The sequence below is a fragment of the Poecile atricapillus genome, chromosome 24 (assembly GCF_030490865.1).
Source record: "Poecile atricapillus isolate bPoeAtr1 chromosome 24, bPoeAtr1.hap1, whole genome shotgun sequence".
In the NCBI taxonomy this organism is placed as follows: Eukaryota; Metazoa; Chordata; class Aves; order Passeriformes; family Paridae; genus Poecile; species Poecile atricapillus.
The window spans coordinates 1,536,895-1,597,842 of NC_081272.1; the positions used below are offsets into that span (position 1 = coordinate 1,536,895).

Below are 60,948 nucleotides of genomic sequence, written 5' to 3' on the forward strand. Positions count from 1 at the left end.
AAATCAGCGAGGAAAAGCTCATCCCCTTAAAAACACATCCCAGGAGCGTGTGGGGCAGGGGAATCTCCATCCTCATCCTGCAGCACGCGGGGATGAGGTTCACATCCACTTGAAACCTCCGGATCTCTGCAGGACACAGAGCAGGGATGGGGTTCACATCCACCTGAAACCTCCGGATCTCTGCAGGACACAGAGCAGGGATGGGGTTCACATCCACCCTGACACCTCTGGATCTCTGCAGGACACAGAGCAGGGATGGGGTTCACATCCACCCTGACACCTCTGGATCTCTGCAGGACACAGAGCAGGGATAGGGTTCACATCCACCTGAAACCTCCGGATCTCTGCAGGACACAGAGCAGGGCTGGGGTTCACATCCACCCTGACACCTCTGGATCTCTGCAGGACACGGGGTGCAGAACAGGACTGGGGTTCACATCCACCCTGACACCTCTGGATCTCTGCAGGACACAGAGCAGGGATGGGGTTCACATCCACCCTGACACCTCTGGATCTCTGCAGGACACAGAGCAGGGATGGGGTTCACATCCACCCCAGCACCTCTGGATCTCTGCAGGACACGGGGTGCAGAACAGGACTGGGGGCACCAGCGCTGAGTGAGCCGAGCTGGTCGGGACCTCTGAGGGACTGCAGGGCTGGGCAGGCGTCCCAGAGCTGCCCAGCACCCCCTGAGCTGCAGCACCAGGCACCAGAGCCTGCACAGATCACGAGATGCTCCTGGAGAAAAGCCCCAGAGAGGGTGAGGGCCAGCTGGGCAGGATGGGGACACTGGGGGACACTCCCTCAGCTCCCACTCTGACAGGAGCAGCCCTTGCTCCCTGCTGGGAATTCCACTGAACTCTCACCTTCCTTGGACCAAGAGATGTTTGTCATCCTCTCTGAGCACAGGGCAGGGCAGGCAGCACCGGGAGAGCCAAGGAACTTCAAGAGGAGCTTCAGCAAGAGGAGCTGGTGCCCAGCAGGGACAGGGGCTCTGGATTCCCAGCAGGAACACTGGCTGGGATGTCACCTAGGAGCCAGGGGGGTGACAGGAGCCAAGGTGTCTGCTAGCAGAGACCTCTGCCCGGTTCTGGCCCCACAGGTCCCACCCAGGAATGATCCTGGGGATCCAGCTTGGTGCTGATGGGTTTGGGGTGGAGGACTCAGAGAGTCCCAGCCTGGCACAGCTTCCTGCAGCATCCCGGAATCCTCAGGGTGTTTGGGAAAGCTTGGGAATCCTGCAGACTCACGGGCTGTTAATCTGCAGCCACAGTACCCAGCCCCAGCTCTGGGATTAAATCCTGATTCCAGAGGAGCTGCTGCTGCTGCTCTCCAAAGCCAGGAGTGCTGCTGGGGCTGTGGGAGGAGGGAATGATAAAGCTGCAGCCTGTCCTTGGAGGAGGATGAAGGGGAAAATGGAGCAGGGAAAGAGGCAGTTGGAAGTGACTTTTGACAAGGACCTGGAGTGACAGCACGTAACACTGACACAGGGCAGGGTTAGTTGGCATATTCAGGTTGTCCAGAGCTGCTGTGGCTGCCCCTGGATCCCTGGAAATGTCCAAGACCAGGTTGGACGGGGCTTGGAGCAGCCTGGGACAGCGGGAGGTGCCCTGCCCATGGCAGGGAGTGGAAAAAGATCATCTTTGCGGTCCCTCCCAACCCAGCCCATTCCCTGATTCCATGATTAGGGCTGTCCTGAGCAGGGCCAAGTGCAGGGACACCTTTGCCCAGCTGCCCCCCGTGCCAGGGCTCTGCCCTTGGGGGGAGCAGCCCTTGTGCCCTGCACCCCCGGGGGACACCTGGGACTGTGCCCATCAAGCCCCGTTCTCTGGGGACATCCTGCCAACCCCCCTGAGCGGGAAATGACATCTCCCCGTGCACACACACACACTAGAGAGACCCTCTGCCCAATTCTTTCGGGGGACAAGCTGGGTGGGAGCTCAGCAGAGGTGGGCACAGCCCCAGAGCCCCGCTGTGCCCAGCAGTGCAGCTGTGGCACACTCAGCCACCAGCACCTGGTGCCAGAGGCTCCAGCTGGAGCTGCACTCCCTGTGAGCTCCTCCTGAGCTGGCGGCTCACCAAGGCCCTCGGGGGATGTGAGAATGATGTGAGTGCACACTCACCCACACCCGGGCAGAACCCACTCGCAGCCACCTCCCCGGGGACCCCGGGCCGTGCACACCCCTCACACCCCCCGTCACTCACAGCCTGCGCATGGAGGATCTTTTACACTTCCCCAAGTGATCTTCCCCAGCAGATCCTTCCCTCTCTGTCTCTTTTTGCTGCAGGAAACTGAAGGTTTCCTGGGGACAGCTCCTCCTCCTCTTCCTCCTCCTCCTCCGGGTGTCCCCAGCCTGCACAGGGAGTGCCACCCACTGCCGAGGGGGTGCCGAGGAGGATGAGGAGCACACAGCTTGTCCCCCGAAAGAATTGGGCAGAGGGTCTCTCTGGTGTGTGTGTGTGTGCACGGGGAGATGTCATTTCCTGCTCAGGGGGGTTGGCAGGATGTCCCCAGAGAACGGGGCTTGATGGGCACAGTCCCAGGTGTCCCCCGGGGGTGCAGGGCACAAGGGCTGCTCCCCCCAAGGGCAGAGCCCTGGCACGGGGGGCAGCTGGGCAAAGGTGTCCCTGCACTTGGCCCTGCTCAGGACAGCCCTAATCATGGAATCAGGGATGGGCTGGGTTGGGAGGGACCGCAAAGATGATCTTTTTCCACTCCCTGCCATGGGCAGGGCACCTCCCGCTGTCCCAGGCTGCTCCAAGCCCCGTCCAACCTGGCTGCGTTGCTTCCCTGGGCTTCGTTCAGCACAAGCAGCTTGTGCTGTTTCTCCTCCTCCCTGGGGTGGGCTGCTCATTTTTGCCCCATAAGACAATGCCCTTTTTCAAAAACAAAGAAATTATAAAGTACATATGAACATATGGTAACATATATTCTGGGCTGCCTATGTGGCCAATTTTCTGTATGTTACCATATGGTGCCGCGTATTTAGCAAAAATATAACTTGACTGTTTCTCTTTCCATATGGGGATTCTTTTGCCTTAATTAATAACATTGAGCAAAAACTCTTTCTAAGGTTTCCAAGATTTCTGCAAGGGAGTATCTCATGACAGACACATGCTCCTGAAGGCTTTCCTCCTCATTTGCCTGCACCCTTCTGTCCCTGTCTCCCTCCGCGTGCTCCAGGGGCAGCTGTGGGCACATCTGGCGCTGTTGGCAGGGGGATGCTGCACCCTTGGCTCCCGGCCCAGGGGGCTCCTGTCCCCCCCAGAGCCCGGCTGCAGCTCCGGGCATGACACGGTGCCCGTGGGCTGGATCCCTGCGGCTCATCCCGGAGAGGAATTCCTGGAACACAGGGGAAGAGGAGAGGGAGCTGGTGCAGCACAGAGAGCCTTGGTGGCCGCGCAGGGACAGAGCTGCACACTCTGCAGCTCTGCAGCGGAGCCTCTCGGGGTTATCTCCGATGGAAGATGTTGGGGGATCCTCTCGGGGTTATCTCCGATGGAAGATGTTGGGGGATCCTCTCGGGGTTATCTCCGATGGAAGATGCTGGGGGATCCTCTCGGGGTTATCTCCGATGGAAGATGCTGGGGGATCCTCTCGGGGTTATCTCCGATGGAAGGTGTCGGGGGATCCTCTCGGGGTTATCTCCGATGGAAGATGCTGGGGGATCCTCTCGGGATGAGCCCACAGGCAGTGCCCGTGAGCTGTGTCCCCGTGTCCCAGGTCACTGAGAAGGGTCAGTGGCACAGCCCCAGCCGCTCCTGCTCGCCCAGCCAGAGCCCGGCACTGAGGACAAACCTCCCCAGAAGCGTCCCTCGGGATGTTCCTGCAGAGTGGAGCTGGCACAGGGCAGGACAGCAGGACCAGCAGGGAGATGTTTGATCTCCGCCTCTCCCGGTTCCCTGGATCCTGCTGAGCTCCCCGGGCTCCTCCTGGGGTGGGGCAGGGGGCACAGGCAGTGCCTGGGGGCTCAGCTTTGCTGTGGGGTGAGACTGTTCCTCCTGCTCAGCAGCAGCAGCAGGGACTGCTCCCCGAGGCACCATCATCATATATAATATATAATATATAATATATAATATATAATATATAATATATAATATATAATATATAATATATAATATATAATATATAATATATAATATATAATTTATAATATATAATATATAATATATAATATCATATATAGCATATAATATATAATAGATTATAGATCATAATATATCAAATAGTATATATTATATATTATATATTATAGTATATAGTATATAGTACATATATACTATACAGTATATGATATATAATATTAATATATTATATATTATATAAATATATAATATATAATATAAATAATAATATAAATAATATAAATGATAATAACTCTCATATATATTATATAATATATATAATATATAACATAAAATATATCATATATAATATACAATGTATAAGATATAAGACATAAGATATAGCATATATATATTATATATTATTATATTATATTATTATTATATTATGTTATATATTATTATATTATATTATATTATATTATATTATATTATATTATATTATATTATATTATATTATATTATATTATATTATATTATATTATATTATATTATATTATATTATATTATATTATCTCAAATATTTCAAAATATATTTCAAAATATCTCAAATATTTCAAAATATATATTCAAAACATTTCAAAATATATCGAATATGTATTCAAAATATCTCAGATATTTCAAAATATATTTCAAGATATTTCAAATATACATTCAAAATATTTCAAAATATTCCAATATATATTTCAAAATATTTCAAAATATTCCAACATATATTTCAAAATATTTCAAATATATATCCAAAAATATATTTCAGATTTCCAAAATATATTTCAAATATTTCAAAAGAGGGTGATGGGGATCATTTCAAGTGTGTTGATCCTGGAGAACATAGTGGAATGGCTGATCCTGAACACAAGGAATAAAGAACCCAAAAGGGTGATATAATTACTGCCAATCAACAGGGATTTATGGAAAATAGATCCTGCTAAACCAACTTGGCAGCTTTCCTTTTTTTGTGTGTTTTTTTGTTTGTTTTGGGGTTTTTTTTGGTGGGGTTTTTTTTGGTTGGTTTGTTGGTTTTGGGGTGTTTTTTTGGTTGTTTGTGGGTTTTTTGGTTGTTTTTGGGTTTTTTTTTGTTTAAAAGCGGGATTACAAGAGCCCCTCTGGAGCTGGGGGTGCTCAGCTGGAGAGGAGAAGCTCCAGGGAGAGCTCAGAGCCCCCTCCAGGGCCTGCAGGGGCTCCAGGAGAGCTGGAGAGGGACTGGAAGAGAGGGAACAGCCTCAGGTTGGCCCAGAGGAGGCCTAAAATCAAAATCAGGGTGGATTTTAGGGAAAATTTCCTGATGGAAAGGACTGTAAGTCCCAGGCTGTCCAGGACAGCGGTGGAATCACTGGAGGTGTTTCAAAGGTGGATGTGGCACGTGGGGACACGGGCTGGTGCTGAGTTTGGAAGTGCTGGGTTTGGACTCCCTGGTCTTAGAGGATTTTTCTTAATGATTCCATGGGTTTGTGACCTCCAACCATGCAAGCTCAGCTTCAGCAAACATCACATCTCCCCCCTGGTAACCATCCCCACCTCTCAGCCCAACCACACACGCACTGACAGCAGCAGCAGCCCCACCTGGTAATATTTAAAACAATTTTATTCATGAAAATATGCTGTACAATGCACTATACACAGTTCTTTACATTGCCACATACACAAACTCTAATAGCACAACCAAGAAAGTTACCATTGCCTACGATAGATGCGTGTGAGAGATGACGCCTCCGACCCTCCCCCCCAGTCTGTACAGCTATAAATACGAGGGAAAGGACCCAAAACCGCCGGGGGAAGCAGCCCGGGGGGGCCCTCGGGTGTCCCCCACACCAGGGCAGGGAGGGAGCAGAGGCAGCTCCTGGTCCCAGAGGGAAGGGGGTGATGGAGAAGGGAGGATGAAGCTGAGTGTGGTGGGACATGAGGTGGCCTCGCTGATTCCAGAGAGGGAACCTGGAGCCTCAGCCGGTGACACAAAGCCCTGGTGTCCCCCACAGCCACAGTGGCGGGGGGGCACAGCCCCAGGACCTGCCTGCCCCACACCCCCAGTCCGTCAGCACCTGGCCACCGCAGCCCCACGTGCCCGGGTCCTTCGGTCACCTGTCCCCATGGCCCTGGGTCCTTCGGTCACCTTGTCCCCATGGCCCTGGGCCCTTTGGTCACCTGTCCCTACAACACCACGTGCCTGGGTCCTTTGGTCACCTTGTCCCCATGGCCCTGGGTCCTTCGGTCACCTTGTCCCCATGGCCCTGGGTCCTTTGGTCACCTGTCCCTACAACACCACGTGCCTGGGTCCTTCGGTCACCTTGTCCCCATGGCCCCACATGCCCGGGTCCTTTGGTCACCTTGTCCCCATAGCCCCGGGTCCTTCGGTCACCTGTCCCCATGGCCCCACATGCCTGGGTCCTTTGGTCACCTTGTCCCCATGGCCCCATGTACCCAGGTCCTTCGGTCACCTTGTCCCCATGGCCCCTCATGCCCAGGTCCTTTGGTCACCTGTCCCCACGTGCCCGGGTCCTTTGGTCACCTGTCCCCACGTGCCCAGGTCCTTTGATCACCTGTCCCCGCAGCCCCCGGGGTGCCAGCGCTCGGGGGTGCCCGTGCCTGCCCCCGCCGCCCCTCGCCCCGCACGACCACTGAACACACGACGTTACCGACACGACTGCACCGCACACACGACAACCCCACGGTCACGAACCACACGACAGCTTGGCGAGGGGCCGTGCCCACACAGGGGCAGGGGCGCGGGGGCGGCCGCGGGACGAGGGGACGTTTTCCTCCCGCCACGGTGATGGCCGGCCCGTGGCCGTGACACCGAAGGGGGCTCGGGGAGCTCCCTGCGTGGGAGAATCCCATCTCCAAACGCCTGCCCAGCATTGGTGTGCTGCTGGATCTGTGCCTGGAAAAGCCAGGACCCCTTCCCTTTCTCCCACTCCTGGGGGGCAGAGCCCCCTGTCTCCTCCAGGGCAGCCAGAGCTGCCCTCCTGCCTCTGGGTCCCTCACACCCACGTGCTGAACTGGGGGGTCAGGGATAAAATTGCCATTTGCAATCGGTTTCCAAGGATTTGAAAGATGCCTGAAACGAGAGGTGATGTATAAAAGGAATGCGGTAATGATCCTGACCAAAGAATAATCCTTTTTAAAAAAGCATTCAAGAAAGATTATATATAATAGAATATATTAAATTCTGTACATGATCAAATAATGTAAACATAATTAATTAACTCGTAAGAATGTCTTTAGAGACCGTGCCTGCCGTGTGCCCCGGGTGAAGGTGGCACATGGGGCTCCTCTGTCACGCTCTGCCACAGCCGTGTGGGGCAGGAGAGGAGCAGGAGGTGCCACCCGTGGGTGCCCCTGTCCCTGGGGCTGGCTGGGACCCAGCAGCTGCTCCGTGGCAGAGGAGCTGGTGCTGGGGCAAGGAGGGAAGAGCTGGGCTGGGGAAATGTGCTGGTTCAGTGCACTGAGCCTGCTGCAAGCCAGGGCCTGGGGGTCACAGAGAGCTGCCCAGGAGGAAGGACAGCTCAGCAGAGACCCCACAGGACACAGCAGCAGCTCCCACCACCTCCTGCCAGCCCCTCCATCATCTCCAGACCAGTTGCTCCTGCTGGTCACCAGCCTGAACCTCCCCAAAACCCTGCTGCTCCTGGCAGCTGTATGGGATGGACGTTCCTGGCCCGTTCCTGCCCCGTGGGGCAGTGGGGTCAGTCTGGAGTCCTGACACACAGCAGGACCACGTGTGAATCATGGTCCCCATCCTCATGGAGCCCCAGCCCCTGGCAGTTGGGTGCACCCCTCTTGCTGACAGCTCCTGGATCGGCTCTCCTGGCACCCCTGGGGTGGGCAGTGAGACACTGGGACAGGCATGGTGGCACTGACCCCACAGGAGCCCCACAGCCCTGGCTGGGGGCCCTGTGGCACCTCCCTGAGCAATGTGGGTCACCCAAGCTTGGAGCAGGATGGACCCCACGCTGCATCCAGAGGCCTGGCCCCCACATCCCCCCCTCCCCACACACACACAGCCCCTCCTCGAGGATGACCCACATCACAGCCCCCCAGCTTTCACCCCACCATCCAAGAAGAGCCACGTGATGGGACACAGCCACCAGCACTGCCCGTGGCCTCTCTCTCTCCTCTCCCTAAGCTCACCCCTTTCTTCCTTCCAACGCAAAAACTCAATGGCAAAAGAGTGCATGAAATCAAATAAATACGCCCCCCTCCCCGCCCCTGCGAGCTGCCCCTGAGCCTCCAGCTCAGGGGACCCTCACTCCCATCAGGACCCCCCTGGAGCACGCCCAGCCTGCTCCAGGCAGGGGCTGCAGCCTTCCCTGGCACCCTCAGGCCCCGGGGGCTGCCAAGATGCTGCTCCCAGGGCTGCTGGCTGCTCACCATCACCACCCCCTTCTCGCTGCTGAGTAAGAAAACCTGCCTGGAGCCACACGAGGACACCTGCAGTGGAGGTGGCCTGGGGGTGTGGGCTTGGCAGAGCTCCCATCTCCACCAGGACTGAGGGGTCACGAGCCCCCCCTTGCCTTGGGGCAGGGTCCCCGCTCCTGACACTTCTACCCAGAGGACTCAATCCCAAGGTGGCTCAGAGGAGAGTCCCCTCCCAGGGGGATGCCCACACGGGGAGGGTCCCACGCCACCAGCCGTCACCACTCTGTCACCCAGCCCAAGGGCGAATCAAACTGGCACCACTGCCACGGGGCACTGGGACCGTCTGGAAAGGCTTTCCCTGCCTGCTACCCCCCGGATCTGCCTGGCTCCGGCTGCCTCTCCCACCCACCTGCCCTGTGTCCTCCAGAGGATGCTGGCAGGACCTGCAGACCGGGCACACGTGGGGCTGGGGGGGTCCTCCCCCGTCTCAATATTTGACCCTCCGGTTTGTGTTTCGTGTTCGACCTCAAGCTCAGACCGACGGCTCTCGCCCATCTTAACAAACAAAGGCAGAAGAGAAAGGAAAAAAAAAAGTTAGTCTCAATGTTCCCCTCGTGGCTTCCCGGTGGTGAGCCCGTGCCGGGGCAGGCGTCACCCGGGCACCCAGCTCTGGTTCGTGGGCTGCGGCCCCCCGGGCAGCGCGGGCACGTTGAGCCCGTTCTGCGGCGGGAGGGCCGAGTCGAAGTTGAAGTCCATCTCATCGCTGTCCATAAAGTCATTCAGGATGATGGACTCCACGTCGCACTCCAGGCTCCCGTTGAACATGTCCAGGTCCAGGTCTGCTGGGAACCTGTCTTGGCCCAACACGGGGGGGTGGACGGCCCCCGGGTAGGGGCCCTGCAGCGAATCCAGCAAGCTCATGTGTGCCCCTTGGTTATTAGCGTAGGAATGCAGGTGCCCGTGGTGCGGCACGGCCGTCATGCTGCACGAGTCACTGGGCAGGCTCATAAGGCTGACAGGATTGGCTAAGGCACTGGTGTTGACCGCAGGGTGGTGACCGGCTGGTGACGGGTGGTACAACGCGTTGCTCTTCACGAGAGAGCCCGGGTGGGGCGGGTAGGAGGACAAGCCCTGCTCCCCGCCCCCGCACAGCAGCGGGTTGTGTCTGTGGCCACGGGCCGGCACCATGGGGCTGGCCTGCGGCAGGGGCAGCTCCCCCGGGACCATGCTCTCCTTGTGCGCGTAGGAGATGGAGGAGAGCAGGTCCTGCAGCGAGGCGTTCCTGTAGGAGCTGGCGGGCGAGAAGGTGGCCTGCTTGTTCTCCTGGATGGTCTGCATGGGCAGGCGGCGCATGAGGCTCATGGCCGGCTGGCTGTAGATGGTCCCGCAGTAGGTGTTGGAGGCGGCCCCCATGCTGGAGCACTTGGAGTTGAAGGTGAAGCTGGAGCTCCGCTGCCGCAGGGCGGCCGGGGGGAGCTGCTGGGAGGGGCTCATGCTGTAGCCGTCCTGCAGGTCCTCCAGCATGCTCTCCCCCAGGCTCTCGTTCAGGCTGATGGTGCCGGTCAGGTCGGTCAGCCGGGGCAGCTCCACGGAGCAGCGGGCGCTGAGGGACGGAGACATGGTGCTGGAGGGGCTGGGGTACATCAGCGGGGATGAGGGGGTACCGTCGTCCTCCTCCAGCTCGTCCGGCTCGTGGTTGGCCATGATGGGCGAGAGGCGCCCGCTCAGCGTGCTGGCCGTGGAGTTGGCCCGCGTCCGGAAGTCCGCCCAGGCGTCGTACTCATCGCTGGCGTGGGACGCGGGGCTCTCCGACCACTTGGCTTGCTGGGAGGACGGGCTGTCCTCCCCGCGCTCCTGCGTCACCTGCAGCTGCTTCTTCTTGCTGGCCTTGCCCTTGATGCGCAGGAACTTGCTGTTGTTGTCCATGGACACCGCCCGCCGCCGCGGCGTCTTGCCCGTCTTGCCGCCCTCGGGGTTCAGCATCCACCAGGAGCTCTTCCCGGTGCCCTCGTTCTGCACGCGGATGAAGCGGGTGTGCAGCGACAGGTTGTGCCGGATGGAGTTCTGCGGGGACAGCAAGGACAGGGGCGGGGTCAGCAGCGGGGACGGCACCCCCCGAGGAAAGGGAGTCCCACGGGGATGGGGGGCACACCATGAGACACCGGGGCTCCATCCCCTGGGGTGTCTGAGCCGGAGGGTTTGGGGCTGGGAGAGCTCAGCTGGCAGGTCCCTCCCACACCCCGTGGGTCGCAGCCCTTTGCTGCACTCCCAGCTCTGTGTCTGGCACAATCCCTGTCATGGCAGGGACAGGGAGTCCCCAGGGACCTGCAGCAGCCAGGGCCAGCTCTCAGGGGACATTCCTTCCCTGGCAGGAAGGACAAGGTGAAGAGGAAACAAATGCAGTGACGGAGTCAGGACCACCCAGGCCAAGCCCACCACGTACCCAGCACAACCCACAGGATGCTCCCAGGGCTGTGGAGATCCCAGCTCGCTCTCCACAGCTCCACAGGCAGAGGGAATCCCTTTGGAGTGGACTCCAAGCCCCTTCCCCTGCCTGGCATCATTGGGGATGTGCTCCCCTCCACCCTCAGCATCGACACACGCCTCGTGCAGGGCACATCAGCACCACCACAGCCCAAAAAAACCTGTTGGCACCACGTGAGACCTCGTCCCCAAATGCCTGTCACCCCCTGTGAGCAGGACTGGGGCCCACAGGAGAGTGAGGGGTTCCCTGCATGTCTGGCTCTGGTGACAGGGACACCCCTGGGAGGCTCAGGTGGGTCTGTAAACCCACTAGAACCCCCTGTGCCCACAGCAGGACTGCCTGGGGGCTGCTTCCACCCTGCACACTCGTGGCTCCCTCATCCACATCCAGCACCTCAGGGTCCTGCTGAGAGCAGCACTCGGAGCCCTGGGCTTGTGCCAGCTCTGAGGAGCTCCCTGGCTGGAGCAGGGGGCACACCCCAACATCCCCAGCTGTCCCTGCCCCACGGGGTGACAGCCTGGGGGGACCCTGGGGTGATGCACCCTCGCAGCTTTGGGCTGGGGAAGAGCAGGGGTGAGGATGTGAGCACAGAGTGGGAGAGGAACCCATCGAGAGCAGCCCTGCAGAGAAGGTTCTGGTGGGTGAGAGGCTGGACAGGAACCAGCCCCTTCCTGGGCTGCAATAAAGAGAAGAGGCCAGCAGGGCAAGGGAGGGGATTCTTCCCCTGGCTCTTGAGAGACCCCACCTGTGGAGCTGCCCCCAGCACTGCAATCCCCAGCACAGGAAGGACATGGACCAGAGGAGCCAGGCTGGGAGAGCTGGGGGTGCTCAGCTGGAGAGGAGAAGCTCCAGGGAGAGCTCAGAGCCCCCTCCAGGGCCTGCAGGGGCTCCAGGAGAGCTGGAGAGGGACTGGGGACAAGGCCTGGAGGGACAGGACACAGGGAATGGCTTGAGATTGGCAAAGGGGAGATTTGGGTGGGATCTTGGGCAGGAATTGTTCCCTGGGAGGGTGGGGAGGGGCTGGGCTGGAATTGCCAGAGCAGCTGTGGCTGTCCCTGGATCCCTGGCAGTGCCCAGGGCCAGGCTGGACATTGGGGCTGGAGCAGCCTGGGACAGTGGGGGTGACCCTGGGACAGTGGGGGTGACCCTGGGGACAGTGGGGGTGTCCCTGGGGACAGTGGGGGTGACTCTGGGACAGTGGGGGTGACCCTGGGGACAGTGGGGGTGACTCTGGGACAGTGGGGGTGACCCTGGGGACAGTGGGGGTGACTCTGGGACAGTGGGGGTGTCCCTGCCATGGCAGGGGTGGGATGGGATGAGCTTTGAGGTCCCTCCCACCTCAAACCAGTGTGGGATTCTCTGACACCTGCCTCTCCCTGCTGACATGCAGCTCATGCGATGCCACCCCAGCTCCCTGTGCCTCAGTTTCCCCAGAGGCAAAAGGCAAGATGCAGAGCCCAGGGAAGAGGCTCGGTCTGCAGAGACCCTTCTCAGGGCTGGCCAGGGGCTGCTGGAGAGGGGAGGCACCTCCCCAGCCCCTCCCCAGCTGCAGGAGGGGCAGAAGGACGAGGAGGGAGAGGAACCCAGGGTACAGGGGAGAAAGTTTGGTGCCGTTGTGGTGTACAGTGGAATACTAATGAAGAGGCAAGTGAGCTCCAGCCTCATCTATCATATTATGTAATGGCTTACTTCTCTGCACTTCATTTATTTGGAGATTGCTCCCAGGCTGGCTCCTCGCCAGCAGCCACCAAATCCAAGTCTACAGAAATCAATCTCGCACTGACTGATTAAGCCGTGTTTAGAACTAATTGCTCCTTCGTGTGTGGGGAGAATAAATTACGGGCTTTAATTTCACATCTTTAAAATGCAACTGCAGGTATGGGCCAGCCATTAACCCCTTCCTGCACAGCTGGGGAGGGGGCCCAGGGGGTGTTTGGGACACCACCAGCCCAACCAATGCTCACCACCTTCAAGCAGAGCAAGTCAAGCCCTCCTGGCAGGGAGAGTCCCCTTGACCCTTCCAGCACCTCTCCTTAAGCCGCAGAATGATCCAAACTCCCACTGGCATTCAAGCAGCAGGGACAGGAGCACAGCACGTGGTTGTCACTGCCTGGCAGGCCCAGGGCCACCAGCCAGCTCAGCCCCTGGTGGCCTGCACCCACAGACTGTGGGGAGCTGGGGATGCCAAAGCTGGGCTTGCTGGAGTGATGCCCAGTCACTGCCGGGCCCCTGGCACTCGTGGGGACCCCCCCATGGCCACAGTCCCTCCCTGCCAGCTCTGCTCAGCACAGGAGGCAGGAGATGCTGCAGGGATGGAGCTGCCATGCAGAGCACGGGGAGAGGGGATGAGCTTTGGGGATGTCACAGCTGGATGGGGGTGACATTCAGCATCCTCAGAGGGAGCACAGGGCACCCTGCATCCCCAGAGGCAGGGGACGGGGCTGGCAGGGTCAGGCTGCCCGAGGGAGAGAAGGGCAGGCTGCGGCTTCTCCTGCAGCCGAGCTTCATTAAGAGCCAGAAGACAGCGGCAATTAAGCGCAAGGTGCAGCACACCCGGCTCTCTCCTCATTAGCACCCCGACGCGCTCGGCTGGCCGCGGCTCGGGGCACACGGAGCAGGGCGGGGGCTGCGCTGGGGAGGGCCAGGAGCTGATTACCAGCAGGCAGGCAGGGACCTGTCCCAGCCACGGGAACCCCTGCAGCCCCGGGCACCCAGCATCCCGCAGCTCCGGGCACCCAGCATCCCGCAGTCCGGGCACCCAGCATCCCGCAGCTCCCGGCACCCAGCATCCCGCAGTCCGGGCACCCAGCATCCCGCAGATCCGGGCGCCCAGCATCCCGCAGATCCCGGCATCAAACATCCCGCAGCCCCGGGCACCCAGCATCCCGCAGATCCGGGCACCCAGCATCCCGCAGCTCCGGGCAGCCAGCATCCCGCAGCCCCGGGCACCCAGCATCCCGCAGACCGGGCACCCAGCATCCCGCAGATCCGGGCACCCAGCATCCCGCAGCTCCGGGCAGCCAGCATCCCGCAGACCGGGCACCCAGCATCCCGCAGATCCGGGCACCCAGCATCCCGCAGCTCCCGGCACCCAGCATCCCGCAGCCACGGGTATCAAACATCCCGCAGCTCCGGGCACCCAGCATCCCGCAGCCACGGGCATCAAACATCCCGCAGCCCCGGGCACCCAGCATCCCGCAGCCCCGGGCACCCAGCATCCCGCAGTCCGGGCACCCAGCATCCCGCAGCCCCGGGCACCCAGCATCCCGCAGCTCCGGGCATCAAACATCCCGCAGCCCCGGGCACCCAGCATCCCGCAGATCCGGGCACCCAGCATCCCGCAGATTCGGGCATCAAACATCCCGCAGCCCCGGGCACCCAGCATCCCGCAGCCCCGGGCATCAAACATCCCGCAGCTCCGGGCATCAAACATCCCGCAGCCCCGGGCACCCAGCATCCCGCAGCTCCGGGCACCCAGCATCCCGCAGCTCCGAGCACCCAGCATCCCGCAGCCCCCCTGACAGTGACGCGCAGCTGGGGACACGGGGGACAGCAGCTGCCTTGGCAGGGGGTGCCCTGGGCTCAGGAAAGGACGGTGCCAGCCCCAGGGCACCCAGGACACCTGTGACACCAGCGCAGAGCTGGCCGTGCCCTGCGCCCGAGCTGTGCCTCCCTCCCGTCCCCTCTGTCCCCGTGTCACCCCTGCCTGTCCAGCCCTCTCCTGTGGCTCAGCCCCGGCCCTGCAACCCCCAAACTGCACAGAGGGCATCGGTCCCCAGCTCACAGCAGCCCGTGTCAGGGTGACACCCAGCCCATGGCAGGGTGACACCAAACCCATGGCAGTGGTGACACCCGGCCTGTGCCAGGGTGACACCAAGCCCATGCCAGGGTGACACCCAGTCCATGGCAGCGGTGACACCCAGCCCGTGCCAGGGTGACACCCAGCCCGTGCCAGGGTGACACCAAACCCATGGCAGCGGTGACACCCAGTCCATGGCAGCAGTGACACCCAGCCCATGGCAGCGGTGACACCCAGCCCATGCCAGGGTGACACCAAACCCATGGCAGCAGTGACACCCAGCCCGTGCCAGGGTGACACCCAGCCTGTGGCAGCACTGACACCCGCACTGCGGGCCCAGCACTCCCCCCAGCTCTGCCGAGGGGACAGAGACGCTCCGGGGAGCACAGGGGTGGGCTGGAGGTGGCACCAGGGCTGCAGGTGCACCGGACCCCCTGCTCAGCCCCGGCTGGCAGCAGGGCAGGGCGAGGCTGAGCCCGTGCCAGCCCCCAGCCGCCAGCTGCCGGAGCCTTTGCCAAGCCGGAGGACCCCAGTGCCACGGCGGTGCCCGTCTGCCGGGGGCTGAGGGGGGGCTGTGGGCACCCACAGAGCCCCTCACCCCCCCAGGAGCCCTCCTCCGGCGAGCCTCATTGTCAGGGGAACAGGCAGTGTGAAATCGGTCTGATTAGCAATTAGTCCCATTGTAAAAGGATTAGCCGGACCCATTGTTTGGGAGAGTGACTTGACTGTCAATGGGCATCTGGCAGCGATGATGATGATGATGATGATGCGGTGGGAGCCGGAAGCCATTACCCGAGGCCGGACTCCCGAAATGAGCATCGACCCCCGAGATGCAGCTCGGACCCCGAGATGAGCCCCCCAGCCAGGTACCGACCCCCAAGACGGGCAGCGCTGCCCATGCCCACCCCAGCAGCAGGTCCCAGGGTCCCCCAGCAGCCTCGGGGTGCCCACGAGTGTCGGGGTGCAGCGAGAGGGGCTGAACTCCCCTCTGCGTGCCCTGAGGAGAGCGGGGTGGGGGCAAACGAGTGCAATCCGAGCCCTGGCCAGAGCTGGGGGGATAAACAAGGCGCTCTGTGGATCTCCCCATCCCTGTCACATCCCCTGCGCCCCACACGCTGTCCCCACCACTGCCCGGCACCCCTCCCTGCCCAGCACCCAGCGTTTTCCAAGCAAACCCACCGATCCCAGCTGCTCCCACACATCCCAAGCTGACAGCCGTGCTCTCAGAGACCCCCTCGGGGCCGCCTGTCTGTCTGTCTGTCTGTCTGTCTGTCTGTCTGTCCAGGCTGCCGGGCCATCCAGCAAAGGAGCCCCTTGGTTGTTACCCCGTGGGGACTCGCACAGCGGTGACAGGAGGAAGCAGGGACAGGGACGCTAACAAGAGCTCTGCCAGCAGCACAAGGACGGCTCCAGGGGTTAATTGATGCTTATTCACTTCTTGCACATAAAAATTGCCACTGCTGGAGGAAATATTCCAGAGGGCAGAAGCTGCTGACAGCCTCAGTGGGGCTTCATCCCTGGGGATGATGTACAGGGAGGGTGCTGGCATGGGATACTCAATGCGGACACCGCCAAAGACATCACATCCACCCAAAAAATGGCTCTGCCTGTGGGCACCAGCCACCTCCTGGCACCATCCCCGGGGCATGGGCAGCCCTACTCCCTGCTTTGGTGTCACCATCCTGCCCGGAGCAGCCGCTGGCTGAGCACAGCCCACCAGTCCTGGCACGGCCACCCCGAGTGGGGCCCAGGCGTGTCTGGCGAGCAGGTGGCAGCTGGCACACGTGGCAGTGCTGCCCACACGCTGGGGCTGGCAGGAACCCCGGCTGCTCGTGACAGGGACAGGATGGCCCACGATGACAGGAGCAGGTCCCCATGCTGTGCCACAGCTGCACGAGACCCCACCGTGCCTGTGGGGGCATCAGCCCACCCCACATCAGCCTGACCCACATCAGCTCAATCCACGCCATTCCTGTCCACGTCAGCCCCACGCCATTCCTGTCCACATCAGCCCCACGCCATTCCCATCCACATCAGCCCCACACCATTCCTGTCCACATCAGCCCCACGCCATTCCTGTCCACACCAGCCCCACACCATTCCTGTCCACATCAGCCCCACACCATTCCTGTCCACATCAGCCCCACACCATCCTGACCCCCACCAGCTCTCCCTGCACAGGTGGGTGAACCCAGCAGGGGAAGCCCATGGGGGCAGGCAGGGGGTGGCTGTAAATCCAGCCCCACACCAGGACCCAGCCCCACTGAATCCCACCGGGCTCTGCTGTGAGCAGTCTGTGAGCTCCCCACATCCCCACAGTGCCTGGCTGGGCAGGAGCAGCCCCCCAGCACGGGGCTCCTGTGCAGCCTGAGCGCTGCCATGACCCACAGCTTGTGGTGTTACTGACCCACAGCCTGTGAGCTGTTACTGACCCACAGCTTGTGGTGTTACTGCCCCACAGCTTGTGAGCTGTTACTGCCCCACAGCCTGTGAGCTGTTACTGCCCCACAGCATCTCACAGCAACCCCCCTGCACTGCTTCATCAGCTCCTTGGTGCCCTATGGCAGACCACAGCCAGACCCACAAGCTCCCTAGGACCCCACAATGCTCCACAAGCCCCCCAGAACCCTCAATACCCCATAACCCTGCAGATCTCCATAATTCCCCATAACCCTGCAGATCTCCACAATGCCCCATAACCCTGCAGCCCCCCGCAATGCCCCATAACCCTGCAGCCCCCCGCAATGCCCCATAACCCTGCAGATCTCCACAATTCCCCATAACCCCGCAGATCTCCACAATTCCCCACAAACCCCCCAGAACCCTCAATTCCCCATAACCCTGCAGCCCCCCGCAATGCCCCATAACCCTGCAGCCCCCCGCAATGCCCCATAACCCTGCAGATCTCCACAATTCCCCACAAGCCCCCCAGAACCCTCAATTCCCCATAACCCTGCAGCCCCCCGCAATGCCCCATAACCCTCCCCAGCCTCAGGCTCTGTCTCAGCCCCCCACCCGCAGCTGGTGCCCAGGTCCCGTCTGCCACATTCCCCTCGGGAGCCGGGGCTGTCCCCCCTCCCCGGGCCGTCCTTGCCGGGGGCTGGAGCCGGGCAGGGCCCGCCCGGTGCCTGCGGAAAGGGCACGGCAGGGGCAGGGGGAGGCACTCGCCCCTCGCCGCGGGGGTCTCGCCGGCGGCGGCGAGCGGAGGCAGCGCATTCGGGTCAGCGCTCCGGCTGAGCAGAGCGGGGCTGACGTGCTGCTAATTGAACCAAATGCCCATTAGAGGCGAGAGGGGCCGCGCCCGGCCGGCCCCGGCGCAGGTGGCTGACACGCGAGGAGCCCCAGGGCGGCACGGCAGGAGCATCCCCGCCTCCCCCCCGCGCTCCCAGCGCCGCCGACAGCTCATTAGGGCCCGCTAATCACCCCCGAGGTGTGAGCAGAGCCGAGGGACGGCTGGGGCTGAAGCTGCAGCCTGAATCCTCCCTGAGCATGCCCCCGAACATCCCCCCGGCCCCTCTCTGGGTCCAGCCTTGCCCCTGGGGCACACGGCTCCACGATGCCGTGTGGCTCCAGACAAGCTCCAGACTCTGGGATCCCACAACATCGTCCCCCTGTCCATCCCGGGGCTGGGGGATGGCGTGGCCCAGACCTGCCTCTCCTGGAAGAGAAGGTCCAGGTAGGAAAGCACCACCCTGACCCTCTGCCAGGACTCGCCAGCCCCATCCCGACCCCCAGATCCAGACAGAGCCCGGCTGTGGCTGCCTGGGCTCCAGGCTGGTTTCAGAACCAGCACAGGTGCTGTGGAACTGGATGGGTCCCTGGGGGGATGTCCACTCCCTTTCTGACCCCCTGCTGCTCCTGGCCCATCTCCACCACACATCTTGGTGGTTCTGAGAGGGTCCGACCTCACTGAAGCCCCGGTGCAGCCCCCAATGCACCCCCTGGCACGGAGCTGCCCCTCACCCCCACTGTGCGCTTGGCAGATGCTCCAGGGCTGCCCCAGTGCCTCCCTTCCCCTGCTGACCACAAGCAGTTCCCAAACTCACCAGCGAGCTGACTGACACCCATCAAACCACCCACGGCTCCCCATGGCCCCCAGCAGCCCCCCGTGCCCAGCCCTCGCTCCAGGGCACCCCCACACCCCCCGGCCCCAGGGGAACACCCCACGGCGGTGCTTGGGTCAGCACTCGGGGGTGAGACCCCCTGCACCCCCGCAGCCAGGAGGACACATGGGGACACTCCTCATGCCCAGGCTGGAAGCAGAGTGCCCGCGGGTGTGGCAGAGGTGGCACACAGGGGCCAGAATCCCTCTCCCAAGCCCTGGGACTGTTGCTGTTGCCATGGCAGCCGCTTTATTTTAGCCAGCTGCCATCACTCCATGTCCCCTCCAAAACCAGGGGAAAAGCCAGCTCGGCCACCAAGTCCCAGTGAAGTGGCTCAGGGGATCGGTCAGAGAACCACAGAATCTCCCAAGCTGGGAGGGACCCACCAAGATCATCAAATCCATCTCCTGGCCTTGCACAGACACCCCAACAATCCCAACCTGTGCCTGAGCGTTGTCCAAACAGCCTGGGGGAAAGAGGATGGATGGATGGATGGATGGATGGATGGATGGATGGATGGATGGATGGATGGATGGATGGATGGATGGAGACAGAATTAGGACTGGCATTGAGTGATTTCAGTGCTGGGGGAACACCTGCATGGTCAATCCAGCTACCATAGCCTGCACAAAGACATCCCTTGCCTTGGGCTTCTCCTGATGGGGCCAGAACAGCCTCAAACCCTGGGAACAACCCTATTCCTGGACAGGAACCCCAGGAACAAACCTGTTCCTGGCTGTGCTGGGGCTCTGTGTGACACCCTCTCCCCCGCCACAGCAGTTCCCAAGGGCAGGAGGGGGCCAGAAGAGCTGGTCCCAGCACCCCACAGTGTCTGCCCCACCACCCCAGGGTCTGTGCTGCCCACCCTTGAAGGGGTGACCTGAAGGGGCAGAGGAGGAGCCCGGGGTGATGAGGAAGGCATCCTGTGCACCTCTGCATGCAGAACCACACCTCTGCAAATCCCTCAGCACCACTCGTGCCCCAGGCGCTCCCTAAGGGCTCATTAGATCAGAGCAGGGCTGTGCCTAACGAGCAGACACACGATCCTGTGTGCCCACCTCTGGGGAGCTGGGGACCCCCCTGTGGGACTGGGGGATGTTTTGGGAGAGCCCAGCCTTTCCTTTCCCCGCTCCCTGCAAGGGGGCAGGAGCTGTGGGCACACAGGACCCAGCTGCAGCTCCCTCTGGCACCAGGTACCCCCCAGGGATGTGGCCCCAGTGCCAGGGTGATGGGCTGGCCCCACACCCTCCCTGGCTATGGGGTCACTGCCTGCAGGGACAGCCAGGAGCCCTGCCCCCCTCGTGTCCTGTATCCCTGGAATGCTGCCAGAGGGAAGGGGTTAGGGAGCAGCTGAGCTGCTGTGTTTCCCATCTCAGCTCTGTGGCCCTGGCATGGGCACCCGCTCACCCTCGGAGCTGGAAGCAGCTGAGCCACTGCCCTGGGCAGCTGGCCAGGGGACATTGTAGTGCCACCGGGCACAGCAGTGCCCTGGGGACCTGTGCCAGCCCCAGCTCTCAGCCAGCCCCACAGGGATGCTGGGGGTGGGCTGTGGGGCAGGGGGTGCTGAGCAAGGGGGAGCACAGGGTTGGACTCTGCCCCTCCCTTTGCAGCGGGAGCTCCAGCCCCAGCAGCCCAGCTCCCCAGGGATGCTCTGCAGGGTGCCAGGGACACCAGCCCCTCGCCTTTGGGGACAAAACCCACCCTCAGCACTCCCTGCTTGCCCAGACCCCCCTCCAACAGGTGAGGCCAGGTCAGAAGCCTTGGGAAAACCCTCTCCACCAGCAGCTGCTTACCCTGCAACGCTCTAATGACACCCCAGAGTTGGCCACCAAAATAGCTGCAGTAAATCACCCGGAGCTGCCATGTAATTTTTGCATGAAATTACAGGATTTTTTTCCCCTGGGTTCAATTTCCTCCACACCAAGTTCTCACCGCAGCCAAACCATTAAAGCAGCCGCACTCCCTTTTCCTCGGGTGCCACTTGATGTCCCTGCTGGCTGTCCCCCTGCTGCTGGCACTGGGGCTGCCAGTCCTGTCCTGTCTGTACCCACACTGAGAACCCAGAGCTGCTCCCAAACCGAGGCAAGGCACATCAAACCCTGCTGGGAGAGACCCCAGGGACAGCCAGCAGCCACCAGGGATGCAGGAGGTGCCCCAAGCAGGATGCTGAGCCCCCGTGGGGGGTTCCAAGCCCAGCAGGCAGAGGAGCTGGCTGTTCCCATGAGGGAAACCACCCACCTCCTCCTCCCTGCCCGTGGAAAGGGAAGCAGCAGGACTCAGCCTGCACCATCCTGTGACCCACAGAGATGCTCAGACACCCATGGGAGGCAGCTCTTCTGTGCTTTTTGCTTCTCCCATAGAGTCAGAGGATCCCAGAATGGTTTGGGGTTGGGCAGGACCTTAAAGCACATCACTTCCCACCCCCTGCCATGGCAGGGACACCTTCCACTGTCCCAGGCTGCTCCAAGCCCTGACCTTGGACAATTCCAGGGATCCAGGGGCAGCCACAGCTTCTCTGGAACACTTGTTCCAGGGCCTCCCCACCCTCCCAGGAAGGAATTTCTTCCTGCAGGAGATTTTATCCCACCACCAGCAAGCACAGATGGCAAAGACTTGGGAGAACTCAGGGCTCTCAGCCCTGAGGGGTAAGAGGACAAGAGGGGTGGCCAGGACAGCAGGGACATCCCTGCCACCAAATGCCCTTGGCTGAGAGATTCTTCATGGAACAGTTTTATACAAAAAAATAAAAATAGAATAAAATAGAATAGAATAAAATAGAATAGAACAGAGTAAAATAATAAAATAAAATAAAATAAAATAAAATAAAATAAAATAAAATAAAATAAAATAAAATAAAATCCCAGTTGCTCAGGCAAACAAACATTTGTGCCAGTTTGCAGGTTTCAGGCCCAGAGGGTGAAGCAGGCGAGGGTTCAGTGATGCCTCTAAGGGAGAAAATCCTCACCACGGGGACCTGCTGTGCAGAAACGTGGCAAGAAGCACTATTTAAAAAACATCCCTGAAAATAAGGAGCAGTTTCCAGCCAGTGGTGGGGTCGAGTCCATCTGGTCAAGCCCATGGCACCCCTGGCAGGCTCTGGGCTGTCCCTGCTGTCCCAAAGCTGCTGTTCAGTGCTGACAGCCCACCCCAGTATAACACACTGGGGTCTCCAGCCCCCTCCTCACTCAGCCCTGTGGGACTGCACATCCCCCAGCCCCTGACCAGGGCCAGCTGTCCCCAGCCAGCCCTAGAGTCAGAGCCCCCCATGCCAGCACACACTGAAACCCTCCAAAATCCTCCAAATCATCCCTGGAAGTGCCCAAAGCCAGGTTGGACAGGGCTTGGAGCAGCCTGGGATAGTGGAAGTGTCCCTGCCATGGCAGGGGGTGGGACTGGGTGGGCTTTGAGTCCCTTCAAACCCAACCCATGATTCTGTGCAAACCCCACGTAACTCCCTTTTTTTCCTCTTCCACATTAATTTTTTGCCCTTGTGCGCAGGAGGAGGAGGGCGGGACCCCCACATTCCCAGCACAGCCCCCCTGGCACAGGCAGGATCCGGCTGCTGCAGGGCGTGGAGACCCCCAGGGTCACCCCCTTGGCAGAGGGGCAAACAGTCCCCAGCTGGAGCTGTCACCGGTGTCACCATGTCCCTGCATGGTGAAACACAGCGGGATGGAAGGAGCTTCATGGCAATGCCCCTCCTGGCCTGGGCCAGCCCCATGGTCCCGAGCCATGTGCCACAAGGGGCTGTCAGCAGAGATGCTGTCACAGCTGAGAAGCCCTGAGTGCAGCACCCTGTGCCACGGGATCTGAGGGACATCAGACACCCCAGAGCAGCCCCAGAGCTGTCCCCAGGTCCCTCTGCCTGCCAGAACCTCACAGCCAGGGGGGCTCAGCTGCCTCACACCCGCACAGACCCTGGGGTGAGATGTGTGGGGATGGGAGCTCCCAGCAGGGCTGAGCCTTTTGTGTCTGATCTCAGTCTGTGCCCGGGGCTGCTCTGTGCATCCCCAGCCTCACACAGACCCTGCTGGGAGAGGCAGTGACACACCGGGGGGGTCCAGAGACCCCTCACGCCACCAGCTCGAGTCACACCAGCCAAAGTCACGCAAGTGGAGCAAGGTCACCACAAGGCCCCGGGGATGGTTCTGAAGCTCCAGCCCCGTGGGAAGGAGGGATGCTGAGTCCCAACCCCCAGCCCAGGCCTGCTGCAGACACGGGAAACTGAGACAGGGAGGGGGTGCTGGCAGAGAGTGCTGCAGTGCCTTGCCATGACCACTGCTGACACCCCCCCTCCCCACCCACGGAGGGGTGACAGCACCCTGGGGTGTCCCCAAGGGGGATTTTCTTAGGGCTCACTGGCTTGGCAGGTGGGGTGAGGCTCACAGCTGGGGTGGCTCCTGTGTAGGGTCCAGGGGATGAAGAGGGACGGGGAGTCCATCCCGTGCCCCAAAGAGCCCCCATTGCTGTGGCAGCCACAGCTCAGGGGTGTTCTCAGCCCCCGCTTTGGGCAGGAGCCAAAGGCAAAGGTGTGGCAGATGTAAAAACCATCCCAGGGGGCTGAAAGAACAGCCCCCAGCCCTGCAGCAGCACGGGTGGGTCACAGCCCTGCCCAGGATGTCCCCAGCCAGCAGTGGGGTGTCACACACTGCTCCACTCACACCCTCATGGCACAAGGTGCAGCACCCTGCACACGGGTGTCCCCCTCCCATGTCCCCCGCCATCCCCAGCCCCCCTCCGTGTCCCCTGCCACCCCTGCTGACTCAGCTGCCCCCTTTTTGTTTCGTTTGCTCTGCACCTGCTAATGGCAGCCACTCCCCCTGCCACCCCCGCAGCTCCGGGCTGGGGTCCCAGCAGCCTGTGCTTCCTCACAGCACAGGGAGCCAGCAGCAGCAGGAGGGGAGGAGGAGGAGGGGAGGCTTCCCCCACGCTCAGCAGCTGCCCAAGGATGGGCTTGAGGCCCCCCTGTGCTCCAGAATGTGTGGGGCCTTGTGCCAGGGATAAAGTCTCGAGATTCACACACCTCGATGCCCCTCAGGCACTGCCAGCACCCACTGAGCACAGCTCTGCCCATGACTGCTGTGGCTGAGCCCTGGTGTCACCTCACGGATCTTTGGTGTCACCCCACAAGCCCCTGCTGTCACCTGGACTCCTCGTGTCACCCCACAGACCCCTGCTGTCACCAGCGAGCTCATCTGTGCTCGTGGGGTTGTCCCCTGTGGGCACAGCCCCACTGATGGGTGGGAGAAGGGGACCCCTGGGACATCCCCCCGTCCCGGGGGCTCGGCAGGATGGGCTGGCTGCATCCCCTCAGTGCTGCCAGCAGGGCTGGGGCTCCCCAAAAAACACCCCAAAGGAGCTCCCAGCTCAGCCCACGGGGCACAGCACAGGATCCACGGGGAAATCCTGGCCAGCACCGTGCTGCAGGCTCCGATTTCATCCAAACACATTCCCTGGGCAGGGCCAAGCACTGCTGCCTCGGCAAGGGAATTTCCTGGCTCTGCACCCACTGCTGGAGAAAGCACTTGGAACTGCCCATCCTGGGGGGCTCCCAACTCCCCCTGCCCTGGGATCTGAACCCTGATGCTGCAGGGCTTAGGGGGTGTCTGGTTCTGCTGAGATGTGCCCCTGGGAATGGGACGGGCAAAGCTGTTCACAGAGCACAGGGGACACTTGCTGCCCAGTGCACTCACCCCAGCACAGGCTCATGGCATGAAGGGCATCACCAGCGGCAGGTAAACACCCCAACTCCAGCCTGTACTGGGTTTAACCCACCTCACCAGTGCCCTCCCGCCAAGACCAGTTACCCCGAGGTGACCAGGAATGACCTGCTGTCCTGGGCACTTGCCAGCATCCCTTGGCTACTCTTCCCTTGGGAATGCTGACTGCCCACAAGCACAAACACAGCCCCCAGCCCTGTGTGCAGGCACAGGGTCCCCAAGCTTTGCTTTTCCTCCCACCCTGAGCTGCCCATGGCTCCCTACACTCAGCAGACCCACGAGGCACCTGCAGCGAGAGGGCTGAGCTCTGTCATGACAGGCAGGGCTGCCTGCTCCCCCAAATCTGCCAGGCTGGCACCTCATCCTTCCATGCCTGCCTTAGAAAGAGCAGCTCTGGGACTTGTCAGCCTGTCCCCACCACCCAAGGCCACCGTGGGCCCCCGCAGCAGCACGGCCCTTCCGGCAGTGCTGTCAGGTGTTGAGTGGCTGGGCACAGCAGAAGGCAGCTGGGGACCCCCAGTACCTGCCTGCCAGAGCTCCCGGATGCTGGGTTACCCGGGAAACAGGGATGACATCGCAGGGGATGCAGGGAAGCTCTGCCCGAGGTGTGCGGGATGCCATCGCCGTTGCCAGGGAAACAGCGGGCGACATCCTGCAGGTAAGGTGGGTGCTGGGGCGGGGGCCTGGCAATGCAGCCCAGCTTCACCTGCCTGACATCCAGCAGGGCTTCGTGCCCTGTGGCACATGCCCTGGGGGCACTGAGGCTGGCTCTCCCACTGCCACCCCCCTGGGGCACTGGTGAGGCCATGAGGAGGAGACTTTCCCCTTGGGGACATTGCCACCCCACCTGGGGCTGCTCTGCTGGGCTGCTGGAGCAGGGACAGAGAAGCCACTGCACCCCAGCTCTGGCTGAGCGCTCTCCTCCCTGCCCCATCGCTCCTGGGTCTCCACAAAACAACACCCAGGGACACGTTCCCCTGCCTGCAGCTCCCGCCATCAGGCCATGGGCAGGGGCTGGCAGCGAGCCCACCCCATGGAGGGGGAGCTTTGCATCCCCGTGCCACCTTCAGCTCAATCACAGCCTCTGCTTTTCCCCCTCGAGGGCTCAAGATGCTTCCCAGCATCCCAAACTCTAGCACCATTACCCTGGGCAGGGTGTCCCCCCTCTCTCAGAGCTGTTTGATCACACAGGGTGGCAGGAAAGGCACTGCAGTGGTCCCTGGGCTGCACCTGCACCGGCTGAGGCAGGACACAGGGATGCTTCCCACAGGAACGCTGCCAGACCAGGCACAAACCCAGCAGGAACAGGGGTGAAAACAAGCCAGGGGGCTGCTGAGGCACGGGAAATTCGTGATGCAGCCTCTGCCCCCCAAGCACAGCTCTGGGAAGGACTCAGCCAGCACAGGCAGCCCGAGGAGAAGGAGGAGGAGGAGGAGGAGGAGGGGAAGCAGGCAGCCACCCTGGGGAGGCAGCGGGATCCCTGTAGGCTGCTGCAAAGCAACAGGAACACAACAACCCCCTCCTGCCTGCCTTAGGGGAGTTTGCCGCCCAAGGCAGAGCAGTTTTACCTGTAATGGCAAAAATTACATCAGCCAGAGCTGCCGAGGCAGCCAGTCCTGGTGCCGCTGGAGGGAGGATCCGGATCCACCCCACACTGCCACAGCCCCACAGGGCCACTCAGTTCCAGAGCAATGGGACCAGCTGCCCTCCTGCAGCGAGGAGGACGTGGAGATGCTCCAGCCAGGCCCTGCAGCACCTTCAGGATTGATTTTTATTGCAGATGGGTCTCCCTGGAGCAAGAGCCCCCAGTAACCTGTCCCCTCCAAACTGGCAGCGATGCCTTGGGCTGTGGGATCAGCCACCTCCGTGGCAGCAGCACATGGCCCCAGGACCTTCCCCAGGGCCACACTGCCAGTGGGGGTTTGTGTGTCAGTCAGAGGAATCGCACACTTGGAAATAAAACTACCAAAAAAAGGTGTCTGGGCAGGAGGGGGTCACAAAATGCCAAAAAACAGGCAGAAGGAACCAGTCTCAGAGCACCAGAACAAACCAGCTCTGGACTGCAGTGACAGCGCCCTGGACCTGGACCCAGGGGCTTGAACCCATCCGCAGCCCCCCTGGATGCTGATTTTAGGTTGTTCTGGGAGGTGTGGGTTGCAGCAGGGCTGGGGACAGAGGATGACAAGGCGCAGGGAGGAAGCAATGGGAAGTCCCACATCCCTGCAGGAGAGCAGCTTCTCACGACTCTGGAAACCCATCCTCAGGGGTCTGAACATCGTGGGGGTGTTCAGGGGGCTAGCGTGGTGCTGTGAGCACCTGCCTGTGGTGCCAGTCTGGGCACAAGGCCCTGCCCAGGGTCTCCCCGCAGAGCCGGGGCCGACAGGACACCCCCATGGCTCCGGTGTCGGGGGGAACCAGGCGGCCCCTCAGAGCCACCCCTGCCCGCGGGGCCCCCAGCCGCCGGGCCCCGGCTTCGTGACACGGAGCTGTAATTGAATTAGCCTGAATTAGCCGCTGCTGCCCGGGCAGCGCCGCCTGCAAACCATCCTCGAATTCCTGGGCACGGTGCCCGCTCTCTGTCTGCGGCCCGGCCCCCGCCCAGCGCCTCTCCCGGCCCCGGCCCGGCCCGGCCCGGCCCGCTGGGCCCGGAACCGCGGCCGGCCCGAGCCGGGCCCGGGGCCGGGGCAGCGCCGCTGGGAGCCCCCCGGGGCTGTCCCCGAGCCAGCCCGTCCTGCGCCAGCTTCCTCCGCTACAGAATGTACCGAGGCCGCTGGCCGCGGCCAGGGACACGATGTGCTGCTCCCCGCTCCAGGCCCTGTTTTTCCTGGCCGGGCTCCTGCTCCGCTGGCGGCCGGGCTGTGTCACTCAATGCGGCTTTTGTTCGCTCCTCGCTCGCCTCCCTTCACACCTCCATCCCACCCCTGCAGCCCTCCTCTGGACCCCGCCGTGACCGTCCCCAGCCCTGGCTGTCCCCGGCCGTGACCGTCCCCTGGCCTCTCCTGAGCCTCCAGGGGATTTTCCCCTCCCCACGAGCGTGGCCATGGCTGCTGGCAGCGCCTTCCTAAACCAGCTGCCACTGCCAACCCCCAGCAGGGAGGAGATCCCTGTCCCCCTCCTTCTGCCCACAGGGTCACTGTCCCCCTTGTCCTGCCCACAGTGTAACTGTCCCCCTCATTCTGCCCACAGGGTCCCTGTCCCCCTCAATCCTGCCCACAGGGTCCCTGTCCCCCTCAATCTGCCCACAGGGCCACTGTCCCCCTCAATCTGCCCACAGTGTCACTGTCCCACTCAATCTGCTCACAGGGTCACTGTCCCCCTCATCCTGCCCACAGTGTCACTGTCCCCCTCATCCTGCCCACAGGGTCACTGTCCCCCTCATTCTGCCCACAGGGTCACTGTCCCCCCTCAATCTGCCCACAGTGTCACTGTCCCCCTCAATCTGCCCACAGGGTCACTGTCCCCCTCATTCTGCCCACAGTGTCACTGTCCCCCTCAATCTGCCCACAGGGTCACTGTCCCCCTCACAGTGCCCACAGGGTCACTGTCCCCTCACCCTGCCCACAGGGTCACTGTCCCCCTCCTCCTGCCCACAGGGTCCCTGTCCCCCTTGTTCTGCCCACAGTGTCACTGTCCCCCTTGTTCTGCCCACAGTGTCACTGTCCCCCTCATTCTGCCCACAGTGTCACTGTCCCCCTTGTTCTGCCCACAGTGTCCCAGTCCCCCTCCTTCTGCCCACAGTGTCACTGTCCCACTCAATCCTGCCCACAGGGTCACTGTCCCACTCAATCCTGCCCACAGGGTCACTGTCCCCCCTCATATTCCCCACAGGGTCACTGTCCCCCTCATTCTGCCCAGAGTGCCAGACCCCCTCATTCTGCCCACAGAGTCACTGTCCCCCTCACAGTGCCCACAGGGTCACTGTCCCCCTTGTTCTGCCCACAGTGTCCCAGTCCCCCTGACCCTGCCCACAGCCCCAGCCTGCTGTGGGCACAGACACAGCCTGTGCTGATGGTCCATCTATAACTCACCCATGGGTGTTATGTGGGTGCAGGGGGGATGTCCCCACAGTGCCCTGCCAGGACCCACAGGGACCCACAGCCACAGGGTGACACCCATCCGCAGTGGGGATCAGGGGAGGGAGGGAGATGGAGCTGCCCACGCGGGAGAGCTGAGCACAACCTTCCATCCCAACACCCGTTGGAAAATGGGAATTTTCCACTTAACTGCCAGAGGGCAGGGATAGATGGGATAATGGGAAGAAATTCCTCCCTGTGAGGGTGGGGAGGCCCTGGCACAGGGTGCCCAGAGAAGCTGTGGCTGCCCCTGGATCCCTGGCAGTGTCCAAAGACAGGGCTTGCAGCAGCCTGGGATAGTGGAAGGTGCCCATGGCAAGGGATGGGATGGAAGGAGCTTTAAGGTTCCTTCCAACCCAAACCAGTCTGGGATTCTGTGATTTGAGGTCCAGTACAGGAGATGATTTCAGCTTCCCAATCTTTAAATATTTCCTATGGTAAAAGCAAAAGAGTCCCTGTGACCCGAACTGTCAGTATCCCATTTAAGCCACTGGATTTGCCTCCTGCCTTCCCTTCTCCTGCCTTCCCCTTTCAGCCACTTTACCACCTGAGCTGACCCAGCAGGATCTGCCCGCTGAGCACTGGGGCAGTCAGTCTTGGGGCTGGCACCCCCAAGATCAGCAGTCCTGGGGAGATATCAATGATGCAAACCCTCCCCACAACACCACCATCATCCCCCCAAACCCTGGCACCTTGGGAATCACCTGGCAATGCTCCCTCCACCCCTCCCTACAGCCTGAGAACAGCCAAACCCCCTCCATCCCTGAATCCCTTCACTCTCCATGCCCCCAACCCTCTATCCTCCATCCCTCCCCACAGCCCAGGAAGAGCCAAACCCTCTCCCACTCTCTGCACCTCACGGATTAAGCCTGGTGGCATCACTCCTGTATCCCAAAGCCCCTCTATTTTTGTCCCCCCTCGTTTCTTTGCGGCTGCTCTCTTCCCTGGCAGCGGGAGGGGGTCTCCCCTGCATCCGTCTGGCAGCTCAGCCCCTGTCGCCATGGGGGCATTAGCACCAGAGCTGCAGGGAGCTCCCCGGGGAGAAGTAAGTGGATCAAAGGGTTTTAGCAGCAGACGGCTCCCAGACAAATCTGGATCGTCTTCAAGGCAGCCACTTGCGGCTACAAATGCACTTTCTGCCTGCAGCTCCCCAGCCAAAAGTTTCACACCGGCTTTGGTGCGTTTAACCCCTCGCTGCTCCCGGCCCCGCACCAGATCCCGGCTGGATGGGGGGGCTTGACCCGCCCTGGAGCAAATCCAGCCCTGCAGGAAGAGCTGCACTTGTGCAGAGACCCCCCCCCCCCCCCTCAAAAATGTGGTGTCCTGAGCCAGGCAGCGAAACCAGCTCAGTTCCCCATCCCTGGCACAGTGACAAGGGGGACACTGAGGCACAGGGGTGGGTGAGCAGCAGGTCCTGGGGGTACCTGCGCCTCCATCCCCTGCCTGCTCCACCCCTGACCCCTGGCAGCAGATTTCAGGTGACAACTCCCCCTCTGTCCCACCCCACTGCCCTGGGCAGCCCATGCCCCCACCCACACCCAGGCGGTGCTGGGGGGCAGCTGGGGGCAGCAGGGCAGGGAGAGGCACTGCTGGAGTCTGCTCCATGAATTATTCAGGGTACAGGTTAATTGTTCGAGGTTCTGCTCACTCTCCACACGCAGGAGCAGGATTCGGGCTGTGGTGAGGGGGGTGCCAGGGACCACTGCTGGCCCTGTCTCCCCGGTGTCACCATTGGGGTGCCTCAGTGAGGCAGGAGGGGACCCCAGGCATCTGTCCCCGACTGAGGAGCCACCTCAGCATCTTGGCTGGGAGTGTCCTGCCCCAGACCCCTGAAGTTTGGTATCTTGCTGGGACCTTGCTGGTTTAACTGGGAGCTTTGGGGAGCCAGACTGGCCCCCCTGCAAGCAGCCACTTCCCAGCCCTGCCCCTCACGCTGCACAATCCATACCCCAAATCTCCCAGCCCTGCCCCCCAGCCTTCCCACAGCCCTGCACCCCACATCTCCCAACCTCTCTGCCCAATCCCCAGCTCTGGGGTCACCCTGAGAGCCACATGGGCAGAGAGAGGTGCCCCTGCCCTCAGCAACAGGCACAGAGGTACCTGCCCAGACCCCACCCTGCATCCTGCTGGTAACCCCATGTCCCCCCACACTGGGTCCCCACCTCAAAGCCCCCCAGTCAGTGACAGTCTCACCACTGGCACGGGGGCCAGGCAGGAGCCTGCTGTTCCTTGGCTGGTGCACTGAGGCTCCAGAACAGAGGGAAAACAAGAAAACAGCCAAAAAATCTGCTCAGGGGGTGAGCGGACCCTGCCAGGATCCCAGAATCACCTGGCCCTGGAATGGGCAGCGGGAAATCTCAGCCAGGAAGTCCTGGCACGTGGGAGGACACCTGAGAACATGTTGCTGGGAATCTGGGAATCCGGGAATCCTCACTCCATTGCAGCAAGGAACAGCACTGCACCCCCAGAGCCATCTGGGATCCATCCCAACTACTGCTGCTGGTGTGCCATGGGGCCAGGGGGGACACCCCATAACCCACCGAGCACGGAGGGGCTGGGAGGCAGAGCCAAGCACGTCAGGGCATGTGGGCATTGGCACAGAGGTTTCCTCTGTGTGTGGGTTCAGGGTATGGGGTGTGCAGGAAGGCTGGAAGTGCGTGTGGGAGGGAGTCCAGGCGGGTGGGGTGCAGGCTGCAGGGTTTGGGGGGCAGGATGCAGGGTAGAGTGCACAGGTTTTGGGGAGCAGGGAGCAGAGATCGAGGAGCACAGTGCATGCTGAAGGGAGGAGAGTGCAGCTCTGGGGTGCAAGAGTGCAGGCTTTGAGGAGCAGAGTGTGGGGTGCAAAGGGCATGGGGAGCAGGTGCAGGACAGTGGGCACAGGCTTTGGGGAGCACAATGAGGGGTGCAGAGTGTGGGGAGCAAGGCATGAAGTGCAGGGCACGGGATTAAGGGAGCAGGCTTGGGCAGCAGAGTGTGGGGTGCAAAGGACATGGGGAGCAGGTGCAGGACAGTGTGTGCAAACTTTGGGGAGCAGAGTGAGGGGTTCCAGGTGCAGTTTTTGGGCTGCAGGCTGGTGGCTTGGCACGGCACAGCCCTGCAGGGAAATTCACGCCAACAATGCGGCCCCTGCCTGCCCGGGGCTGACATTCCTGCCGCTCCCAGCTATGCCCCCCACACCCCACACCCCACCCTCCTGCTCCCCCGGTGCTGCAGGGCCATGGGTGCCCAGGCCTGCCCTGCCGTGCCCAGGCAGGCTGTGGTGCCCTGCCAGCTCTGCTGCTGCGTGCCAGGCCTGGCACAGCTCCCCGCTGCTGCTGCGCCCGCCCCTGCCCCATCCCACCTGCCTGGCACCGTGTCCCCAGCCCAATCCCACCTGCCTGGCACCATGTCCCCAGCTCCATCCCACCTGCCTGGCACCGTGTCCCCAGCCCCTGCCCAATCCCACCTGCCTGGCACCGTGTCCCCAGCCCCTGTCCCATCCCACCTGCCTGGCACCATGTCCCCAGCCCAATCCCACCTGCCTGGCACCGTGTCCCCAGCCCCTGCCCAATCCCACCTGCCTGGCACCGTGTCCCCAGCCCAATCCCACCTGCCTGGCACCGTGTCCCCAGCTCCATCCCACCTGCCTGGCACCGTGTCCCCAGCCCAATCCCACCTGCCTGGCACCATGTCCCCAGCCCAATCCCACCTGCCTGGCACCATGTCCCCAGCCCCTGCCCCATCCCACCTGCCTGGCCCTGCTCCCCAGGGGTGCCCATGGGGCTCTGCAGGCAGCTGTCGGACGGGCACAACCACGAGGACACGGAGGGTCCCAGGGCTTGGGTTGGCCCTGGGTGATCCCCACACATGGGCAGAGGGTTTAGCATCCCCAGGCAAAGGGCAGCACAGGGAGGAACTCAGCATCCTCCATCCCTCTGGTACCCACAGGACACGTCAGCCGGGAGCTGCCGTCCTGCTTCTCCTATTTTCCTTAAAAACATGAAATCCAGCGGGAAGTGGAGGTACCCCCCAGCCCCACAGTCAGCTCCTGCCTTCCACCTGTGATTCCACTGCCACACACCCAGCACCAAGCCAACAGGACCAGAAATTAATCCCTGCGACAGAACAGAGCCGATTTTAACAACCAGCGCCATCACTGCGTTACACCTCAGCAAGGGTGTGAGCAGAAGCCCTGAAAAAGAGACTCCTTGTCTTGGCTTTTTTGTTTTCCCTCCAGCTTACAGGTAATATCCAGGAATGGGCAAACCCTCTTTTAATGGACTCTTAATAATGCTGTAATTTCCCTTTGCACGGAAAGTTTTCCAAACAGTCAAAGATTCAAAACAAAGCAATGATTGTTCCTATTAGCATTAAATTCTACTCTGGGAGAGAGAATAAATCAAGCAAGGGGATTCAATTCAAAACAGAACTATAAAAAATCCAATAATGATTTTTTAATATTAATAAGAAAAATATATTGTTATGCACCCTTAGCATTTAAACTTCTAATCCAATCAGCGCAAAGTGCAGAGATAAATCACAGCCACAGAGGAGAAGGGAACAACCATCAAGCAGGCAGCAATAAAATGCTGTCTTACATCCCTGGGACAGGCATAGGTTTGACAGTCTCGAAAAAAAAGCCAAAATTTATAAGTCTGTTGCTCCATGAGGTTGTGAATCCCTTCCCTGCATCCTGCACACCCACTGCACCCGGGGCAGGGAGGAGATGATGTGTCCTGGCTGCCCCCCTGGTGGTGTGGCTGGGCAGAGATGGGCACTTGCCCATTTTCATCCTGCTGGAACTCACTGCCAGCAGCCACCAGAACTCCAGCTGGCTGTGCCGTGGGATGGGATGGGATATGGGATATGGGATATGGGGTATGGGATATGGGGTATGGGATATGGGGTATGGGATATGGGGTATGGGGTATGGGGTATGGGGTATGGGATATGGGATATGGGATATGGGATATGGGGTATGGGATATGGGGTATGGGATATGGGGTATGGGATATGGGGTATGGGATATGGGGTATGGGATATGGGGTATGGGATATGGGGTATGGGGTATGGGATATGGGATATGGGATATGGGATATGGGATATGGGATATGGGATATGGGATATGGGATATGGGATATGGGATATGGGATATGGGATATGGGATATGGGATATGGGATGGGATGGCTCCCAGTGCCCTGCAACCACCACAGGGTGGTCCTAAGCAGGGTCCTAGGCAAGGTCACAGTCTCGGTCTCCCTGGCAGCTCACACTGGATGTTCCCAACCCTGCACTATCAAACACATCCAACAGCCCAGGCAGGCTCTGGGGACGCTCCAAACCTCATGGTGTGCCATGGTGTGGTGCCCACTCCCCCAGCACTCACAGATGCCAGGATGGAGCCAGTGGTGTCCCCACACCTGTGCTGGGAGATGCTGGGCAGCCCTTCCCATCTCCTGGCACTGCACAAAAATCGCGTGGCCTTGTGCTGGGAGATGCTCCCGGCTGTGCCAGGGTCCGGGAATGACCCGATGGCAGCTCCTGCCGTGCCATCCCCCCAAACTCATTATGGATAACACAGCTCACCCCAGCTCCGGGGCCAGCAGCGAGTGGTGATGAGCAGAGAAATGCCACAAAACGCATTCAGAAAGCCTCAGCTCCCCCTGGATTCCCCCAAAGCCGAGCCAGCAGCGGGAAGCAGCGCGGCACCTGCAGCTGGCGGCCCCAGCCATGCGACAGCCGAGGACAAAAGCCATCTCAGCCATGCAGGGAGTTCCCAACCGTCTGGCAAACTGCTGACGCCACCAACCCGGGCGAGAGGGCGTTTGGGGACAGGGGCTGGACACGCTGCTCCTGCTCGGGAGCACCCCAGGGCCTCATTCCTGCCAGCTCCCAGCTGCTGAGCTCCTGGGAGAGCCTGGGGAGGGGAGAAAGGGTTAATCACGGCTGTTACAGGTCCAAACCTGACACATTTTGGGGCGTTTCTGCTGCACTTTCCCGTCAGATGGTTTGGGCAGAGGGTTGGGGAGCAGGTGCCAGGCTCATCTCCAGGCTCCCCATGGGTCCCAGTGACACCCTGTCCCAAATGCCCTCCTGGCACTGTGAAATGTATTTTAAGGAAAAAACAAAAAAACAGGGCTGAGGTGGCCACACCTCAGTGTAGCCCAATAAATGGCACTGAGAGCATCGGGCTCATGGGCTGCTCCAGCCTGACAGGTGACCTGCAGGCTCAGCCCTCCTGTGGGACACCCGGTGAGGCTGAGGAAGGGGGAACCCACGTCCTAGCACCCCCACATTGCCCTGTCAGCCCTGCAAGTCTGGCTGCTGGAGGAGATGCCAGCCATCCCTGGGGCAGCACAGCCACCAGTGCGTGTGGCCAGGACTGCAAAGTGCTTGGGGACCAGGAGAGTGGGCAGTGAGAGCAGCGCAAGGCTTTCCCATCGGGCTCCCAGCAGGACCTGGCACCCATCCCCTGCGCATTCCTTGGGGGCCTCAGCAGCGCCAGGGCTGGGCACGGAGCTGGCACAGCCCCACAAATGCCCGTCTCCACACACCCCAGGGCTGGCCTGGCTGCAGCCTCCTCCCAGTCCCGCAGGAGATGAGCCAGGCTCCCCGGGAGGAGGGCGAGGGTGTGGGCAGCGCCAGGCTGCGCTTCCCAGGGCTCACTCACAGCCTGACCAGAGGTACCCCCGTGGGGCAAGCGAGCAAAGGGGGTTTTTGGGGAGAAGAGGGGGGGTGAACTTTTGAACCCACAGGCAGGAGATCAGTGCATTACCTTAACGCGAGTTAAAAATAACCGTCTCGTCTCTCGAAATGAGCCTGTCTGCAATTACAGCTTGGCATGTCTGCTCCGGAGCGTCCCCGCGCTGGCACCGCGCCAGGCGCCTGCGAACAACCCTTGCCTTTCTTCTCCTCCGTGCCATTGCCTCTTTCATTTTTTGGGGGGCAGGGGGGGTGTTTTGTGCGGTTTTGAATTGGTGGGGCTTGTTTTTTCCCCGTCCCAAGGAAATCAAAGGCGGCCGCTCAGTGCCCCAGCTTGGGCTACCCCCACCCACCCAGCTACAGCCTTCGAAACCAAAAAAAAACCAAACTGTGCCCCAAAGCACAGCCACCTTGTGTCCCCCCAAGGTCCCCGAGGACAGGGGGACACTGTCACCAGCCCAGGCTCCCAGGAGGGAAGTGCAGTGGTCAGTAGGAGGCAGCCCGAGGTGTTTGAGGGTCCTTCCCGATGCACATCCTCCCGCAAGGCATGGGCTGAGCGCGTGTGGGGAGCCCGGCACGCCCAGGCACAGGAACACACGAGGGAACACACGAGGGAACACACGAGGGAACACGCGAGGGAACATGTGCCCATAGAGACTGCAGGTGCCCGGCAGCATCGCTGCCTGCACCCCCTGGGATCTGCCCAGCCCCACAGTCTGTCAGCACCAGGGGATCCGGGTGGAGCCATCCCACTGCCAGCATCCTGGGCTGTCTGGAACTCTCCTCAGCCCTACAGGCCCCAGGGAGCAGGAGCTGGGCTGAGTCGCTGCTGCTCAGTGCGTACAAAGTGCCACCAACCCCAGTGGAAAAGCCTGAGAGCCTCCCCGCTCCAAGGCCCTGCTGGGCCTGCAGGGATGCCCGGGGGTCCTGGGGAGGGAAAGAATGAGTCCCTTGCTGACAGAGTGGACACACAGACCCCAATATCACCCCATCCTGGGACAGCAGCAGTCCCAGGGGTGGACACCTCCTGGTGTCCCTGCCCATGGCAAGGGGTTGGAACAAGATGATCTTCAAGCACAAACCAGTCTGATTGTGATTCTATGACATCTCACAGCAGGCAGCAGCTCAGGATGCCCTGGGATGATGGAGCATCCCTGCTGGGAGGGAAGGAACCAGCCTGCCTTGGGGGTCCCCGGGCTCCCCGCCCAGTGCCTCCTCCTCCTCCTCCTCCTCTTCCTCCTCCTCCTCCTCCCCGCAGCGGGTGAAAGCGAGCTTTGTGCCGGGGCTTTCAGTTCCCCTGGCTGGCACCCGGCCAAGGCACCACATAATAATGAACAGATGCTGTCCAAAATGAGCCTCAGCGGCAGACAGGCGAGCCTCCGCGTGTCCTTCCGTAACCCAAAGTGCCTTTCACCCCGGCACTGAGCAGGCACCTTCGCTGGGAGCCGGCGGGAAGCGTCAGGATAATTAAAAGTAACGTGAGCTGGGAGCAGGGAGCCCACCATGGTGGGTGCAGGGGACAGGGGGGTGTCAGGGCGAGGGCAGACCCAGCTGCAGAGCAACCCCATGGGAGACCCAAGGACACGGTGGCTGTGAGGCCTGGGATGAACCCCAGAGATGGAGGAGGCAGCCTGGGGATGGGGGTCCAACCATGCCCAGACCCTGCTGATGCACGGGGAGGGGACATTCGTCCCTTTTCTGTAAATTCCGTGCCAGGACCCAGAGGTGACAGGTGTCCAACACCACTCCTTAAGCTCCAAGGGCCTCCCACTGCCAGCAGCATCCCAGTGAGGGTCCCAAGGAGCCCCAGCTCACTCCTGGCCCGACCCACAGCCTCCTTAAAAAATACTTCCAAGGTTTTTAAATTACAAAATCAATTTCCTAGCCCAGGACGCTGGTCCTCCTCCCATCCCAGCACCAGGACACAGAGAGAGGGATGCACAAGGGGAAGGATAGTGAGAATGCCAGGCTGCAAGCACTCTTCTAGTCCACAGGATCTTAACTGTAGTTTATATTCCAGTGGTTATTAAAAATAAAGGGGGAAGTGGGGGAGGAAGCTAAGAGCAGAGCAAGCTGTTCATTTGGAGCCTTTCCCTGGGGTTTAATAAAGCCCCACTCGCTTCTGTAGTATCATTTTTATGCTATCATAAAGCCGGACCATTTAGCAGGTTTGTGTTACTTCAGCAGTTAGCGCTGCATGAGAAGCGATTCCAGAGGAAGGGAGAGAAGGGAAGGAAAAAAAAAAAAAAAAAAAAAAAATTTGAAGATGAAAACCTCCAAAAGGAGAGAGCAAAATGAGGTGGGAAGGAGGAAAGGGGATTCCTCACAGCCACACCGATGGCAGCACTGCAGCACATCAGGGGGATGTGAACAGGTGGGGAGACCCCCGCTCCAGCCCCGGGATGATGAAGGGTCAGAGACCCCAGCCCAGCATCCAGAGGGACCCTGCCTATGCTGGGGGGGTCCCCATCTCACAAGGGATCCCGGGGGTGCTGTGGGGACAGGAGAGCCAGGGTGGCTCATCCAGGAGCTGAAGAGGGTGAAGGAGCCCAGCTCCCCCCAGCCCTGCAAGCTCCTCGGGCTGACCGGGCTCTCCTGACCCCTGGAGCTCCCAGCCCAGCTCCCAGCTCTCTCTCCGGGAGCATCGGGCTCTCCCAGCTGCTGGAAAAATCTCCATATAAGGCGAGGATGGGATCCGTGACCGAGCTGAGCCGAGCCGAGCCGCCCCAAGGGGAGCCCTGAGCGGCCAGCCCGCACTCAGCCGGCCCCTGGAGCCCCCGAGCCCGCTGCTCCCCACACTGCTCCAAACGGGAGCCAGCCTGATGTGCACCCCTGTCACCCCAGGGCCGGGTCACACCATCCTCCCCTGAGTGTCCCTTCACTGCTGCGCCACCCCAGGGGCAGCACCCACGCCCTCAGTGGGGAGAGTCATTCCCATCGGTCCCAGGCGCTGCCTGGAGCCTCTCCAGCCACACTGGGCACGGCTCCAGAGGCACTGGCCCCATCCAAGAGGGGAAGAGCGAGAGGTGGCACCAGGGAGAGAGCTACAGAGCCAGGAGCTGCTCCCTGGAAGGGTCCTCTCCCCCTTAGCCACAGCTCAGGGCTCCACAGAGCAGCCTGGAACCCCAAACCCTGGAGCAGCAATGAGAGCTCTGACCACGCTCCCACTCCCACACCGTTTCCACACCTTTTTCTCCCTAATTCATTTCCTTCCTGCCCTGCAGGAGGACGGTGGCACCTGGCAGGGGGTGTCTCTGCACGGCAGCCCCGGCCCCCATGCCAGGCACAGCCGCCACGCTACCGACCCGGCAATAGAAAGGAGGAGGAGGTGGAGGGAGGGCTGGGAAATTAAGGTTTTCAGCGCTGTCAGAGCCGCATCAAACAGGCATCCACCAGCTGATGGCTTGATTGTTATATTTTGGATGTCAAACCGGAGCAAGCAGAACCCTTTAAAATGCATCAGTGCCGCTGCCTTTCTGACGGAGGGTGTTGGTTTCCCATTAACAAGAGGAAAGCGTGAGCTGGAGCAGAAAACTTCAAGCGCTTTGGAATTGATAAAATAACAACTCCCTAATTAAGCAGAACTGTCAGTCAGCGGGAGCCCGCTGCCCTGCATCGGGAAGCAGCAGCAGCAGCAGCTCCTGGTGCACAATCCCGACAGCTCAGCCCGTGGGGGGATGCACTTCCCGAGGATCAGCAGCCAGAGATCCCCACTGTGTTCTCCATCAGACCCAGACAGGTCCTGGTCCTGGGCCCAAGGCTGGGCACGGCTCAGGTGTTTGGGTTCTGTCCCTCAGTTTACCTCACCGTGAATGATGAGGCTGCTCCATCCCTGGAAGGGATTGAGAGCAGGTTGGATGGGGCTTGGAGCAACCTGGGACAGTGGAAGGTGTCCCTGGCTGTGGCAGGGGGTGGAATGAGATGAGCTTTTGGGGTCCCTTCCAACCCAAACCTTTCCAAGATTCTAGGATTTTATGACACCATGCAATGCAGTGCGCAGCCTGGTGGGGAAGGAGAGGCCTGACCCCAAAATGCAACCCCTGCCAACAGCTTTCCCTTTCAGGAGACAACCACCAGCCTGGGGCACACATTCCTGACAGACACACCAGACACCACAGCCAGGTGCACGTTCAGCACCCCCTGTGCCAGCTGGATGCAGGAAGGAGTCCGGCTGTGAAGGACCCTCCAGTGCTGGAGCAAGGCAGAGAGGGTTTGGAGAAGTCAAGAGTGGGATTTGAAGTGTTCAAAGCCAAGTTGAACACAGCTCTGGGCAACCTGCTCCAGTGGCAGGGGGTGGGATGAGATGGCCTTTAAGGTCCTTTCCAACCCAAAGCATTCCATGATCCTACAGAGCCTACAGCAGCACAGCCAGTGTCCGTGGGGACGCTGGGCCCTCAGACCCCACCATCCTGCTCTGGCCAGCACAAAGAGACTGTGAAGGAACCAACCAAAAAAGCAACCAGGACCTCGCTGCGACTCTGCCGCGCTGGGCACTGAAAAGCTGTAGCCCTGCCTGCTTCTCCCAGGCAGGGAACAGCAAATTCCCAGAGCCCTGGGGGCTCCCTCAGCACCCAGGGAGGGGACACCCGGGGGGTTTGGGACAGGGGACAGCCAGGAGGGACCATGGGCTGTGGGGAAGGTGTTTAACCCCTGACATGCTGGTGTCTGATGAAAGCACCACGCAAAGGGGGTCTCTGTTTGTCACCCTGGGCTGTTGCCAGCCCCCGCAGCTCCAGCCCCAGCTGGGCACTTGCAGCACCAAGAGAGGCTCCAGGGCACCCTGCTCTGCCCAGCCCGGAGTGCAGGGCACTTCACAGGGCAGTCCTCAGCCCAGCTGCAGGGTTCAAACCCCAGTGAAACCAGGGCGAGGGAATCAGCCCCAGCAGTGCAGCCCAGGCAGCAGAGCCACAGCAGAGGAGCTCCAAGCCAGAGATTGGCCAGGAAAGGGGACAGCATCCCATGAAGGGCTGCACACAGGGGAGTCCACCTGAGCAAGCAGCCCCTGAAAATGACCCTGGGGCTCAACAGCAGCTGGACTCTGAGCCTGTCCTCCCTCCTTGCACACCACACAACATGAAGGCCCCAATGACACGTGTGACTGCCTGGGAATCCCTTCACTCCTCATCCCAGTCACTGACAAATCTCCAGACCCCATCAGTGCATATCCCCTGCTGTCCCCATGGTGTGAGACCCTTCACCTGCCCAGGGCTGTGCAGGTCTCACCCCGGGCAGAGGTTTGAGCAGCTCCACACAGGCACCACCTCCTGCCACCTCCACATCCCTGACACCCTCCCCTCACCGCGGGGACACCAGCTGCCCTCAGCCCGCATCAGGAATGGGTGCCCTCCTCTTGCACAACAGCAGCTCCCACAGCCTGGATACAGGTGCCCTGTTGCCCAGCCTTCCTGCCCCAAAAAAACCCCGTTTGCACCCAGGAAGGACCCCCCGAGGTGAGCTGGATCTGGCCGGCCCCAAAGGAGCCAGGACACGCGTGCCAGGGCCATTAGGCTGGTGTGGGAGCCCCCGGAGCCTGGTAACACACTAATCACGCTGGAGGTGACAGGGCTTAGGGGAGGACTTAAGAGAAACTGGCTCCTTTTTACTGACACCATCTGGACACAGCCGATCTCTTCCCCCTTTTCAGCGCAGAGCCCAGCCAGAGGGGCCGGGCTGAGCCGGCCCCAGCACCCTCCGTGCCCTCAGCGGGGCTGGGGTGGCCGGTGCCGTGGATCCCCAGCTCGCAGCGCCAGAGAGGGGAACACCGCCTGCGCCAGGGAATCCTAAGGAGCCCAGGGTGCCAGGCGAGCAGAGAGCCGGGGAATGCCAGCCTGGAGCCGCGGGGAGCGTGCGCTGCCTGCCCGGCCCCCGGGAGGGGGACGCGGCCCCGGAGAAGGCGGGGGCTCAGCCAGCGGGAATGCACCGGGTAAAAGCCGCTCTGGAGACAGCAGTGTGGGAACAGCCCTCCGCCCGGCTGTCCTGCCACCGGCACACGGGGACCTGCCCCGGCCGCGGTCCCCACAGGAGAGCGGTGGTACCGGGATTATCGCTCGCTGTAGCCCCGTACTTGGGGCTGGCACTCACTGTAGCCCAGGGCTGGCTCACCGGGGAGAGCCGCCTGTCGCCATCCCTCGCCCCGACCTGCCGGGGGACGGCGGCACCGCTCCGAGCCTCAGCCCGGAGGGTGGCACCGGGACAAGCTCACCCCGGTTCCAAAACACAGCACCACGAGGCACCGGCTCTCCCCAAAACTTGACCGAGCCCTTATCTCCCCAGCTGTGAGGACGGCGGGGATCCCCCAGACCTCCCCACCAGGACCGAGCTCCGGCTGCCCCGGGAGAAACCTCCAAGCTCCGGCACAGCTCCGGGAGAGAGGGCAAAGTTGCGCTGGGGTTGGGGTCAGGGGGTCAGGTACCTTCCAGCCGGCGGAGCTGTTGCTGTCTCCTTTATCCTTAAAGTAGGGGACGTATCGCACCATCCAGTCGTAGATCTGGGAGAGGGTGAGGCGCTTCTCCGGCGAGCTCTCGATGGCTTTGGTGATGAGGTCGGCGTAGGAGAGGTTGCCCCAGGCGTTGCGCCGGGAGGTCTTGGCCTTGCGGAGCTGCCCCACATCCGCGCCGGGGGGCGGCGGGGGAGCGGCGGCGACTCTGCGCTCCACCGGGGCCGCCGCGTTCTCGGCTCCGTCCCCGCCGGCCGCCAGCGCCGGGGTTCCCCCCGCGCCCCCATCTTCCTCCTCCGCCAAGTCGGGGTGGGGGAGAGGCCAAGTGCAGGAGCGGGGACGGCTCTGCGGCTCGAAATCCGGGTCGATCTCCACCTGATGCGCCTGGAGCTTTTCTTCCATGGTCGCCTCCCCGCTGCCACCCCACAGCCCCCCCCGGAGTTACGGGCGGTTTCCACCCAAAAAAAAAAAATAAAAAAAAAATAAACCCAAACACGCAACAAAAACCCCAAAATCTCGAGAGGGAGAGGAGTGCGAAGGCGGGCTCCCTGCCCAGCTGGAAGGGAGAAGGGAAGGAGGAGCCGCTCGATGCGCGGGTCCTGGCGGGGGGAGCCCCGAGTCCGGGGGAGCCCCGGGTCCGGCGGCTCTAGGAGGCGGCTGTGCCCGGCGCCGCGCCGGGAGCGCCGAGCCGGGGGACACGCTGCATGGTCCTCGGCCGCCTCTCCAGTCCGGGCCGAAGCGGGGGGGTGTTTTTTGGTTCGGATTTGGTTTTGGTTTGGTTTTTACCAGCCGCGGAGCTCCGGAGCGGTTCCCGGCTCGGTAGCCAGCGGGGCGGCTGCGGGCGGGCAGGGCGCGGGGGCGGCCGCATCCATCGGGCTGGCGGCGCGGTCAGGCAGCAACAGATGAACCGGAGCGAGCGGCGGCGGGCGGCATCCTCGGCCGGGGACCGGCGGGCTCCGGGGCCGGGCGGCGGGGCACCTAAGCGGGGAGAAGCGGGACGGAGATAGTGGGAGCCCTCGGCGCGGCGGGCGCAGTCTCCCGCGGGCTGCCCGGCGCTAGGTCCGGCGGCTCGGCGGAGCCATGCTGGCGGGCGGCACGCACCTGACAGCGCCGGCGAGGGCGGCGGCGGGCGGCTCCCGCCCCTACGCCCCCCCGCTCCGCTTCAGCGGCCGCGCACCTGCCCGCCGCCGCCGCCGCCGCCGCGCTGCCGCCACGGCGCGGGCGGGCCACATGCTGGGGCGGCCGCGGCTCGCTCGCTCCCTCCTTCCCTCCCTTCGCCGTGCCCGTTCCCGAATGCGGGCGCCGCCGTGACACAGGGGGAGGGCCCGGAGGGGCGGGCGGAGGGCGGGGGAGGGGAGTGCCCCCGCGCCTCGCGGGGCAGCGGCGGGGCGGGACGGAGCGGAGCGGAGAGCCCCGGCACCGCGCCCCGGCACCGCGCTCCCCCCGCCCGGCCCGGGCCGCGACCCCCGCCCGGCCCCGCCGCGGCCCCACGTGCGCCCCGGGCGCCCCCCATTGTTGCCCCGGGCCGCGGCCGCCGCCTGATTGGCTGGAGGGGCCCGGCGGCCACGCCCCCCGCGCCCGCTGATTGGATGGGCGCCGGCGGGACGCTCCGCGCGCGGGGGGGATGAATGGGGGGCGCGGCCCCGCCCCGCGGGTGACGTCACGGGTGCCGGCTGCATCCGCGCGTCACCCCGGGCAACGCGGCCGCGCGGAGGGACACGCCCCTTTACTACGGGCCACGCCCCCAGCGCCTCGGCCACGCCCCCTCAGCGCCGGCGGGGAGACCCCGAGCGGGCCCCGCCCACCGCAGCCACGCCCCCGGGAGGACACGCCCCCTTTCCACGCTGGGGGAGATCCCGACCCCAACCCCGATCCCGACCCCAACCCCGATCCCGACCCCAACCCCGATCCCGACCCCGACCCCAACCCCGATCCCGATCCCCACCCCGATCCCGACCCCGATCCCGATCCCGACCCCGATCCCAATCCCGATCCCGACCCCGATCCCGATCCCGATCCCCACCCCGATCCCAATCCCGACCCCCGTCCCCTCGGGGCCCGTCCCGCCCGCAGCTCCCCGGCTCCATCAGCCCACAGCTGATGTCCCCCTGTGGGCGTGCGGTGACCGTGGGGTCGGAGCCGCGCAGCCCGCCTGTCCCGGCGGGGCAGCAGCACCGCGCTATTTTCCTGCCCAGCCGCACACAGCCCGGCAGCCTCGAGGGTGCAAACCCCTCCTGGTGCACCCACCTGCAGCTCTCACCCACTGGGTGTGATCCCTGATCCCTGCCCCCTGCATCCCCCTCCTCACGCACCCCCTGGGGACACCCCCCCTGGCACTGCACGCCCTGGGGACAGAGGTGTCTGCAGCAGCAGCAGCTCTGTGTCCCCCACCTTCATCCCCTCCCCAGCACCCCAGGGATGCTCCTGCCTCACACTGCCCACTGCAGACCCGTCCCTGCCCAGCAGCCATGCCTGGGGGACGCTGGCGCTGAGTTTCCTGCATCCTTGTGCTGTTTGTCACCCGTGGTGCCACCAGTTGTTCCTGTAACAGCGTCTTTCATGCCACGGTCACGTGGCAATCCTGTTCCTGCAGCCCCATTCCTGCTCCAAAGGGATGGCCTGAGGTTACCCAAGCAACTGAGGAGCTGATGGTTCCAGCCTGGAAGTGCTCGGCCTGACAGCTCTAATAATATAATGAAGTACAATATAATCTAATAGATACAATATAATATAATAAATATAATACAATATACAGGCGGGACTTGACAAGTGCTCTGTTTCACAACCCACAGCGACAGTGATGGCTGCAGAGGCTCCAGCTGTCCCTGGAGGCACATCCCAGCAGCTGGGGTGTGTTCCCTGAGCCCCTGCCAGGCAGCTGGGGACCTGCTGGCCAAGCCACACATCTCCTGGTGTCACTGCTCCGGGGAGGCTCAGCCAGGCTGGCACCTGAGCGCCCTCAGAACCCGGACCCCAAAATCCCCTGAGCCTGAGTGGTGCCAGCCCCCTCCTCTCCCTGGGCCTCCGTCCTCCCCCGAGCATTTCTCCAGGGATTTATCCCAAATTTCCCTGGCTGTGGTTTACACCCATGACCTCCTTCCTCTGCCCAAGGGTGCGCCGTTCCCTCCTCTCTCTGCAGCCTTTTGCCCACTTGGAGCCCAGCGATGTTTTTTTCCCTCAGTCTTGCCTTTCTTAGTCAAAACCCTCCCACATTTCTCACCCTCTCTCCCAGCCTTATTTTTCCAGCCCAGCTCCCCAGGGCCGAGCCAAGCAGAGGGTCCCAGCCTGGGCAGCCCTTCCTGCTGTGCTGCTCCGTGGGTGCCTCTCCCTCCTGGTGCCGCTCCGTTCCTCCCGCTGCGCTTTTCCTCCTCTGCTGCAGCAGGTGCCTCTCCCTGCCCTCACCCTCGGCCACCTCAGCCCTTGGGGATGGCACTCAGAGCTCCCTGCCCACACTGCCAGGTCACCCTGGAGCTGTAGCAGCTCCCGATGCTGCAGAAACACGCTGGGCTCGCTCACCTGCTGCCTCAGTTTCCCCACTTGGAGGCCAGCCCCTCCAGGCAGGCATGCTGGTGGGGAAGGTGACAGGTTGGACAGCTTTGTGGCTCCTCGCAACCAAAGCTGCTCCCATCCCATGGTGCTCCCATCCCTGGCTTGCCCAAGGCTCATCCCTGACCTCCTCACTCATCCCCACGGATGCAGAGCAGCACATTCCTGGGTGCAGGTGTCCCCATTCCTGGCTGCAAGGCACACACAGGGCTGCCATTCACTAGAGGGGGGGTGGTGAATCCTCTGTCCCCAGCAGAAACACGGGGCTGGCTCATTCCCCTGCTTCCCAAGCACCTGGATAATTATCACTCAACCCCCTGGCAGCAGGAGGCTCCGTGCAGAAGCAGCTCCATCAGCCACCTGCAAACCCACCGGCCCCTTGGATCTGCAGCCCCTCTGCTCAGCCATCACCCCCTGGGGACAGACAGAGCTGGGGACACTGAGCTGCCACCTCTGTCCCCCAGAGCCCAGGGTCCCCCTGCTCCCAGATGCCAGGTGCCCACTGGGGAAGCTGGGGCTCTGTGGGGTAAGACCTGGAATTTCAGAGAACTTTCTGAGTCAATGTCCTCCTACACCTCTCAGCTGCTGCTCCAGCCCTGCTTTTCCAGAGGCTGGGATGAGCACAGAGGGCCAGGGGGAAGAGCAGAGCAGAGCTGGCTGGGTCTGGGTACACAAATCTCCAACATCCTTGGGAATGGTCACACTCCCAGGCCTGACAGAGTTCAAACATGACGTGAACAACGCTCTCAGGCACAGGGTGGGACTGTTGAGGTGTCCTGTGCAAGGCCAGGAGTTGGACTCAATGATCCTCCTGGGTTCCCTGTCCATAACTCAGGATATTCTGGGATTCTATGATCCTTCCCATGCCAGCGCAGCCCTTGCCAGATGCAACTCCCTGCACCTTTCCCTGGTGGCTTCCAGCAGCACCTGGACAAAGGTGTCCACTGGAATGGAATGTTGAGGTGTCCACTGGAATGCTGTGCTTCCCCCTCTCTGCCCACCTGGCCAGGAAATGGGGCTCCTCTGCCCCCCAGCTCTGGGGCACAAACCAGTTTGCTCCTGATGGTGATGAAGCTGTTCAACACTTTGGTTTATTGTGTGAAGTTCACAATTCAGGAGAGGGAGGGAAGGAGTGACACGGATGTGCCCAACCTCGGTCAGGTGCCCAGCACCTCCATGGTGGGAAGAATGAGGCTGAAAAGGAAAACAGGAGCTCAGAGGGGATGAAGTGGGCAGATCCAACACATCCATGGCAGTGAGGGGGACTGGACCTGCCCTGTCTGGACCCCCAGACAGCACTGGAGCCGTGTTCACCAGCAGGACATGCACAGACTGCTGGATGCTCCAATGCTCCAGTGCCTGTGGACTGGATGCTTCAGTACCTTGGCTGCTGCAAAACTGGTCTGAATGGTCTCAGAATGGTGTGAACAGGAGGACTTCCAGCTCCTCAGCATCTGCCAGCCAGTGATGGGTGAGGGGCAGTTGGAAGAGCAGGGTCTGGGCAGAGCTGGGGGGGGTCACACCACCACCCTACCTGAAGGGAGAGATTTGTACAGTGAGAAGGAGCCAGAGGAGTGGCAGGAGGAGAGGTGGACCTCTGGGATCTCACAGATCAGACACCAGGAGGGCAGTGCAGACTGAGCCCCCCCTCCCTCAGCCCCTCTGGGCAGTGCCAAGGCTTGGTGTCCTCGGCTGGTGCTGGTGTCAGCTCCCATCCCACCCCACCAGGCCAGCAGGATCTCCATCTGACTGATTCCCACAACATCCCGTGCACCCTCGATCCTTCCCAGCCCCCTAGACCGACACCTGAGGGCTGTCCTGAAGCCCCCATCCCCTTCACCATCCCGGCAGCTCCAGGATCCAGGACAGAACCCCAATGAGAAGCATTTTTTGGGTGCCTGCAAAGGGCTGGGAGGGGAGGAAGCACCAAGACAGCCCCGGCAGCACACGAGGCGCCTGCTCTGCTTTGCGAGGCAGAGCCACACGTGCAGCACGTCCTGTGAAATGAAAATTCCCCCAAATGCTAATTCAGGCCTCGGAAACGCCACGTGTGACGCTCCCGCGTCGCTTCCTCCCCGGGATGCCGTGGCGCGAGGAGATCTCAAGCGGCGCCTATTAAAAAGTACTTTCACGGAACATAAAGTGGAAGTTAAGTGAAGGAAATGATAAAGTCAAAATGAAATATTTTTACTTTCCTGAAATGAACTTCGTGTTTTGACATGATCGGAATAAACATTTTGACACTGCTGAAACGAGAAAGTCAAAGTGATTCTGCGAGGCTTCTTCCCGGGAAAATGGCAGCGAGATCGACAAGTTCCCAGAGAAAGATTTGATTCCAATAAACCCCTGGTTTCTGATGGAAAACCATTCCAGGGAGTCCCTCAGCTTTGTGCAGAGAACAGGTTTCCAGGTGAGACCAGCACCTGAGTTGCTCCCCAGAACAGTAACAGGGAAGGCAATCTGCCTTTAATCTGCCTTATCCTCTATCCTGCTGGGAAAAGGAGGGATGGATTCTCCACCATCACATAAAGACCGATGCTGAACTCTCAGTCCATGCACAGGTGTCCAACAGCAGCAGGGTTTGTCCCCATGTTTGCCATGGACATGCTCAAGGTCACATCCTGTCAAACCAAGGGTGGCACAGTGGGATTAAATTTTCATACTTTTATCTGGGGAAATTTCAAGAGTTATTTTTTTCTTTTTAGTTGAAAAACCAAATCATTGCATTTTGAAGGGCCGGAGTTTTGCTGAAAAACAGACAGATACTTTAGGAATAGTCTCATGTAGCTGATGGCTTCATTTTTCATGTGATCCCAGTTGGGTGGGAAATTGCTGACCAACCTTTGGCAGAAAATTTCCAATCAACCTTTGGTGCACAATCATACACTGGATTTTGCTCCAGAACAACATTTAGGGGGAAATTTGTTCTTTAATAATAGCAATGCTAATAATAGTCTTCAATGCTAATTCTTGGCAGCAATTCCATGTGGTTAAACATACCTTTGCTGCACAGAAAATGGCGCATGTCGTGCAACAGCTTCATTCACTCTCTAATCTTCCCTTCTGGCACAGCCACCACGGCCAAGCACGAGGGCAGGGGAATCTGCAGTCCAGCACACCATTCCCTGTCTCCACAGCACCAGGCTGCAGCAGCTCCTCTGGGCTCAGCATCACCCTGACAGCTCACAGCACTTGTCACAGCCCCCCAGCAGCCAAGGGAGGACCTCCTGGGCAAGAGACCTCTGGGGATATGGCTGATTCCTCGCACTGGTGAAGGCATGAAACCCTTGCCAGAGGTTCAGGTCAGCAGCAGGGCCATGGCAATCCTGTTGGGAAGCATTTATGGGCATTGAGCTCCTTCAGGACCCCCCTGCACTCCCCAGGTCCCAGCGCTGCCCCATGTTCCTGGTGCTGCTGACCTGGAGGCACCAGCATCATCCACCTCTCGCTGGTGACCAAGGACACACAAGGGAGGTGAGTGGTGAGAGACCTGATTGCTGCTGGTGGTGCTGGGGAGGTTGCTGCTGTTGGTCACCAGTGTGGGGGTGTGACAAAGGGCCCTCAGCCCCAGCACCCCTCCAGGCACCGCACCCCACATCCCCGCAGGATCTGTGCTGGAGGTTTGGTCAGCCCCCGATCTGGGAGATGGATCCCTCAGTCACAGCTTCTGCAACAGCTTCAGCCTCCCTTTGCATGTAGAGGCAGAGCACTCGTCTCCAGATTGCATGCTAATGAAGCATCCTGGAATCCCTGCGTGGTCGCTTCCTAGTTAGGCTCATCTGCCTGAGTGAACTGAAAACTGTTAAACACATTGAGTGTGTCAGACCAGATATTATCAGAAATAAGACTACCTTTCGCTGGCACCCACAGCTCCCAGACACACAGCAAAAAGATATTTAAATCTTTTCCAGCTGTCTCCCGTGTTTCCAGAGAGGCTCAGCTCTTACAGGTCTTTTTAACCCTTCCCTTCCCTTCCCTTCCCTTCCCTTCCCTTCCCTTCCCTTCCCTTCCCTTCCCTTCCCTTCCCTTCCCTTCCCTTCCCTTCCCTTCCCTTCCCTTCCCTTCCCTTCCCTTCCCTTCCCTTCCCTTCCCTTCCCTTCCCTTCCCTTCCCTTCCCTTCCCTTCCCTTCCCTTCCCTTCCCTTCCCTTCCCTTCCCTCCCCTCCCCTCCCCTCCCCTCCCCTCCCCTCCCCTCCCCTCCCTGGCTATATTTTGGTTTTCTCTTTCCTCTCCTGGGCTCCAGGAGTCCCCTCTGGCCTGTCCCCATCCCCTGCCACCCTGTCACTCCTGTGGGCTCATCCCCACCAGCCCCAGAGGTGTCCTCCAGCACCCTCCACCATCCCCATCCATCCCGCTCCCTCTCCCCTCCAGTTTGGGATCCCTCCCACTTAACTCTGGGCTTCACAATTCAATTACCACCCCGAAGGCTCCTGGCTGCCAGCGCTGTCCCTGCCCAGCCCGGCCTGGCACGGCCCCAGCGCCTCCTCCTCGGCACGGGGCGGTGTGGCTGCCTTCCCAGAGCACAGACTGAACGCGCCGTTTCACGAGGCTGCCTTGGAGCAGGATCCAGGAGTAAAGCCCCGTTTGCACGGCCAGCGTGTTTGAGAAGGGCCATCTGGCCGGGCTCGGCGTCCAAGCCCAATTTGCTGGATGGTTTTGAAGGTCACTGAGCAGGGACTGAAGGCGCTTCCATATTTTCTCATCTGAAAAACGGCATTTCCAAGGGAGAGAGCAGGAGCACATGCTGGTAGGAAGGATCTGGAGGTTAATCTCACCCTCCCTGGCCAAAGGGGAGGAGAGCAGGACACAGGAGCACGGGCAGAGGCACAGACACAAGTGTAACACACACACACACAGACGATTGCTGACACCCACACACTTGGTGTCCACACACACACACACGGTGCTCCATGCAAGCACTCACACACACCTGCACCCAGGACAGGGCTCTCCCAGCTGGGACAGGCTCCATCCCCAGCCAGGATGTCCTGCTTGTTGATCCCTGCTCTGACAACACAGCTGGATTCCCTCTGGAAGCACAATCAGGCTCCCTTTGGAAGCAGAGCCCTCCCGTCCTTGGGCTCCAAGAGATCACCTTGTGCCCCACAGCAGCCAGGAGCAGGACAGGAACGTCCCAAATCCTGCAAGATCCCCAAAATCCCCTCATTCCAAACCTTGCCATGCCTTCCCACAGCCCTCCAGCCTTGTCCTACTCTGCACAAGCTGGGCTGCAGCACCCAGCCACAGTGCTCAGGACCTTCACCCAGGCACCCTGAACACCCCGAGGGACAGCCAGCCCTGTGGGCACCCACACAGGACCAAGGCTCCCTGCTGCTTCCCTGGAGAGCCCTGGAGGAGCCCTGCTCAGCACTGGCCAGGTGCCAGCTGGTGCCAGCCACAGCCCGGCCATCATCTCCCTGTGCCCCTCGGAGAGCGAGGCTCCGGGCAGGACCTGCAGAAGGCAGAGCTGCCACTTTCCGTGGGGGTGATGTCCCTGTGTGGGGGGTGAGGGGTGGGGACGATGTGAGCGTGGTCAGGTGGGGCATTTCCTGCTGTGACCAGGTGACACTGCAAGGAGCAGAGGCCACCAGAGGCTCCAACCTGGCTCCTGCAGTGCCCAAGAGAGTCTGGCCCGAACACAGCAGCTGGGTCTGACAGCCCTGAGAGCTGACAGCATCCCTGCACCAGCATCCCAGGAACCCAGAGGGGAGCTCGGCCAGGGCCCCTGCACCGCTGGGATCCTGCTCTGGGTTTATGCCCATGGCCACAGGAGGCTCTGGCAGGACAGGCTGTGGATGGGGGAGTCCTTCCAGAGGCAAAGATGCAGTCAGAGGCCCCAGGACAGTGCAGTGGGGACAGGCCAGAGCTGGGGGCACAGAGGAGGAGGGCTGGGGGCTGCCCAGTGCCTCAGGACCCCTCTGGGAAGCGAGGGCTGAGTGCCGTGGCAGGGACAGCCCTTCCCATGGAGCTGGGATGTGCAGCTCATGCCTGCTGCATGTTCACAGAGAGGGGATTCTCCCCCTGGGGCTGCCTCCAGCCCCGTGAACAGAGCTGAGTCCTGTGCCCGGTGCCCAGCCCTGCACCCCATGCCCGGTTCCCAGCTGGGCACAGGGCACTCCCTGCCCTCCTTCTCCCCGCTGCATGGACAGCCCACGTTGGGAATTTCTCCTCGCTAGCTCCCAGAGCCGTGAAACCCCTCCAGAGCTGTGGCAGCAGCGTTCCCTGCTCCCTCAGCAGCACTCCTGGGCTCGGGGCTCAGGCCGGGGAGCATCCCTCACCTGCCCCAGCCCCAGCCTGCGCTCAAGGACGCTCCCACCTTTCCCAGGGGATCCAGGTGGTCCCTGCAGCCGGGTGGGAGCGGGGAGAGGAGCACGGGGAGCTGCCCCGAGCGGAGCCGGAGCCGGAGCCGGAGCCGGGAGCGGGGCGAGGCTCAGCCGGCTGCCAGGTCCTGCCGGGAAGCGGCTGCTCCCATCTCCGGAGCCTCGCCCCGCTGGGCAGGACCAGCTCCAGCTCCAGCCAAGGCACCGCCACGGGGGGCTGCGACCCCCACGGTGCTGGGACACCAAAGACTGTGGCTTAGCGCTGTGGAAAATTACAGATTCTTTTGGTTTGTTTTTTTTTTTAATAAGGGTGAGGTGGGTTTGTTTTTTCCCCTTGTTTGTGCAGGTATTTGTCAGAGGATATTTTTAAGCCAGCTGAAGTCAAGAAGGGCTCCAGCATTCCTGTGGCTCGGGCCAGCCGGGACCTGCTGACCCGGCCGGAGAGGTCGGCCAGAGAGGACGTGCCGTTCCCGGCCTCTGCCCACGGGGGAGGAGGAAACTCTGTCCAAGAGTGCCGGAGGAGAGCTCAGCTCCCCGGACGCTCCCTGCAGCATCCTCTGCTCCTCCCGAGCGAGCCTGGGCCCCGCCCCGCGGAGCCCTGCTCAGCCCCGGCTCCAATCCACAGCTCCCACCCTGCCCGGGGGGACACGGTGGATGTGTGACATCTCCAATCCACAGCTCCCACCCTGTCCAGGGGGACACGGTGGATGTGGTCACCTCCCACCCTGCCCAGGGGGACACGGTGGATGTGGTCACCTGCTCCCTGACATCTCCAATCCACAGCTCCCACCCTGCCCAGGGGGACCCCGTGGATGTGGTCACCTCCCACCCTGCCCCAGAGGGACCCCGTGGATGTGGTCACCTGCTCCCTGACAGCCAGGGAGGTTCCTGCTGTTTAACAGTAAAATGTATATGTGATAATATGTGTAATAAAATGAATTATAAAATGTGGGTATAAAAGCTATTCCTTGCCTTTTGCTTCCAGCAATTCGGCCCTTCCACCGTCCCCAGCCCCTCCTTTCCTGCCTGCCTCAGTTTCCCCTAAGCCTGGTGGAGTTTGCAAGGGAGTGCAGGGGGCCATGGTAAGAGGTTATCTTTGTAAATTAACCTCATCAGTGGTGCAGCACAGATGTCTGTGAATCCAGTATGAAATCCACACATTAAAGACAGCAGACACCAGCTTTTCACCTGCTCGTGTATTTGCAGGCACAGGACAAAAAGATGAGAGGACTGGGAGAGACAAAACCATCTCCAGAAAGGCTCTGCTCTGCTCACAGATGACCAATTGCATTCTGAAGATCCTTTAAACACCTCCCAGACCACAAAACCATCTTGTGCAGCTGTGGGGTGAGGAGGAGCTCCAGGGCTCCTGCACAAGGGGCTCTCCTGTCACCCCTCTGTGCCCCAGCAGAGCCCACCTTGCCACACAATCCCCTGGTGGGTCCCCAGAGCTGAGGCACGTGGAGATGTACCCTGAGCATCTCACAGCCCAGAGAAGGGTCAGGAGGACCCAGGATTCCTGACCCAACCTCTGGGAAGCGCCGCCTCCAGCCAGACTCGGATGGAATCCTTCTTGTTGGATTTGAGCCCGTGTTTCTCTCTCCACCCGCCCTTCTCCCACGCAGAGGGCTGGTGGCCAGGTATTTCTGGGGTTATGGGCCCCAGCCAAGGGCCAGGAAATGTGGGTGCCGTGGTCACCATGTCCTGCCCTGTCTGGGCTCTTTCCAGGGGTGTAGCTGTGGGGAAATCCTTCCTGGTTTGGAAGGGTGTTGGAGTCACTGCCCTGCTGAGGTGGTCACGATCATCCTGGTGTGACAGGACACAGGGGAATGGCTTCCAACCGACAGAGAGCAGGTTTAGATGGGATCTTGGGAAGGAATTCTTTATTCTGAGGCTGGGCAGGCCCTGGCATAGGTTACCCAGAGAAGCTGTGGCTGCCCCTGGATCCCTGGAAGTGTCCAAGGCCAGGCTGGACAGGGCTTGGAGCACCCTGATTTATTGGAAGGCGTCTCTGCCCATGGCAGGGGGCTGGAGGTCTCTTTCAACCCAAATAGGTCTGAGATTCTGTGATTCTATGAGCTCTTTAAGCACCAGTGAGTGTGGGATGAACTGTTTCTAGGCCAGGTAAATCTGGATTTAAACACTGCAGCACCGCTGCCCCAGGATAAAGAGGGAGGAACTGGCCTGCTGTGGACAAACTGGTTCAGCAGCTGAGATGGGAAGCTGGCAGGGAAGGCACATGCCAGAATCCCTGCCCCAGCACCCCCCCTCAGCCCTTGCTGCCCTCTCCAGCACCTGGGCCAGCAGCACTGAGCCCCTGCTCAGCAGGTGAACGTGCCCTGGACCAAGCAGGGCAATATCCCCACTCCTACTCTCGACTGAACCATTCCCCCACCTCCTGTGACTCCACCCCAACACTCCCGTGCTCCCTCGTTTGTGTCAGACGAGTTCAGGAAGGGAATCCACAGGAAAATCCCTCTCTGTGAACAGGGCTGCTGTGAACTGTGTCCTCACTCAGGGGAAACAGTCAGGGCTCAGGCTGAGAGGTCACTCACCCTGCCAGGGGAGAAACACAGAACCATTAAGGTTGGAAAAGGCCTCCAAGACCATCAAGTCCATCCTTCAACCAAATCCCAAAGTGCCACATCTGCTGGTTTCTTGAACTCTTCCAGGGACGGTGACTCCACCCTCATCACTCTTTCCGTGGAGAAACTTTTCCTAATATCCAACCTGAACATCCTCTGGCACAGCCTGAGAACTGCCACGTTTCTGTCTCAAAAGGAAAAACCCACCCATTTCCCTGTTCCTCACAACGGGGTGGATCTGACAGTATTTAGTGTTATTGGTTTATTACTGATATTATTCCTGATATTATTACTGATATAATTATATTACTCCAGAGCCAAGGAGGAACCCCACACCACCACACTGTCCTCTTCCCCTGCAATCCATTTCACACCCATCTGACATCCCTGCACAGCAGGACCTGCCCCACTCCCAGGAGATGGTGGCCAGGACCTGTTGATGGCTCCAAATGGTGAACACTGGGAACAGGAGGCCCTGCAGATCATCTGCTTCATCCCGTGAGGGACACAGAGGGTTCTGAAGGACAGCAGTGGGATTCTCTGCAGGTATCCACAGGTGTAGAGGACCAGAGGAAGACACCGAGGGGTTGTACCTGCTGCAGGTGGCATCCAAACCCTCAGAGAGGTACAGCAGCTCTAAATGGATGGCAAAGGGTGTTCCTTGACCCCCTGGACCTTCCCTTTCGGCTGCTGCAAGCGGAGTCCTGGCGGTACCCACGGCACCAGGGAGCAAACACTGCCCAAAACATTTAACTGGAGTTTGTGTCCCTGCCACCACCACGGTCCCTTGGGTGCCATACCAGGGGTGGCAGACACCTCCAAGGAGGCAGGAAAGGGTTGGGAAGCTCTTCAAGGGCTGTCAACAGCGTCCCCCAGTAAAGAGCCGCAGCCCTGTGCACGGGAGCTGCCTGATCGTGCCGGGACGCGCTGGCCCCGCGCCCGGGGATGGGAGGGAGGGAGGGAGGTGCTGCTCCTTCTCTGCCACAGAGCAGCTGCAGCCCTGCTGATTTCCCCACCCTGAGCATCTCCACCCTGGATGGTGTTGCCTCCTCCCACTTCCCCAGGGCGTTTCTTCAGGGGGGTGGCAGGTGCTGTGGTTTTGGTGCTGTCCCAGAGAGGACAAATGAGCTCCCTGGAGTGTCAGAGAATCACAGAACGGCCTGAGATGGAAGGGACCCACAGGATCACGGATTCCAACCCCAGCCCTGCCCAGACCCCCAGCACCCCCATCCTGGGCATCCCTGGAGCGCTGTCCAAAGGCTCCTGGAGCTCTGGCAGCCTCGGGGCCGTGCCCATTCCCTGGGGAGCCTGGGCAGTGCCAGCACCTCTGGGGGAAGAACCTTTCCCTAAATCCAGCCTGAGCCTGGCCTGGCCCAGCTCCAGCCGTTCCCTGGGTGCTGTCCCTGTCCCAGAGCAGAGATCAGAGCTGCCCCTCCCCTGTTCCTCAGGAGGAGCTCTAGGAAAGCTGTCACCTCCTCTGAAAGTGGCATTGATACCTTTGATTGCTGCTCTGTCCATCCAGCCTCTTGGACAATGCTTTTAGCTCTCTCCTACCAGGATTTTCATCAGGATCTCCCATGTGGGTCTCTGTGGCCACGTCCTCACCTGCACACGGCGAGAGGGGGTCCCTGGAAACCCAGACCCCAGGGCTGGAGGTGCCTGGGAGAGTCCAGACCTCCCTCCACTCACACTCACTGGGTACAGCTGGATACCTCATCTGGGGCTGGGTCCTTCAGCAGAGCAGAGGGAATCCAGAGGAGGCCACTGCGGTGTCCACGGGCTGCAGGGTGCTCCATGAGAGGCAATGGAGTTTGTTCAGAGTGGGGATGAGAAAGCATCCAAGGGGAATCTCCACAGCCAAGGAGATCACGGAGAAGGAAGATCCAGGATCTCCACAACCAAAGGGTGAAGGCAGCAAACCAGAACAACCTTGGACTGGATATGGGGAGAATAATTCACCATGGGGAAGGTCAAACCTGGCAGCAAGTTGAGAGGCTGTGCAGCCTCTGTCCTTGGAGACCTTCAGGACCTGACTGATCATGGAAAAAAAATCCCTGAGCAGCCTGGTCTGATCCTGCTTGGTGCAGAAGGTTGAATGAAAGACCTTCAGAGTCCTTCCACCCTCAATTTCCTGTCCTACTGTGCTGCTGCAGGTGGGGTGCTTTTCTTTCTCTGTATAGTTTTTCCCTTATTATATCTTGTGTCTGAATTCCTTAAAAAGCCATTTCACTGTTGAAGGAATGTCTTGGGAATGGCTTTGCGCTTTCACTTCAGGAGCATTCAAGATTGTTTCCATTTTCTGGTGGCTTGGGGGATTTTTCACACCCATGATTGATAGTGTGCCACACGCAGCAGCTACACGAGCACTTCAGTTGCAAAGCAAAGCAACTCCAACCCACAGAAATGCCACAAGTGACACAGTCCACAAAACCATAACTGTGCCTTCTTATCCATATTCAGGCTGCAGGGTATTTAATTACGGGATCCCAGATTATCAGCACGCACTCCTGCCTGGCTCGGTGGAGGAGGAATGGTGTGTCTGGAATGAAAAGCTGTTCGACACTTCCTTTTCCTTGGTGCTCGTTCAGTGACTCACAGGATCCTCCATGTCCAAACCTTGACATGACCTGAGCTGGAGCTGGGCCAGGCCAGGCTCAGGCTGGATTTAGGGAAAGGTTCTTCCCCCAGAGGTGCTGGCACTGCCCAGGCTCCCCAGGGAATGGGCACGGCCCCGAGGCTGCCAGAGCTCCAGGAGCCTTTGGACAGCGCTCCAGGGATGCCCAGGCTGGGGGTGCTGGGGGTTGGACTGGATGATCCTGGGGGTCCCTTCCAGCTCAGGAAGTTCCATTCCTTCTGTCCAATCCCATTCCATCCTTGTGCTGAGCCAGGCAGGATCCTGTGTCACTCCTGGCAGGACAGGAACCCCCAGCTCCGCGCTGACAAGTGAAACCATCAAACATGTCAGAGTTATTTCTGCCTTCCTCCATGCAGCCTCTGCTCACCTCACCTCTGCTCCACCTGCCCAGCTTCCTCTAGAAAATGAGTCTTTAATGCCAGGGATGGGTCCTGGGGAGCTCCTTTGTGAAAGGGCCAGGGCTGCAGGGCAGTGCTGGGGTGTGGCTGTGTGGGCAGAGGGGTGCAGAGCCCCGGTGCTGGCTCAGGGAGGTGACCAGCCCCAGGGACAGGCTCTGCTCTGCCCAGGGAACAGCAGGGGCTGGCTCAGACCCTCGGCTGCAGCTGCCCTGGGTCCCCTCTGTGAGCCCAGCGGCCAAGGAGATGCCAGGGCCAGGCTGGTCACCTCCCTGAGCCAGCACCGGGGGTCTGCACCCCTCTGCCCACACAGCCACACCCCAGCACTGCCCTGCGGCCCTGGCCCTTTCACAAAGGAGCTCCCCAGGAGCCATCCCTGGCATTAAAGACTCATTTTCTAGAGGAAGCTGGGCAGGTGGAGCAGAGGTGAGGCGAGCAGAGGGGTGCAGAGCCCCGGTGCTGGCTCAGGGAGGTGACCAGCCCGGCCCTGGCATCTCCTTGGCCCCTGGGCTCACAGAGGGGACCCAGGGCAGCTGCAGCCGAGGGTCTGGGCCAGCCCCTGCTGCTCCCTGGGCAGAGCAGAGCCTGTCCCTGGGGCTGGCGGCTGTGCCAGGGCTGTGCAGCTGCCTGGCACCCGCTGGCCATACGGGCGTGCGTGGGAGCGTGGGACACACGTCCTGCCCGCCTGGCAGCGCGCCTGGCAGGCCAGCTCAGGGCAGGAGCCAGCTGTCTGCTCCGAGAGAGGACAGCAATTGAAAAACCCTTGGAAGGCTTCCACTGAAGGGGGCGGGGGGGAAAACAACAACAACAACAACAAAAAAAATAAATTAAAAAAAATAGGTGTCAGTGAAAAGTTGTTTAGCCAAATGGGCTTCCCTGGCACGAGGCTGGGGCTGGGCACCTCCCCACTTTGCCGTGGTGCTCGGCAGGGAGCAGAGGGAGCTGGCACTGCCAGAGCTGCTCCCTACAGCAGGGACAGAGCACCACAGGACAGCCTGCTCTGCCACTTGCTGATTTTGATGTTTTGTATTAAGTGTGGGTATTTCCCAGTGCTCAGCATCACCCTGAGAGCAAAGGCAGAGGAAGGGGAAGGCCCTTTGGAAGAGCTTCTCCCTCTGCTCACACGCTGCCTGCCCTGCCTGCAGTGCCCTGGGTGCCCACCCTGCCCTGCCAAGCTCCACCAGGAGCCAGGACTGAGGATCTTGATTTCTCAACAGCAGCTGGGCTGTGTCCCTCCATGCAGGACCCACTGGGGATTTCCTGTGAGCACGAGGGGGTCTCCCACCCATTTCCACAGTCCCTCATGCTGGACACCGTGTCCTGGGGATGCTCCCTCACAAGGTACTCAGCTGTCTTCTGAGGCCTGCAAAAACACCAGCGTAGTTTGGTACCTCAGTTTTGTAGCCCAGTTTTATGTAGTGATTTTATAGCCCAATTTTATACGGCGATTTTGTACCCAGATTTTTGTAGCCCGATTTTGTAGCCCAGTCCATCACTCCTGCCCTGGGATTTGTCCTGGTGGCTTCCTGCTTCATCCCCCCACCCCAAACCTGCAGGGCTTTCACCAGGGAGCTCCTCCCTGCTACAAAAGGCTTCCTGCTCCACCAGCAAAGCCAGCAGCTGCTTGCCAGAGCCCTCACCTCGCTGCACCCCCTGCTCCAGGGAGGTTTCCATGACCCCCATCCGCATCCACACCAGCAGCAAGGACAACCTCCCTGCAGGCAGAGGTTTGGAGCACCCCCTGCCCCAGCCTGGCACCCCGAGCCAGGCAGGCAGACCTTGGGATCAGCCAAGCAGATGGGCTCAGATTCCAGCAGCCAAGAGGCCATGGAAATACATGTCACATTTGCAGGACAGGATTCCCATCAGCGCGTCTCCGTCTGGCTGGGCATGTTCCGTCGGCAGGGGAATGCTCAGCTGCTAATCCACGTAATCCTGCTCTAGGCTGGATTCATTTTAAAAAATAAATAAGTGGCTGAGAGCAGTTTTTGGACCATCTGACTCAAGTGCTGGGCTCTGACGGCGAGAGGCAGAACCACAGGAGTCTTATTTACATTGATTTTCATGGAATGTGCCGCTTGGATCAAGGAATTAAAGGACTACAAGGCGAGGGTAACCTGCAAATCAGGCGAGGGCATCCCAGTCGGCACATGGGATGTAAGATCTGATTACCACTTGCCTGGGCTTTAACCTCTGTTTGCTGCACCATTTTCATATTCACATCCAGAGCCCAGGCATGCATACAAATGAAACAGGCTGCTGGGCCCAATCTTGGACATTTTGGTCAAAGAACAAAGCGACACTGGAATAAAACAGAGTCACAGGGCGTTTGCCCTGTGGGGCAGCACTGGGGACTCAGCAAATCTGCTGGAGCATCTCTCCAGGCTGGCAGGATCCTCTGGAGCAGGTGGAAAGCAGCCATCTGAAGGTGTCAGGGAAAGATTTCTCACCCTGGCAGCATTGGACACGAGCTGGGGTGACCCAGGCAGCCGCCTCAGAGGTGTCAGCTCTGTTCTCCTGGGGCAGGACCTGCTCTTGGCAGGACCTCTGGGGCGTGGGCCATGGTCTGGTTGGTGTCAAGCTCTTCCCCACCCCAGGGTGACCTCGGGAAGGGCAGCACACCCAGTCTGGCTGATGTGTATTGAAGAAAATAATGTATCATCTCCAGAGCAACTTCACTTTGCTCCCAGGAGGAAGGCGGCCGTGGTCGTCAGGAGGAGCCAGGGCCTGAAGGGACTTGTCCCCATCAGACACCTTCAGCTGAAAGCCAAGTTTCTGTGATGATCTCAGGGCCAGATCCACAGCAGCAGCAGCAGCAGCAGCAGAGACACACACCCCAGCCTGCTGCAACTGGCAGGAGGCAGAAGCCTTGCAGAAATTCACCCGTGGCTGTGGCAGCCAGCGCCGAGCCCGGTGCTCTGCCCGTGTCTCGGGGTGCTCGCGTCCACCCATCCCCAGTGTGGGAAATGCCTGACCCAGATTCAGGCCTCATTAGCAAGTCAAGTTCCTCGTGAAAAGCAGGTTCTTGATGCTGCATCTGACCATGAGTAACTCCACGTGGTTGCACAACCCCTGCCTGTGCCATCTCGCTTCCCTTTCCACCCTGACGAAACCCACAGCCCGGGCATCACCCTCGGCTGGTGCTGGCATGTGGGTAACGCCAGACTGAAGACACCTGCAGGACTGGGGCCACTCGTTTTGCCAGGTCAGGAAAACCTGTTTTCCAGGTGAAATATCCTTCCTTTGTAAAGAAAGAGGACCTGTCTCTGAACACTCCTGGGCAGAGCCCCCAGGTTTGGCTGCAGGTTGGTTGTGGGGAAGGGGACAGGAGCCTGGAGGAGGACATGGCAGGATGCACACTGTGTCTGGCACATGGAAAGAGTGTGGGGGATGTAGGAGGATGGAGAACCTGCCCCGCTGGGAGTTTCCCCTGAATCCTGGCCAAACACAATCTCTCAGGAATTAGCCACATCCGTGCCAGGGGTGAGAACACCTCTGCTCGCTTTGGACACCTCTGACTGGCCTGCAGAGCACAGACCTGGTGAGATGGGCAGTGGGGAGAGGCAGCCCCAAGGACAGGCTGGGGACACAGCCCCTGTCTGTGTGCAGGGACATCTGCCAGCCCCAGGCTGCTGATGGGTGCTGGCACACACAGGCAGGTCCTCACCCCTCGTTAACCAAGAAGCCTC

The 60,948-nt window shown here is 60.6% G+C and overlaps 1 protein-coding gene across 8 annotated transcripts; it reads right to left on the reverse strand.

Moving 5' to 3' along the window:
• Positions 1 to 5,698: 5,698 nt before the first annotated feature.
• FOXO6 (forkhead box O6) lies at positions 5,699 to 43,043 on the reverse strand. Of its 8 annotated transcripts, XR_009279490.1 has the most exons (5): positions 42,881 to 43,043; positions 41,756 to 42,757; positions 6,601 to 10,545; positions 6,307 to 6,338; positions 5,699 to 6,267 (listed from the first exon to the last, which is right to left on the reverse strand). XR_009279490.1 is itself a non-coding variant. In XM_058856462.1 (2 exons), exons 1-2 carry the CDS (start codon positions 42,179 to 42,181, stop codon positions 9,133 to 9,135), a joined length of 1,839 nt encoding a protein of 612 aa, XP_058712445.1. In that variant the 5' UTR covers positions 42,182 to 43,043; the 3' UTR covers positions 8,138 to 9,132. The 8 variants fall into 8 exon arrangements, 1 of the variants encoding a protein (XP_058712445.1); XR_009279492.1 differs by lacking the exon at positions 6,307 to 6,338 and having other exon boundaries at positions 5,699 to 6,306; positions 6,663 to 10,545; XR_009279493.1 differs by lacking the exon at positions 6,307 to 6,338 and having other exon boundaries at positions 5,699 to 6,235; positions 6,632 to 10,545.
• Positions 43,044 to 60,948: the final 17,905 nt, after the last annotated feature.

Excerpts from the sequence above, each read along its gene's own strand:
- FOXO6 (XM_058856462.1), bottom strand. The coding sequence starts at position 42,181 with ATGGAAGAAAAGCTCCAGGCGCATCAGGTGGAGATCGACCCGGATTTC. Across the intron at positions 10,546-41,755 it reads ACAGCTCCGCCGGCTGGAAG|AACTCCATCCGGCACAACCT; the intron begins GTACCTGACCCC and ends CTGTCCCCGCAG.